The following is a 72,089-nucleotide window of genomic DNA, read 5'->3' as shown; positions in this document are numbered from 1 at the left end:
TTGCGGTGGTACACATGAATTTAATAAATTTACATCAGTTAAATCAGAAACAGGGTTGTTGTTCATTAATATATCACTTTCACTCATTAAGTCAACATAGCTGTTTGAATCATCGTGAATTAACCTATCACTTTCAATGCCCAATTCACGAAAATCATTATTTGTAGCCTCTAATATACGCTTATTCTTTTGTCGTCTTGATAATAAATAAAAAGGCTTTCTTTTCATCATCATGGACGCAATATTATTTAATTATATAGCAAACTATAATATTTTCTGGAGCACGATGCACAATAATAATATACGTGTTACACGCGATTATACGTTAAAGCAAATGCAATGGTACTTACCGGAACAAGAGTAATAATTATTATATTTCTGATTTTTGTTTCACGAAACAAAACGTTTTCATATATTTGGCAGCAATATGTTTTTCGGTTATCTGTCACTTCAGTATGTTTCAAAATTAATGCGTCTAGTAGACTTCATTTGAAATTGAACGACTTGACGTCTGCGGTAAGACGTCATTAGGATGTAGTGGTTCGAAGTCTGCCGTAAGACGTCAAAACGACTACCTTTAAAGCCTACGGGCAGACGTCTGCTGCAAGACGTCATTGAGACATTCAATGATTAGAAGTTTGTCAAAAGACGTCCAAAAGTCCTCATAAAAAACGATATGGTCAGACGTCTGCCACAAGACGTCAAAACGACGTTACCTTTAAAGCCTACGGGCAGACGTCTGCTGCAAGACGTCATTGAGACATTCAATGATTAGAAGTTTGTCAAAAGACGTCCAAAAGTCCTCATAAAAAACGATATGGTCAGACGTCTGCCACAAGACGTCAAAACGACGTTACCTTTAAAGCCTACGGGCAGACGTCTGCTGCAAGACGTCATTATGACATTATGAGAAGTCGGTCACGAGACGTCCGAAAGTCTTCATAAAAAATCGTATGGTCAGACGTCTGCCACAAGACGTCAAATCGACGTATCTTTAAAACCTACGGGCAGACGTCTGCTGCAAGACGTCATTATGATATTTTTTGATGAGAAGTCGGTCACGAGACGTCCGAAAGTCTTCATGAAAAATCGTATGGTCAGACATCTGCCACAAGACGTCAAATCGACGTATATTTAGAGCCTTCGAAATAATGTCAATCTTAGGAGGTCTTGTGGACGACTTTTGAGACCTGATCGTCTGATGTCAGCGACAAAATGACTTGTGGACAACTTTTCAGGCTTAATCGTCTGATGTCAGCGACAAGATGACTTGTGGACGACTTTTCAGGCTTAATCGTCTGATGTCAGCGACAAGACAACATAGGGACTTCTTTAGGATCTGAATGCTGTGTGGGAAAATAAATGCACTACTGTCACTTATTTTTTTTTCAAAATTCAGTCTCTTGTTCCTCGTTATTATTATTCCTCTTTTTGATGGCTCGTAATGCTAAGAGTATACAGTCTACGATGTATGTTAAACAAATGCAAATTTCACAACAGCAGGAATCAGACATTTAATTTTTTTTTTACCTCGTGCTTCCGAAAGACGTTGATATTGCACTGAGGTAAGAATGTAACGTGCAACTTTCTTTATATGATAAGATCCTCGTCGCGCAACTCCTCGATTATCGACTGTATCTCGTTGTGATGACTCGTATTACCGGCAGCCACCGATGCGATCAAAAGTCTTAAACGTTCGATCAATTCATTCGGATCGTTCCAATGTACGTAGTTGATTGGTCCCTCGGTGACACGCATAAGACCTTTACCATTTTTTTTCGATGATGATGATGATGATGATGACGCTTTACTTGCGCCTGACGGTTTACTTGCGCCCGACGGTTTACTTGCGCTTGACGGTTTACTTGCCCTGATGTTGACGCGTCAGAAGTTGACGATTTTCTTGCGCGTGATGTTGATGGTAACCGATCAGGCGGTAACATAGGTTTTCCCAATAGCAATGGTTTCATAATTTCTTTATATTTTGCACCTTTATTACCCTTGGTTTGTTTTAGACTATCGTTTAACAGTTTATGCGCTTTAGTTTGATTGAGAATACTCTTGTATTGTTCCAAATCGTCGGGTTTTATAATGGCTCGATTGGGTTCTCTCATGAAAATTAGTTCATAAGTACCTATTGTACCGGTGTATAATGTCTTATCGAGAATAATATCTCCTTCATGACTTATTTCAAATTTACATCTACCAAGCGTCAGTTGATCATTTTTATAAAGAGGTCCAAAAGCACGATCAATCAAGTTATCCCTATCAGTCAGAAGTAATGTAATATACTTGCCAGGGATCGGATGAAATCGAATATGTTGAAAGACATGTTCAAACAAGCCTGGTTCATTTTTTTCATCAATATTTAATTTTTCTAGCAAACTTTTTTTTGAATCGGGCGACGGTTGATCGGTTATAGAAGACTCGTCGTCGGTCATGAAATCCAATGGATTCGTAATAGTTTCACTAATACTACTACTAAGATTCTTTGCTCGTTTATGCGGTGTCGATGTGAAGTAGGCTCCCCTCTTCAATTTATCGTTGTATTTGACAAACGAATTATTATTATTATTTGTGTTATCCTCCGTTTGCGAAACGAGTTTCTTCAATGGATCGACTATCGGCTTGAATGTCTCGTTCAAACTGCTCTCCATTATCGCCTTCTCCGATTTCAAGGCACGATGCTTGTCGCGAATGACCTCGCTCGTCTTAGCGATCCTCTTCAGAAGCGATTTTTCATCCATCGCGATGCTGTATACAACAGCTTTCCCCGAATTGAACAGTTTTTAACCGACCTGTTGCGATGCTGTATACAACAGCTTTCCCCGAACCGACACGGGTTTTAACCGACCTGACGCGGTTTCTTAACAGATCCGAACGGCCTGCACTCCACTATCAAACTGACACTCAAGGCCGTGATCGTGTGTTGAAACCTTACCGGCCTGATTATCGACATTCACAAGGCCGTTCACTCGATCGTGGCGTACTCGTTGAAACCTTTGCGATATCGACCGTTCTTCAGAGAGCTATCCTCGTCTATTACTAAGAAACCGTAATCGCGACTCCAAAAGGTCGAACACAATGTGAGAAATTTCTCATACGACATATCACTGTTGACGTGATCGTTGAAAATATGCTTCAGATTAGTTCCATCCTGCTTAAATATTATTAGCAAGTTTGCGTTATCTCGTATCAGATGCTTTGGTATTTTCGCATAAGTCTGACAGAGGTAGAAGCAATCGATGTTGGAATGTCTACCCATGCAAAAGTAGTCCCTTATATTGTCCTGCTTGTCGTTGGCCACAACGTCGAATATGAAAATGAAGTTCGGCTTTGCATCCGCGACGTTCACAACCTCACAATTGTTTGAAAATATAAAGTAACCAATTTCCTCCGTGTCCTGCAGAAGCTGCTCCAGATATCGATACTTCGGTTGCTGCAGCGACTTCGAGTAGACGTACAGGTTCTCGAATCTCACACCGTGCGGACTCTCTATGAGGCTCAGCAGCACGTTTGTTTTACCGCAATTCGACGGACCGCAAACTATTCAGCGTATCGTAGATGGTAATAGCGATCCGTGGCGTTTTCTTATTTGCGTGGTAGCATTGTGAGCATCCAAATTTGTCACGCGAATAGTTGGCACGTGCTTCACGAAATGCATCCTCGCTTTTAACTTTCTGACATAGCTGTATCGTTCATTTATATTTCGCGATTTACGGAACTATTCGGTCAGTTGCCATTACGATGGCGTTCATGCTAGTCGTCGTCGATTCCCTGCAGAACTTGACGAATCATCAGCTCGAACACATACCGAAGATCGTATTGCTCGAGTACTTTCCAGACAGTATCGCGAATGTGTGGGAAAGATTACCTCGGCACATTCGCGCGGACTCGGATGTGCAGCAATATCAATATTGCTTACAACACTACAATCTACCTAATACCACTCACCACGACGGACCACCGAGACGGATGAAAGACTGTTACGTTTGTCAACAAGAGAAGCAGTTGCTCTAAATGTGTGGATCGTTTTTCATTAAAGTCTTAAAAAAATTGCCATTTGAGCTGCACGTGCCCGGTTACAATTATTGCGGACCCGGCACTCGACTACGCGAAAGATTGGAGCGCGGCGATCGTGGTATAAATCCGCTGGACGAGGCCTGCCTCGATCACGACTTAGCATATTGGCACAACGAGGATCTACCGGAGCGTCATCAGACCGATAAAGTGCTAGCGAGGAGAGCGCGAGAACGTATTACCGCAAGAGACGCGAACTTGGGTGAACGCGCGGTCGCCACAGCCGTATGGGCATCGATGAATGCTAAGCGTAAACTTGGCTTGGGATTACATAATATTGTCGCGATGAAGAAAGAAGTAGCGGCTACAAAAAAGAACAACAACAAGAAAAAAATTGGTACTACTACTACGAGGAAGAGAAGAATTCGAGTGCCGAGGAAACGGGGCGGTATAATACCTATACTCCCACTGCTAGGTGCAGTCGGAGCACTGGCAGGTGGAGCATCGGGTATAGCGACGGCTGTAAACCGTGCAAATGCTGAGAGAGAACGATTGCGGGAAATGCAACGTTACAATCGCGCGATGGAAGCGTCGCGCGAGAGAGGCCGAGGTCTTTATATGAAACCGTACAAGCGAGACATCGGAGAGGGGAACCGTGGAGGTGGAAAAAAAACAACAATAAAAAACGGTCGGATAAGAGGATGAAAATGAATGAGGGGAAATTTCATCGCAATGTAGAAGCTCTCCTTCCGGATTCTGGTGCTACTAGTAACATACAATTGGCACGCATCTGCCGACGCATACCATACTTCCGTGGAGTCTTTATGCGCACATCTTTGCCGCTCAACGGGCCGTGGTGCAACAAGTGCGCGATCGTGAATCTCGACGATCAATGCGGCCCTGGTACCCACTGGGTAGCCTACGTCAAGCGTAACGACATCGTCGTATATTTCGATTCCTTTGGAAATTTGAAACCGCCGAAAGAATGTGTGCGTTACTTTGGTCCTAACGTTACAATCTACTACAATCATGATCGATATCAATCGTACGATAAAAGCAATTGCGGTCAGTTGTGCGTGAAATTCCTGCGAGAACAGATACATTGAATAAAATGTCTTTCACCGTGACATTATCGGATCGTAAATCTGTATTAAATTCAGATTTCTTTCCCCCCATCAATCTGCAAGACGATCGCTACGAGATCGGTCTCGTGGACATGCAAACGAACAACTCGATAGCCAATGTGGACGAGACGAATAATAAGTTCTACTACGATAACGATAAGGTACTGACGATACCCAGCGGCTGTTACGGATTGAGTGCGATAAATGAGTATTTGCGGTCTCAAATTTCTGCGAGACACGAAATTCAAGACGACATTGACAGCGTTATTCTTCTACGAGCGAATAACAATACACTGAAGAGTGAAATATTCTGCAAATATTCGATTGACTTTGGAAAACCGAATAACATTGGCTCACTACTGGGCTTCTCGTCGAATCGCGTGATCGAACCGAACGCCCAGGCTGAATCCGACGAAACCGTGAACATTGTGAAAACAAATATTCTACGCATCGAGTGCAATATTGCGGGTGGTGCGTACACCAACGGTAGACCCCGACACATTATTCACGAGTTCTTTCCCAGCGTACCACCGGGCTATAAAATCTCGGAGGCACCGAAAACCGTCATTTATCTACCGGTCATCGTCAGAGTAATCAACCGTCTCACGTTACGTATCCTCGATCAGGACGATCGTCTCGTAGACTTTGGACGTGAAGAAATTACCATAAGATTGCACATTAAGAAAAATGTTAATTTACAAAAGTAACGAGAATTATAAAGCGGTGAAACTGGATGAAACGTTCGCTAGTCGTTCGTCCTGCGTGGAGTCGAATACACCGGTTCATCGGAGTGAAAGCAGGAATCACGACAAGAGGAGCTTCTTGCTAACGAGAAGAAATATAGAATTTTTACAATCATTGGGATTCACCGTGAAGAGATTGGGCGAAGGTACATAGTGGTACAATGGCAGATCCCTTGAACGTCACCGCACCGCTGACCTACGACAATCACATCACCAAAATGGAGATGCATGCCTACAATCCGTATGCGAACGCCTCGTTGGCGAACAGCGACGAGATTCGCATTCCCATACAGCAGCAAGATTTGATATTCCTGCCGTGCGAGAGTTATCTCTACGTCGAGGGTCAGCTGGTGGAGGGTACGCGTGACGCGAGCGCCAGCAACGAGGATATAGTTACGCTTGACTGCAATTCCGCGGCCTTTCTCTTCGACGAGATTCGTTACGAATTGAACGGTATCGAGATCGACCGATGCAGAAACGCCGGTATTACCAGCACTCTGAAGAATCTCGTTTCCCTGAGCACCGAGGAGAGCGCCAGTCTACGTCATTCCGGATGGTTCGTCGCTACGGCCAAAGACCGGCTCAAAAAGGAGGCGGCTGTTAAGAATTTCAGCTTTTGCGTGCCCCTGAAAATGCTGCTGGGATTCTGCGAGGATTATCGGCGAGTCGTCGTTAACGCGCGTCACGAGCTCGTTCTCATTCGCGCGCGCGACGATACAAACGCCATTTACTCATCGGTGAAAATCACCGATTCGTCGATCAAGCTGCTACGAGTGCAATGGAGAATGCCCCATGTGACCCTGAACGAAATTACGAAACTCCAATTTCTCAGTATCGTCGAGCAGGACAAGAGTCTGTCACTCGCTTTTCGCGCCTGGGAACTTTACGAGTATCCCCTTCTGCCCAAGTCGCAGCGACACACGTGGTCCGTGAAAGCGTCCACGCAATTGGAGAAGCCGCGATACGTCATTCTGGCGTTCAGAACGAACAAAAAGAGTAATCAGCACGAGGATGTGCTCAAATTCAATCATTGCAAAGTCCTCGATGTCAAACTTTATCTGAATTCCGAATCTTATCCGTACGATCGTCTCGACACTGATTTCACGAAATCCCGCTACTCCGTCCTCTACGACATGTATGTAAAGTTTTTCACCTCCTATTACGCTGGTAAGAAACTCGCGAGACCCATGCTCGACTATACGGACTTCTTGACGTACGGGCCGCTCTTCGTCATCGACTGCTCGCATCAGAACGAGTCCATAAAACCGGCACGGTCGACGTCAAACTCGAGATCCAGTGTATGGAAATCATTCCGGATAATACTACAGCCTATTGTCTAATAATACACGATAAAATTGTACAATATAATCCTCTTACGAATATTGTTAGAAATGTAAGTTAAAAAAAAAACAATTGTTTATTAAATAAATAAACATCAAATTTATACAATTTTTTTTATAAAAAATACCTATCAAACTGTAGATTTAAATTCCACGTTGTGATATTTTCCTCCTTTGTATAGCATTATTAAATTTTTGGCTGTTGCAGCCTTTTGTAGCTGCTGCAACTGCTCCGTATCCTCCGCCAATTTTGCCATTCTACCAGGCAAGAAAATCCAATCTCCAACTGACAGCTTAACAATAATTTTTATTCCATATTTTGTTATAATTTTTTCCACTTCTAAAATATCGTACTTTTTATTTTCCGTCAAGCTATCTAACTTCACGAAATTCTTCGGAATAACGCTTCCCAATTCATTAATTTTATTGAAATTCATTATTTTCTCTATGAAAAAAAGAAAAAAATAATTAGTCTCATTACAGTTAAAAAAACAATTAAATAATGCATTTACTAATCGAATTGAAATTCATTTTTATTTTTATTTAAAAAAAAATATATCCTTACCTTTTTTATGTAACAAACAAACAAGTTTCTTTTCTCTCAATACTCCTGACACAAACTGTAACTGCTTTGCAGAATATTTTTTACAGACTTTTTGTCTCAATACACCTGACACAAACGCTTTGCAGAATACGTTTTTACAGACTGAAGCTTTTACTGTAACTGCTTTGCAGAGTACGTTTTTATAGACTGAAGCTTTTTCTTCTTCTGCTGTTCACTTGACTTCTTTGCAAACGATATTATCGTATGTTAAGCATATTTAATTTCAATTATTGGAAAGGGTAATTTTCTTCTCTTTCTTGCAATGCATTTCCATTGTGATTGACCTATAGGTTTATCACAGTATAACACAATAGGAAAAAATATCACAATACGGTGATTATTCAGAGGGTATAGTGTATCCCTTCTCGATGAAGAAAGAATGGACTCCTAAGTGTTATCAAATGTAACTTTATATTTAAAAACTGAACGACAAAGAGTTTCTCTCGACGAAATTTCTTCAGAGGCTTCATTCAGTCGTCGAACCTCCATCAGTACAGATTGTACAATAGAAAATTAAAAACAAAAAAAAATGGAAAGTGAACGGGGTTTTGTGAAAAAAAATCTAGTAGAGGAGGATGAAAATCCTGTAGAATCGATGTAGGATTAGATTAAGAGAATTAACGATTCTCACAATCGTTATTTTGAAGAATATGAAGCGATGCTTCATCACAATATGCACTTGAACTGTAAGTACTTATTTCTATTTATTTTAAAAGAAAAAACCCACCCATCCATACAGACTGTTTATGTCGTAATACATGAAATAGTGTCAATAAAGAGAATCATAAAAGAATTTTACGACACATATTTTTGAAAAAACCGTGAACTATCACACTATTTGACCAATTGTTTTTTTATTCGAAACCAAGAATAACGAAAAAAAAAATAATTTTTTTCTTTTATTTTTACCAGCCATTGATTTAGAGGAGAGGGAGGAAGAAGAAAAGGAGGAGGAGGAAGAAGAGGAGGAGGTGATTTTTATAAGTATACTTGCTTTGTAAAATAGTTATTACAATATCAAAAAAAAAAATAACAAAATGTTTTCAAATATGTCCCAGGTTAAAAATATGATCACACAAACGGAGTCTGTTGCTGCAAGAACAGAGGCTACGCAAATAGAGCCTCAGATAGATCTCACACCACATTATTGGTGTATAAATTGCAAAAAATTTGGTCACCTACACATCAATTGTTCACTTCCTGAATGGTGGAGCATTTGTAAAAAATATATACATCATGCAATTGAATGTCAGAAAAACTTCTAAAAAAGCATTGTAAATAAAACTTTTTTAATAATTCAATAAATTATAAAAATAAGCATTGTATTTAAATACTCCTTCTCCTTCTCCTTCTCTCCTTCTCTCTCTAAGGCGTCCACTGCTTAACGTGAGAGGGGGGGAGGTCACATGTGTACCCTACAAGTTTAACGTGGGTGACACACACAATGCGCATAACCGCAGAGGGGGCAATTCTCCTACTTCCCCTACACCCGCGGGACCCCGACCCCCTCACCCATCGGTCTCAGCCGAGGAGTGGGGCAATTCCCCTACTTCCCCTACCCCCGCGGAACCCCGACCCCCTCGCCACCCGGTCATAGAACCATCCTAGCTACTCTACTATGGCACTTTCGAAAAACGCACGTGCTCACTTATTAAAGGTCTGTAGCAGACTCACCGATTATTGATCTATTTCCCGATAATAACATTATTAGGGGAGGCACCTAGCGGTGCCTATGCGTACTACGACCTTCTGACTTATTGTTTATTGCATGCATATTTTTCGTACAGGTTTGACATCACTCAGAAATATTGTTCCAACACTCATGACGTAAATTAAGAAAAATTGGTAACCTAAAGCTAATTAACGAAAGAGCGTCGTTGAATTAGAGTGCAGTCATTGAGCGGTGAAGTACGCTAAAATTGGAAGCTAGAACATTTGATTTTACGGTTGGGAATGCGATTACCCAACTTATGAAGAGACCTTTACAAAATAGAATGTTCTTATTTGACGATATAAACGATGGAAATCTTATCGAATACGAATGTTTAGAATAAATTACTGATAGCTTCAACGTCCTGTGACACATTGAAAGTTTGGAAATTTCATTAGGCCTTGATAAATCGAACCAAAAGTTTATAAGAAGTTTTTTAGCTCCCAATTATCTTATTTTGCGATAAACTATTGAATTCTGACGCATTACGAACTTTTATGACAAATTACAAGATTTTCTTTGAAAAATCTTATAATAAATCTGCCACGAGCCCTTTTAGCCTTTGACTCTCATGCATTTCAGGAAACGAAAGAACTCTGGATCGTGACGAATTTTTACAGCAAATTACAAGCAGTTTTGGTGTTGCTAGACCCATTGCAAGCTTCAAAATAACATATAGCCTTGAAAATTCCCATCAAAATTCTGACACATGTTTTTTAAGCCTTGCTTTTCGAGAGACGACAGAAATCTGGCCTTGACGAATTTTTACAACAAATCGCAAGCAGTTTTGGCGTTGTTAGACCCATAGAAAGCTTCAAAATAACATATGGCCTTGAAAATTCCCATTATAAATGTAACACGACCCTTTTCCTCCTTTTACCCCGCGTAAAAAAAATCGATCTTAGAAAGATCTTAATTTTGACTTGAAATATAATCGTAAGATCTTAGTAAGATCTTACATTCGTCTTTCAGGTAGTCTTGCTTTGGGTCACGAACAAGACGAATATGTAAGATATTTCTATGATCTTTCTAATACTTGAAAATGGTATTTTTGATTTGCAAATATAGGACAGCCCGCGTATAAAAATTTGGACTTGCAAAGCGCTTGGATTCGGCTGGAAAGATCCTCGAAAGATCTTAGAAAGGTCTTTCCAGTGTATTGGAAAGTAGCTTGCTCTATCCCGCCAGCAAGACAAGTTCCGAGCTCTTGGCAAGCACTTTCCAAGACGATTTGAAATTTGAGGAAGTAAAAAGAATAGGTTATAATTAATTTGTTTATTTATTTATTTTCATATATTTGTTATTATGATTATCAATTAATACAGATAATAATTAATTTTACTGCATGAAATTTTTTTTCCGCGGTGGGACTCGAACCTGGAACCGATGCCAATCTCACTTACAGTTGTCCGACGTTTGCACCATTCAGCTAAACTTGGATTTCTATATCGATTGCTATTTTAGCGTATATAGAAACAATAGACAAATAAGTCGTATTCTGATGTCAGCGACAAGATTACTTGTGGACGACTTTTAAGGCCTGAAATTAGTAACAAGACATTATAGGGACGTCTTTAGGATCTGAATGCTGTGCGGGATATTTTACGAAGCTAAAGCTAGCGTTCGATGCGAGCAATTCGATAAAGCTCAACATAGCCTGAAGTAAGCAAGGAATGAAAATAAAAAAATATCCATCTTCTTCCTTATTTCACAAGGAACAGATCCGTAAAGGTTAAAAAGTGGACTCGGCAAGGGAAACAGCTGAAAAAAAATTGTAGGTGCTTAGAATGCGCGACCTTTTTGCAGATTTCTCTGTGTTTTAGCTAAGTTTAACCACGCTGCTACCCACAGAAAATTCGTCAGTTAATTAAACAAGTATGCATCTTCTTTCTTGTTTCATAAGAAAGATATCCATATAGGTTAAGCTGTGGATCCGGCAAGGGAAATAGACGAAGAAAATTAGTGAATTCGGATTATAATAAACGTAAAATATTTGTGAGTACGTCGCACATTTTTAGATTCTATAATTTTTTCAGCTCTTTCCCTCGCCGGTTACAACACTTCTTAACCTATATGGATCTCTTCGTTATGAAAAGAGGAAGATTTTTTTATTGGCTAACAAACTTTCTATTGGGAGCAGTGAGATAAAATTTAAGCAAATAATAGAAAACTGTATGAATAAGTCGCACTTTATTACTTTCAATCATTTTTTTCACCTATTTCCTTTGCTGGCTCCACTGTTTAACCTATATGGATATCTTTCTTATGAAATAAGAAAGAAGATGCATACTTGTTTAATTAACTGACGAATTTTCTGTGGATAGCAGCAGGGTTAAACTTAGCTAAAACATAGAGAAATCTGCAAAAAGGTCGCGCCTTGTAAGCATCTACAATTTTTTTCAGCTGTTTCCCTTGCCGGGTCCACTTTTTAACCTATATGGATCTGTTCCTTGTGAAATAAGGAAGAAGATGCATATTTTTTTATTTTCATTGCTTGCTTACTTCAGGCTATGTTGAGCTTTATCGAATTGCTCGCATCGAACGCTAGCTTTAGCTTCGTAAAATATCCCGCACAGCATTCAGATCCTAAAGACGTCCCTATAATGTCTTGTTACTAATTTCAGGCCTTAAAAGTCGTCCACAAGTAATCTTGTCGCTGACATCAGAATACGACTTATTTGTCTATTGTTTCTATATACGCTAAAATAGCAATCGATATAGAAATCCAAGTTTAGCTGAATGGTGCAAACGTGGTACAGCTGTAAGTGAGATTGGCATCGGTTCCAGGTTCGAGTCCCACCACGGAAAAAAACATTTCATGCAGTAAAATTAATTAGTATCTGTATTAATTGATAATCATAATAACAAATATATGAAAATAAATAAATAAACAAATTAATTATAACCTATTCTTTTTACTTCCTCAAATTTCGAATCGTCTTGGAAAGCGCTTGCCAAGAGCTCGGAACTTGTCTTGCTGGCGGGACAGGGCAAGCTACTTTCCAATACAATGGAAAGACCTTTCCAAGATCTTTCGAGGATCTTTCCAGCCTAATCCAAGCGCTTTGCAAGTCCAAATTTTTATACGCGGGCTGTCCTATATTTGCAAATCAAATATACCATTTTCAAGTATTAGAAAGATCATAGAAATATCTTACATATTCGTCTTGTTCGTGACCCAAAGTAAGACTGCCTGAAATACGAATGTAAGATCTTACTAAGATCTTACGATTATATTTCAAGTGAAAATTAAGATCTTTCTAAGATCGATTTTTTTTACGCGAGCATATGCAATTTTTAAGCTTGCTATAGGTCAAATAACTCCATAACTGCTTGCAATTTGTTGTAAAAATCCTCAAGGCCAGATTTCTGTCGTCTCTCGAAAAGCAAGACCCCTCAAGCCCTCTGTATCCAATATTACGGAACGAAAAACGAGGGAGAATTGTCCAGTGTTATTTTTCGACCGACTTTAATGATTTTGGGCTTGTTGGAACCGTTAGGACTCGCACCTTGTCATAAAAAAGCCTTATTTTCTAAAAAATGAAAAAAATTAAAATTGTTTAAAAATTCGCAATAATAATATTTAAACGCAAAACAAATTGAAAAATCGGGCTTCCTTATGACGAGGTGCCAGACCTAACGATTCCAACAAGCCCACAAACATTGAAATCGGTTGAGAAATAGAGCAGTACCATTGTCCCGCGTTTCTGAGGTGGACGAAAAGCAAAAATTTTTAGGAAGGAAGCTAGGCTTCCTCCCCTCTCGCGGCTCACGCTAACGTATTCCCCACTCTAGCATCGAAACTTACTGCGAAGCTTTCCTCTCATATTTACGCTATTCCCCTATCTGTAGCTATACATATACAGTGGTGGTAGAAATAATAAGAACGAATTCAATTTTCGTATTCTCAGACAAACGGTATGTACTGTAGGCACTGGTAAACAATGTAATCCAGGTATCATACTTCACACATTGACCGTGAATAGCTTTGTAAATAAACATATACATAATTTCAATTTAGAGCGCAACTAGTGTATAACTTTAGTTTCACAGTGCTCACCTGACTGGTAATTATAATAAGAACGCTTTAGTATTCGACTGATTAAAAACGAAGGTGAACATTTTTCATACACTTACCATACCATGATTTAGTGCACTTTAAGTTTTGCTGTTCTTGTTTAAATTATTGCTGAAAATTGTGCTTACAGTGAGTTTAAAATGGGTAGATCAACTCATTGTAGTGATGCAGAGAAATTGCTAATTAAAAATTTGAGAAGAGAGGGAAAATCAATTGGATACATTGCCAAATTGATAAATCGATCTAAATGTATGGTTCACCGTGCCTTAAAACCCGTCAAGTTAACAGAAAATCGAGGTAGGCCAAGGAAAACCACAGCGACATTTGACCGTCTATTGTTAAGAAAATGTAAAGTGAATCCGTTTGCTGGTTCAGTAAAACTAAAGCAAATGACAAACGCTCCGATAAGTGCAAGGACAATTAGAAAACGATTGCAAGATGCAAATTTGCATGGACGAGTGCCTAGGAAAGTGCCGTTACTTAGAAAGAAAAATATCAAGGTTCGTATAAGGTTTGCTGAAGAGCATTTAAATCTGCTTGGAGAAGAAAGAGATAAACAGTGGCATAACATTTTATGGAGCGATGAAACCAAGTTCAATTTATTTGGATCTGATGGAAGAATGTACGTTAGGAGGCCTAAAAATTCTGATTACAATCCTAAATATACAAAGCCGACAGTTAAATTTGGAGGCGGTAGCATCATGGTTTGGGGATGCTTTTCCCGTAATGGAGTAGGCCCCATATTTTGGATTAAAGATGTTATGACAAAAGAGACTTATAGAGATATTCTACATTATATTATGCTACCGTATGCAAGGGAAAATATGCCTGCCAATTTCATTTTCCAGCAAGATAATGACCCGAAACACTCCTCGAAATTGGTAAAGAAATGGTTTGAAGATAACCAAGTGTCAGTTATGCAATGGCCGGCACAGTCGCCTGATTTAAACCCTATTGAAAATTTGTGGGGTCATATCAAAAAGTGTTTATCGAAAGGAAAAGTTACCAATAAATATTTACTATGGCAAGAAATCGAAAATGCTTGGAGCAACATTTCAAATGCAACGTGCGAACATTTGGTCGATTCCATGAATCGAAGGTGTCAGGAAGTGCTAAAAAACAAAGGATATTCGACTAAATATTGATTTAAATCAATTAAAATAGCTACTGATAAATTTATTTTTTTTTCTATCACGTCTGTAGCAATGTTCTTATTATTTTTTCCAGTCACTTTTTCTAAAAACTCATTGATTTACATTTCTGATATTTGGACAATAAAGTTCATTTATTTACAATAAATTCAACTGTTACTAAATCAATTTGCACCTAATCTTCCTGCAAATTATCACAAATTTTTTTCTAATGACGCTTTAACGTACCGTTCTTATTATTTCTGCCACCACTGTATAAATACTGCTAAATAATGTTGAGAACATTTCACCTTACCGATATAATGTAATTGCTAAAAATGCAATTATCATTTTGAAATGAAATTGTATAAAAGGAGATTTCGTAATGCTTGAAATATAGGGCATACGGCGAAACGCGGGACAATGGTACAGTCGTATTTTTCAACAGAATTTGATGAGACTAGTAATAATTAAAGCCATTCTTCATGTAAATTATCCTAAAGAGCTCGCATTTTCGATAAAGCTGATAGTTTTTCAGTAATGAACGATTGAAGTTGCACGGCGCACAAATACATATTTCTTCTCTCGCGTAGATCAGCTGTTGCGCACGTCCATCTTCAATCGCTCATAACTGGAAAACTATAGGCTTTATCGAAAATGCGAGCTCTTTAGGACAATCTACATGAAGAACGGCTTTAGTTTGGCTAGTCTCATCAAATTCTATTGAGAAATACGCCTGTACCATTGTCCCGCGTTTTGCCGTAATTTCAAGTCTTCAAGCGTCACTGACTCGTTCATTCTGCTATTTATTTCGAAACAAATAAAAGTACGATTGCACATTGAAAAATTACATTAGAAGCTCTCGATAATGTACATGAAGCTATGAGTATTTCTTACGGCCGTATTCATAGTCGGTCCTTAAGGAGCTCCTTAGATTAAGGACGCCTTATTCACTAGGCAAGGAATGAGCCAATCACAATGGGAATAGCGATGACTCTTTCATTGTGATTGGTTGATTGTTTTATGCTACAGTCTGCTCAATACTACTTTAGTATACTTTAATTGCATATATATATGATTTTTTGCTTCCTTATTTTAAGGAATGTTTGAGGCTTCCTTGAGGATGAGATTCCTTTACTACAACATTTTATGCCGTATGGTTGGCAGTATTGATACATAGGCAAAATTTGCTATAGTATATTAACTTTTATGCGGTGTGTTCTGTGTGTATACGGCGGTATTGTAATCGAGCAAATATAACGTAAATATTTGTTTCTTTGTTAAACAAAAGATGGACAACGAATTTTAATTAATTCTAATGAAGAATTTGGGGATGAAGATGAAAATATGGATAATGATCGTATTACTGTACGTAAAAGATATGTGCGTGACATGGAAAATCCTATTGAATTTTATGACGATGTGCCTTTTCAAAAATGGTATAGATTTACCAAAGAAGCAGTAATGGATATTTTATTACCAATAGTAAATGAAAAATTGGTAAAAGTTAATAATCGAGGACTGCCAGTTTCATCATTAATGCAACTTTTAATAACCTTGCGTTTTTATGCCACAAAGTAGCTTACAGATTTGATTTTTTGTTTAATGTATACATATATGCAATGATTCTGTAAAGGTGATAGATTATTTTAATTTTTAAATACAAAAAACAATTCAAAATATATAATAATGTATTTTATATTTATGTACAAATGTAAAGCCGTGTAACTTTCTTTTTAAAATATAAATATATTATTTATATTTATTTCTAATAACGTGCTCTTAACATTTCAGATTGTTAATGGAGATTTAAGAGGATACAGTCAGCCGACTATTTCTAGGATTGTTGCACGTACTTCTAGGATAAGGGCATCATGTTTAGGTGCACATATTAACTTCTCCAACAGCCGAAAACGCCAAGAAAATCAGGATAAATTTTATAGAATGGCTGGTTTTCCAAGTATAATAGGGTGCATTGACTGCACACATATACGAATTGCTAATCCTGGATAAAATTATGGAGAGGTGTTTCGCAATCGAAAAGGGTGGTTTTCTTTCAACGTACAGGTATTTGTAATGTATTTTAAGAGGTTTGCAAGTTTCTATGTAATTATTTCTTTTCATTATTTATTGCCTTGACAGGTGGTTAGTGGACCTAATAGAGAAATACTCGATATTGTTGTCAGACATCCAGGATCAACTCATGATTCCGTTATATTTGATCGGAGTGGTTTGCGCTGTCGCTTCGAGTTAGGACAATTAGACGGAATTTTACTTGGAGATAGTGGTTACGCCTGTCGCACGTATTTATTAACGCCTATATTAAGACCTGAAACAAACGCAGAGTTAAGGTATAATACGGCACACAGAAGAACGAGAGTCATTGTAGAACAACTGTTTGGAGTATGGAAACGTCGCTTTCCGTGTCTATACTATGGACTCAGAACCAAACTATCAACATCAGTTGCGATTATATGTGCCACTGCTATTCTGTATAATATATGCATTAAACACCGACTAAACATTATATGTGAAGATGATTTTGACGAAAACTCTGAAATATTAGATAATGCACTGATTAGAGAAGAAACTGGCATAGGATTCGCACATAGAAATGAGTTCATAGTCAGACATTTCTCATAATTTGTTTGATGTGTGACAGTGTAAAATTATTATATGTATTCTAAATATGATAGTTTATTTATCAAATTCTTTTATATTTTACTTAAATTGACATAACTTTATTTATTTTATTTGACAATTTATTTACATAATGCTTTTGTTTGACTTTAATTCAGATAATTGTACCGAATTCAGACGACTTGATATTAATAACATGATACACATAAATGTATATATATATATATATGGAAATAAAATTGAAAATGTAATAATTTCAGAACAAAATAATAAATTTTTAAATTACGTATTTAATTATAATATATGAATAGCTATTAGGAAAGGGCACAAATAAATTTAAAAAATACACGTTTAAAAATATTTATTGCGACGATTAACTAAGAAAATAAACGGTTTTTTTATTGTTGCAAATTTTTTATTGCTTCCTCCTCTCTGAGAAGCTTCAATAAAAAGATATTCTCCTCCATTTCTGCAATTTTCATTTTTTTTGCATGAAGCTCTCTCTGCTGCTCAATCGACTCCTTTATTTTAATAATCCTCAATTTCTTTTCATCATGTATATTCTACAATAAACTTTTGTTCATTTTTACTATGAATTTAATCGAGAGCAAATAATTTAATGTAATGTTAAACATTGCTATTTCTATTATTAATGAAATGAAAATTATGTTACGTATATATTACAGAAAATAATAGACCTTTAAAATAGGTCGTTCACTGTGCCACGTAAATATTGCATTAACTTTACTTTGTTAAATTTTATTTCATATTTAAATGGTCTCGGATATTGCACTTTCTGCATTTTTATGAAAAGTGTATATTTCGTGTGACATACAATATGCATTTCTTATGAAAAGTGCAGGAAATGAAAGCAATACGAGCAAACCTAATTTTTAACTTTAAGTCGGTATATTTTGTTGGGTTTTGTAACCCCTGATGTTTTTCGCCTGTACCCTCATCACCATTTGGATTATTTATCATTTCTACAGGAGTTTGCTCAAAACAGATTGCGTCTTCGTCTTCGCTATCATCCTGTATGACGACTGTCCTGTTTGATGGTCCTGCAGCTGCTTCTATATTATCTGAAATTAAGGTAATTATGAGTCAAACTAATTATAACTTTCTTATAATTATAGTTTATAGTATATAATTATATTTGCTTTATACATTCTTTTTCAAATTGTGCTGTGCTGTCAAAAGGACAATCAACCTCCAAGTCTATGGTTTTGCTAGAAGCATCCATGAAATCCATTACAGGATCTGAAGGCGGGACAACTGCAGAACCCCCGCCTGTCATAAGATGCTCATGGCGAAGAACAGTATTTAATTTCCTTCTCCTGCAATATAAATAAATTTTTATATATTAGTGTTTATGTAAATATATATATAGAAAAATTATACAATATTGAAAAACAATAAAAATATATACATCATATAGTAAAAGCCTAAAGAGATTTTTGACACCCTTCTCCTATTTCTCCAATATCACCTGTTGCTTAACATTTTTTAAACTTAATGAAGTAATTAAAAGGCTTCTGTGACTGAAGATTAATCAATATAATTCTTAAAATAAAATATATTTATAATTACTTACAAGCGAAATCCCTTTCTTCAAGATTTGTGAGATAAGAAACAGTCAAGGTCACTCAATCTGAAAAATATTTATATTTGTTGATGAAAGCGTTCCAGTATTAGGCTTTTATCAGTTACAAGAATGTTCGCTGATTCATGATTAGTTTATGTAAAAAATAAACAGATGTATAAGCGATCCCACAAAAAACAAGCTTTGCTTGTAAAAAAAGGACGGCAAGTACATAAGTCGTATCTAGTATGATTAATATATAGTAATATAAAATATTTTAATTAAAAAAAAAATAGTGAAATCCAAATGTTAGCAAGTATAAATTTTTTCCATGGCGAAAATTGAAATTTAGAAAAAAGTAAATAGTAATACAAAAATTACTTGCCAGGCCCGTTGTATGCAATCGTATTAAATAGCCACATTTTTAACTTACGAGAAGCAATGCTTATATTGCAAGATAGCAACTTACACATGAATATTACGGGCCCGGCAAGTAATTTTTGTATTACTATTTACTTTTTTCTAAATTTCAATTTTCGCCATGGAAAAAATTTATACTTGCCTAACATTTGGATTTCACTATTTTTTTTTAATTAAAATATTTTATATTACTATATATTAATCATACTAGATACGACTTATGTACTTGCCGTCCTTTTTTTACAAGCAAAGCTTGTTTTTTGTGGGATCTTATAACGTTTTGTAAGAATATAGGAATTAAAACTAAAAATTGTTTTAACTAATTCAATCTAATAAAACATTTTCCAATGTTCTCATCGTTCCATAATGTAAAGCTTCAATTCGAGATATTAATTTATTAATCTATTAAATATAATACAAAATATTACAATGATGAGTTCTTATCATAATTACACTTTTAGAGGCATTTAACATAGGATTCAATGACTGTTTGAGTTATATTTTCAACATCATATACCCAATATCACATTAAAGCCTTTCGCTTTAAAAAATTTGTTTCTAAATTTACCTTTAAATCCACTTTTTTCTTAGGTGTTACTCTCACTATCATCTTTGCATTATGGCTCTTTCCCTGGTAAACTAGTGACATTTATATATTCTTTTCATTAATATAAACTGTAAAATATATACCAGTTAATGCAATGGAAGTCTATGTTTTTTAGGTATACTGCTTTCAGTTTCTTGAAGTTACACACTGTATGTTCTATTACATGTGAAATATTGAAATTATGAATTCCTTTCATATTTACACATTTACATGATTTTATTATAATTTCCATCAACTATGTTAATTCTAATTCCAAAGTTCTATGCCCAAAATCACCTGCAGGCACTTCACTCTCAAGGATTTTCTTATAAATTAACTCATATTTATCCATCACTTTTTTAGCTGTTAACCTCAACATCAACTTTGAATTATGGCACTTTCCCCAGCACACTAGTACCATTTATATTTTCCTTTCATTAATATAAACTAGGAAATACACCAATTTATACAATGGAAGCCACTCTTTTGTGGATATACTGCTTTCAGTTTCGCAAAGTTATTCACTGTAAATTCTATTGCATGGAAAATATTAATATGATGAGACTTCTTTTCATTGTTTCATTTCTAGATGACGTTATCATTAATATTATGATTTAATTGACTTATATATTTCAAAGGGTTTATGCCCAAAATCACCTGCAAGCCTTTCGCTATTAAAAATTGGTTTCCAAATTAATTTTTTAATTTCTCCACCTTTTCCTTAGGTTTAACTCTCAACATTAACTTTGCATTATGGCTCTTTCTATGGTAAACTGGAATCATTTCTGACTTCTTGTATTAAATATTACAGCTTAACCCTGCACAATGACACAATAAACATGTTATTGTAAATCAATCTGAAATAAAATCTCACTAAGTACCAAAAGATATATTACATATTATATTATAAAAATCAATGTTATTCTTATAAAAAATTAAATTTGAATAATTTTTTTGGTAATAATAATAATTTCTTTCTATTCTGATTGGGGAAGCGTAGGTAAATATATGGTTTTAATACTTTTTTATATTATAATTGAATATTAAATAACGATTAGAAAATATTTATCTGCTTTTCTTTAATCGTAGTAATAAGAAAGATTTATTGTCTCCTGGAAAATTGTTTCTATACCCAGATAGCCTTATCCGATTGTGCAAAACTAAACGAAATTCTGCTACAAAATCTAGTCAGCAAAATGACACCATATTTGAAACAGAACCTGACTTGTCAGTTTCTGCTAACAGATTAACAACAATATGATATCGCTTTATGCGGCAGAACCTGCAGTACATTTGTAGCAGAAACGCAAGTGAACCTGCAGCAGATTTACAGCAGGAACGCAGTAGACTCTGCGGCAGAGCCTGCAGCAGATTTGCAGCAGAAACACAGCAGACTCTGCGTACTTGATTTAAATGTCTTACGCCGTATGACGCATGCGCAGAACGATAAACATGATGCCGTCTTTTAGAACAACGTTAAAGCCACTAGGTGGTACACCGTTTAAAATTGTATTAATTATAATATCTGAAAATTTTTAAACATATAATGATAAATATCCAGAAGAAATAACGTTTAATTGACGTTGAGGGAACAACGTATTTACCCATAACCAATTCGAAACGGTTGAATACAAGACATCTTTCTAACATTTTTTAAACGTAAATTGGATTCTCCAAGAGAAATAACGTTTAACTTCCGTTGTTGAAGCAATGTTTTTCTCCACAACTAATATGAAACGGTAGGATTGATGGGATCTTTCTAATGTATTTTAAATATTGATTTTTTCTATAGATGCAACGATTAAATGATGTTAGCACAACGTTTTCTTCGTGAACTGAAATTATGTCAAGGAAACAGTTCAAATATTGTTTTTAGTAATATTTATTCAAATGATTAAAAAATATTTAACAACAAAGATTTTTAGGATTTAATTCGAAATAAAAAATAATGTAAGGTGATTTTCAATAACAGTTGCATATTCATCAAAATTGTAACGATCTATTATATGCTAACGTAGCTTAGTGGTTAAGGTGCGCGCCATGTTAGAAATTCTTTCAGCTATTTTACGATTTGTAGCCAATTCCAGGAGAAAGGAGACTCGAAGGATCGTCCGCTCTGCTTCTAGGATGCAGATTATTATAGTGTGTAAGATTCGATGATTGATAGAAATCAATATAAAGACAATTAATTCATATAGATTACGTGTAGGAGGAAAAACCTGCTGCACGCAGGTTCGCGTCCAGCCATCTCCTAATATTTTTTCTTTTTTTTTTTTAGTAAAAATTGATTGTATAATGGTAACTTATAATATTTTGTGATTTTAATGCAAATTGAAGTGTTAAATTATTCACGCGATTCAATTTATTCATCCTAAAATATTTTCAAGCGGACAGAAACGAACGTTAAATTAACCGTTGTGTAAACGTTAAATCAACCGTTGATAGAAACGTGGATTTTGGCGACATAGGGCACGTTGTTTCAGCTATAGATAACGCGTTAAGAAATTACGTTGATTCAACATTTTTGGTTTTATTGGGTAACATTTTAAAGAGCGTACATAGAGTAACAAATCCTGCTTTGTTTTTGTTTTTAATCTGCCTTCAGAGACTGTACTGCAGACTCTGTCGCAAATCTGCTATAAATCTGCGCTCGGGTTATGTGTACAGATTGCGTTTTGTTTTTGGCGTCATTCTGCTAGAAGGCTAGTATGTGCCGGTTCTGACGGCAAATACCAAGTCAAATGTTTCTATACTTGATGGCAATCTGACAACAACATTTGAGCACTTTTGTTAGCAATCTGCTGCCAATCTGCACACAAAATGTTATCTGGGTATATGATATAACCTATCGGACAGTTGAAATCCATATGAGTTTAAAGAAATGAAAAATTTAAACATGAATTTTGTTATTGATTTCCATACCTGGATGTTTAGCATATGTTTAAACCTCATCCTTCTCTGTTTCATTTACAACCTTCGTTAATCTGCATTCTCCAATGACAGGGTATTTCCCAGAATTGTTATAGCATTTGGCACTGGTTGGCATCAAACTGCAAACTATGAAATAATGCCTATATATAACTTTGTTTTAATTAAACAAATTCTTTTTACAATGTACTTACTTTACATGAAAATGTTAATGTTTATAGCTATTGAGACACTACCGTGTGTCTTAATTATGAGTGAATGTAACAAGATTATCCTTATCTGTTTTATCTGCAATAACCTGCATTTTTGAATAACAGGGTATTTCAATAACCTTTAAAGTACATCTGGAAAGAGAGACTCAACAAAGTAATTGTTATATTTTAATACATGCTTGAGCTGAATTAAAAAATAAATAAATAAACAATTAATTTTTAATTACATACATTTTAAGCGGTTGAATGAGTTACACATACTTTACCATGTGATAATGAACAATTGGCTTATCTTTTTCTTTCGCTAGTAAATTGACATATCATTGAGTCATCAACAGTTAATCACATTTCAAACTACTGTTTCCATTTCTCAACCAGTACTCCGTAGTTGTATTAAACCAAAGCTCTGTTTTCCAGCAACACATGGCAGCACTATCTTCATTATCTATTTTATTATAAAAAGTAGTAATATCCACTGGAACTGTAACTGATTCCTCTTTAACTATGGTAGTACTTTTTGGTGCTTGCATTTTTCCAAGAATTGTTATAGCATTTGGCACTGGTCTGGCATCAAATTGCAAACTATGAAAGGATACCTTGTATATAACTTTGCTTTAATTAAACTAATTTTTTTCACAATGTACTTACTTTTCTTAAAAACGTTTATGTTAATTGCTGTTGAAACACTACCATGTGTGTTGGTTATGAGTGAACGTAACAACCTCATCCTTCTGTTTCATTTACAATTTTCGTTAATCTACATTCTTCAATAACAGGGTATTTCCAAGAATTGTTAGAGCATTTGGCACTGGTATGACTTCAAATCAGAGGTGCATACAAGGAAAATATTTTATTTATAACCTGAAATAAAATCCCACAAAGTACCACAAAATATTAAATTTTAATATATTTTACAATGTTGTGTTACTTATCTGATTCTCCATCAGACTCCTTCATGTATTTATTCCTTTAGTTTGTTTAATTATCTACACTTTGAATTATATCATACTATTTTTATCCCAACAGAGTAGTTTTGATTTTGACAGTTCTATCGAAATCGATCGAAATTTAGGGTTATGCCGGTATTGAATATAGCAGGTGAATATAGCAGCCAACTTCAGCCCGAGACATACAGAGAAAAGGGAGAAGAATTTCAACTTCGGCATATATATAGCTAACAGAGTATGAGATCTCTGGATTGCGTGAACCGATTTTAATGTTTATGGGCTCAAATGAAAGCTCGTTCAAAACCATTTTAAGAAAAGCTTTGCTTAAATCATGGTAGTGGATTATTCACAAAGAAAAATCGGTTTGAAAATTAGGACAGCCAAACTTGCTGTATAAGAGAGTAGTGCCTCGACGGCCGTATATACATGTCATTATCTACTTTTTTCTGTACTTGCCGTCGAGACACTACCGTGTCTCTTGATAACAAATTATAATATATTAGTTTATCTTATAAGATACTACAGTACTACGCTTATCTAAACTTTTCATATACTAGCTCTTATGCAGCACTTCTGTATATTGCGACAATATAATTTGTTCACTTTGGTTCATTATTAATTTAATATGAAACTGAGCTAATTTTTTGACACTATGTTATTGAGAGGAGTTGCTAGAATTTCCTACATTATAATAATAATTGATAATGCTATGCGTTACATAATATTTATGTACAAAAAACTAAAAAGAATGCCTTACGCTTACTGAATATTGCTGCTTTTGACACTTAACATAAGTACATATAATATTATAAGCTTTTATACCTAATTCAATTATAATAGTGAAATCTCTTGACATTAGCATCTTTCTCCACTGTTTTAAGCATGAATTCCATATAAGTATGTCCTCAATCATTGATAACTATAGCTATCATCTGTTTGTGATATTTGTCACCTTCGCTATACTTCTTGGATGCAGAAGAACTTTAAGACATTACAATTGATACCTATAACAAAAAGTAAACCACAAAGAATCTTAATTGTTCCTTTGCCTTTAAATACGTATGACTAATAATACTTATCTAAAATGGCTATTGTTGACAACTTGTCTTCATTACATATAAAATATCCAATATTCTATGTATATATTTATTCGCTAAATCCATGCTGGTATACTTGTTTCGCCTAGACTCATGATCTCTATGTACTTTAAAAGGGAAACAAAACCATGTTATCAAGCTGTAGCATTAATACTTGTTAATTACCTTCTATACATATTTAATAACCTTAAATTTACAAAATGTTAAAATGTCAGGTACTATATTGAAGAAGTAGAAGACCAGTGATTACCCCTCAATTACATATGATCCCTATATTTATCGTAAATGTTGTACTCCTTAACCAAACTATATAGAGTGAGGTGATATAAACCTACGAACATCTTAAAATTTGTAAGATTTCATAAAAATGGAATAAAACTATTTCTGAGTACTTATGAAAAAGTTATTATATTGTACATATGACATCATATTATTTTTAAGATATTTAGATGTATCAGTACCTACTTGACCATTGTAAGTGCAAAATGAAGCCAAATTGATGACAATTTACTTGCATTTTGCATCTACTAATATCGGAGTACTGTATTTCACTCCATGTACCATACTTACAGATACATTTCATACAGTTTGAATGAGGATTCTGAATATATTTATTAAAATACTAACTTTTGCTTCATATTATCCCAGCATTTCCTTAATTGTTTGTTGCTTCTAACAATTGTAGAGTTAATATTAAAGTTGCTTGTAACTCTTTCCCATGCCTAAGATTTCTCCTTAAGATCACTTGCACCTGTCCGCTTATTTTCGATGCATTTTTCCTGCAAAACAAGCTGGGCGAGCATCATTTTTTCATTTTCTGAAAAATGTCCACTTTTTTCCATTTTTAACAAATTTTAGCACTTTAATTTATAAATTAAATAATTCGAAAGACGTCAAAACTCGAAGATATCAAATTTGAACTGATTTTTAAAGAGGTACAGTACAATTCATTTTGCTACATTTAAAATTCCCTAGATAAGGCGTCCTTAATTTAAGGAGCTCCTTAAGGACCGACTATGAATACGGCCGTTAACCTTATGAAGCTTGTCGTAGAAGGTGCAATGCAATAAATTTAGTAGGGCAATTTCGCGATTGAAAATAAGACCCACGTACATACATGGTAAACGCTATGTGTGTTTTTTTACAGTACACTCCACGAGTCACTAACACAGTCGCACCCGTATGTATGTAGGCCTACTATGCTTGTGTACATACGAGTAGTATACCTACACAGAACCAAAAAGGTACCTAAATACAATTAAAAAGTACATTGAAATGATGTACTTATTTATAAAAATTGAGCCGATGTACTAATTTATTGTTATTACGTAGTTTAGTACATTAATTGATGTACATGGTTATTAAGCCATGAACCCGTACGTTAATACAATGAACTGGAGTACATAAATATTTACAAATATTTTCATTAATATAACGAATAAGTTTAGTATTTTGGAAGTTCATATTCATTAATGCAACGAATAAAATTTATTGTTTTACTGATTTCGTGTGTATTGATTATACGTACATAGTTAATTAAAACAATGTACTCAAACATTTATAATACTTATCACGTTCATAGGGAATTTGTGTCGTTTTTATCCTAATTTATACTAAATTAACTAATATAATTTTTGTAAAAATAAAAGTTTTTTATTATCAATAGTTTCTTAAATATACACCTGTTATAACATATTAATTACTATATATTATTAGTATCTAAAAATTCTGACATAATATGTATCTTTGAGAAATTTTGCTTCGGCTTTAGCTTGAAAAATAATTTTTTATAAAAGTATAAAAGATTACAGAAGCTATCGGAAACTCTGAGTTAAACACATAGAAAATCTTAAAACAAATATCAAGTGCTCTTATAACACTAAACGCTTTATACCTTATATTATCAAAAAATATATAAATTTCATTTATAGAAAAAATAACCGACCCAAGGCAGTAAATAAATTGCTGAATATTTTCTTTCATCATTCTTAAATAATCAAGATGATCTTCCACTTCTTGAATAGAAGAAGCCAAAAAAAGAAAAGACTCCTGAGAATCTTTGATTGTGAACCTTTTTGTTTTATTTTTGCCATTCTCATCCTTTTTTACTATCCTACTTGTTGGCACAAAATAGGCATGTAAAATTAATAATAAGCACGCATCAAGAGAATCTGAAATGCAAAATACTGTCTTCATTTTAAGTAATAATAAAAACAAAAACGGAAAAGACATAAATACCCAAGTATTTTTATAATATATAAAATTGGGCAAATAAATATAATTATGCAATTTATAAAGTACTCACTTTGATCAAGGTCACTTCGATTCTTTATTTCTGCAATTAAGCTCTTACTATTCCTTTCTTTGATATTAGAATCAATGGATAAAAATTTGATCAATTGTTGAATACAACGTGGCCAACTACTCAAAAGTTCACTTTCATTTTCATATGCGGCTTTAAAATCATATCAATCTAAAATAAATTAAGATAAAGAAAAATTATTACATTAAAATGTAAAAGAGTAAATTTCAAGTTTTGAAAACTCTGACCGCACTGAGGTTCTATACATCTAACTAGCGAATTAGTAGTTACATCGTGGCTTCTTTTTAAATGGAATATAAGCGAATTTACTAAATTAAATTCTTTTTTGCATATAAACCATAACATTTTACATAAAATTAATGGAATAATTAAAAATTTGAAGTAATTCAATCTTTTATAGGATAAGTCTGTAATAAAAATGAAGGCCAATAGCAATTTCTAAAAAAAACAAGTAACTATACTTTTAATTGAAATTATTAACTAAGAATAAAAATTAATAAAGAACTTTCTTACCTTGTGGTAGACACACATCTCACACAATAGTTACATAATTATTGTTCGGAGGTCGGCGTCTACTGGCACAAAGCAATTTCTTCATCTTTTACCACATACAAATTTAACTAATCCCAATTGATCTGACAAGAAATTTGCACAAACTTTTCGTTGTATCAAGCTTGGTTCAATATATACATATATTTACAATTGGCCATTATTTTTGTGTAATTCGTACACACATGACACAACTGGCACCATGTAAGAGAACGAACTGAGGGAAATAGCGCATTGCAGTAATAATTTTATTATGTATGGATGTTATTAATACAATGAAATTTGGACATTGATTTTATGTACAGGTCTATTAATTTATGAAATCATTCATTATTACAACGAAATTCATTCATAATTTAATACTTTTAGTACATTAATTCAATGAAAGGTGTTGGTTAAGTTATCCTTAAAAATCTAGGAGCAATTTTATACTATTAACGAAAAAATACATTAAATAAACGAAAAATTCGTTATATTAATGTTAAATATTCGTTGAATCGACGTACATAAATGTGTGATATCAACAAACTGGGTTTATTAATTAATGAACGCAATACGTTGTATTAACAAAAAAGTTCGTTTATTCAATAAACTTTCCGCTAATGTAAGTCGTTCGTTAATATTACGAACAAAATTTCTTTCTGTGTATGTCACCGCATCGGGTGTACGCATTTTTGAACAAACTTTTTCCCTAGATGTAGTGGGGATAAATTTCAGAACGTACTTTTTCCCCTAGATGTTAGTGGCGCCGCCTGGCGGTGAGTATAGTAAATTTTTTTGTAGGTGGCGGCGCCTGGCGGCGAGTATAGAAAATTTTGTAGGCGCGTGGCGGCGCGGCAGTCGTGCACGGGGCAAGGTTGCCAAGTCCGCCATCTTGAATAGTACTACGCTCTATAGTAAGTGAATTTTGATATAAGGAATGCAGACTGCACAAAGTATACTGCCAGCGGAAATACGTCAGTAGCCATCTTAAATGCCGAACGTAATATATCAAAAATTATATATATCATATTCACAGCCTGTCACCGTGATTACCGTGAACGGCGTGAACGAAGACAAATGTTTATTATACGGAAAAATAAAGTGTAATAAAGAAATAAGGAGTAGTGACAGCTTTGATCTATCTGACAGCTGATGTACTTATGGTATAAGTGAATAAATAAAATAAAAATGCTTTTCCTCAATTGAATTTTAATTTTGATAAAATGGTCAAATGTAGCCATTAATTAATTAGATTTGGTAATAAAAACAACTAATGCGTTTTATTATAACAAATGAGTTGAGGTAAAATAAACTCAATGTTTTTATATTAATCTCTTAACAAATGCATTTTTTTATTTATTATTGAGTCCAATAAATTAATGGTTATTAAAAAAAAAATTCCTTGTAATGAAAAAAAAATGAAAAAATTTTAAACTTCAACAAGACTCGAACACGAGCCCACCGCATGACAAACGGCAAGTGTGGGAATTCGGTATCCCCACCACGCCGCCACTAGCTAGCACGCACACAGTGCCAGCGATACATCGGTGAGCCAACTCCACTACTGTCGCCGCTCGCTGGTCACGCACACAGCTACATCGATACGTGCGTGTCTCGGCTTTCGCCGTTGAAGTTCGGTTAGCTCCGGTGAGGTATGAGTACGAGAGGGATGAATATACTTTTCTCGGACCTCTCTTTCGCTCTCTATTTCACCTAAGTTTAGCCAACGAGCCGCGCGAAACTCCTTTTCCAAGGGTGTCGGCCGGCTCGATGCGCTCGTAAGAGAAATTTATTTTTTGACAATTATAATACAGGAAAATTATTAAATGTTACTATAATTTAACAATTATCCTCAAAATTGTAAAAAATTTTTGTATATAAAAAATTATTTTGAGATGAAATAAAACTAACAAAGAAATAATATTATCCGTGTAACTAATTGAAAGAAAAAACCCTTATTATATTGCACAAAATGATCACTGAAGTGTGACATTTAAAATTAATTAAATAAAAAATTATACGAGAATACATGAGATTGATTAATTTGAAAAAATGGTTAAAAATGAGGTAAAAACTCGACCATTTTCTTGCAACATCACTGTACCGATGGCGATTTGGATTTACAAATATCACAAAATTGTCCAAAATTCATCAATTTCCTATGAAATGCAAAAATCTGACATAATTTCTATGATGAGAGCCTAATAAATGAAAATGTGGGGCGGCTAGGATGTTTCTTCGGTTACTTTCTTGTATGGTACACCTATAAGCGAATGAAATCTCCTAAAAAATATGCCAAAATAATGGCAGGAAATAAAATTGCGCCTTAATATTACAATGTAAAATACAATGTCAAGAAATAGCTCAAACTAACAACTTTCAAACTTGTTTCATGCAAAATTTTAGTGTAGGAGGTACTTCCGCCTTGAAAATTTTGCAAATTCATGTATAATTGTTGATAAATAAATAATTATTGATCCAGAATGCACTTAAAATAAAGGATTATTAAAATTGGGTTTTACACTATGAGCTTTAAAAATCTGACTTTATTTCTATATTGAGAGGCAAATAATTCCGTTGGTCAAGCTTCTTGGCTCTTTTTTCGGCCATAATCTGGTGTAAAATGTCCGAATGAACAAATGCATGCTATAAATGATCATTAAATCACCTTGGAACCAAAAGTTGATTTTCATAGCTATGTTGCAAAATCAAGCCTAGAAGTGGCTAAAATTGTCCATTTTCAAACACATTTAATTGGAAAGTGGAGTGTCGTAGCCGCTTCCGGTTGGATTTTTTTGCTATTTCAGGTATAATTGTCAGTAATAATAATAAAAATACCCTCTGAAAGCTCTGAAATGGTAAGTTTATTGAAATTCAATTTTACCCTATGAGAATCAAAAATCTGACTTTAAGCACATATTGAGAGGCAAATAACTCAATTTCTCTTGCTTCTCGGCTCTTTTTTCGGCCACAATCTGGTGTAAAATGTCCGAATGAACAAATAGATGCTATTTATAGTAATCAATTCAGGCTACGATCAAATGTTGGGTCTCATGGCTATGCTGGTAAATTATATTCTTAAATGACTATAATGGAGCTCATCAAACCTTCTTATCTGCATTCTTGAGATCTATAAGTGTGCTCCTTCTGTGAAATAATATAGGGGTAAGAGGGTTCATGAAATAAATACATTTTAGAAATTCATTTAATTTTTTTTATTTTTTTTTACATTTATTCATAATAAATAAAATATCCCGTAGGACGTTGACGGGGCCTTCCCCGGCTAGGGTATTCCTCCCTGACCCGGCTATAATAATGGGTCCTGCTGCTGCCCCTACTAGAAGCTCGGGCTGTAACAAAAAAATAGAAAACATTCTTATATTTCCATACCATTGTAATAAATAATCTAATGCTTCTAATAACTATTCAATGCAATGGTTTTTAAATGGAAATTTTTGAATGTTGAACTATAAATTTAAGATGGTTAATGCTTACGTATATAGCCGGGTCTCGCCGCCTGAGTGGCAGGCACGAACGCTTGCACTGCCACTTGTTGTTGCTGCGGCTGCTGCGGTTGCAGTTGCTGCTGCTGCTGCTGCAGCTGCTGTTGTTGCTGCGGCTGCAGTTGCTGCTGCTGTGGCTGCTGCTGCTCCAGCCGCTCCAGCCGCTCCTTAATTTGGTGGAGGAGAACCCCGTTCTCCTCCACCCGCTCCTTTATAATCCGCAGGAGATCCTTCGTAGTTTCTGTAACAGATAATCATTAATAAAATTTATTATTTGCAAAATAGACTTTACTAAAAAGTTCGTTTCCACTCACCATTCCCATTGGGCATAGGTTCGGCCATGATTCTGTAACAAACAAAAAGAATTGAAATTATTATATGAAGGAAAAGGTTTTTGTATTCGATAAATGAGACAATTATAATGGAGAAAGTAAAGTGAGAGAAATGTCAAAAATTTATTGAATACTGTTGAAAGTACTTACATTATCCTTCCTTTGCTTCTGCTGCTACGAAGTTAATCCGTCGAGATTCAAGATACGAGTAAGGTACCAACGAAGTTCGTCTTCACCAAATCACCACAATACTTTTCAAATTAAATATACAAGGTGTCCTATTGGTTTTCTAACACAATTGTTACATGAGAACCTATTATTGTTGGAGATATTATTTCACATGATTAGTTGCTTTATTCTATTTGCCATCTTTATTATTTACTGTATACCCTGTGTATTATATACAAGTTCTTCTACATTACAGTAACCGTAACTTTTAAATCGAGAAGGAACCGATTTGGAATTCTTCTTAACGCGATATAAATTAAATTTCTAATTTCCGATACTGAAATAAATTAAGTATTACTTACATTTAATAATATTTTAATTATTTCATGAAAATCTTTACGAAAAAAACGACTACTGCAGTGGGATTCGAACCCACGTCGTACGGTACAGAGGTCTGACGCCTTACCCACTACACCACAAGGCTCCATTGGATAGTTAAAACTTTATCGTCTATATAATCTAAGCGATAATGCGTAAATATTTTATATGCTTTAATAAAATATTATTTGGCAGTTAGACTAAAAGAATTTGTTATTAATTGAATTATTTATTAATTCAATTTATTACTAATAGCTTGTTGGCTATTTATATCGGAAATTTTTAATTTTCTGGGGAAGTCGTGTAGTGGGTGAGTGGATAGCGCATAAGAATGCTGATCCTGTTGTCACAGGTTCGATTCCCAGTGAAACTATCAGTTTTTTTTAATGCCAACTAATTAATTATCCGTCAGGTCATCAACCCTACATTACAAATCGTTGAACCTTACCCCATTTCTGCCTTTATTTGTACACAATTTAATAAATGTATAAAAGTAGATGAAGCCGTTGTATCTTGGGCATTTGCCTTAAAGCTATTAATTTGTCAAGTTCGGATTAATTGACAGTTTCGTGATATAAAGTGATTAAAGTGATAGGAAGAGTGGAAAATGTCTTCCAGTGAAAATAGCCCGGTATCAAAAAAGACTAGAATGTCTTCCAATCCGCAAAAGAGAAAAAGCAGCCACAAAAAGAAATTTCAATATCATTGGTATGATTTGAACCCATCTTGGATGAAGTGGGCAAAGCCGATACCTGATGACAGTAGTAAGTTTCACTGTTTAATTTGCGATAAAGTTTTAAATTGCGGTTATTCGGAAATTCAGAAACATGAGTCCTCCAGCATTCACGTGCAAAATGCTGTTCAATTTTCAAATCGGCATATTCCGCAAGGCTCCAGTAGCTCATCTAATTCCGCAGAATTTTCGAAGGAAAAAGAATTTGATTTTCTTGAACGCGTTAAAATAGCGGAAATAAGATTGTCAACGTTTTTTGTAGAACATAATATCCCGTATATAGCAAGCTCCGCAATGGTTAATATGTTTAAACAGATAGGCAAGGAACCGGAAGTACTACAAGCCATAACATTAGGACGTGTTAAATTATCAAAAATTATAACTAATGTGGTTTGTCGCGAAGAAACACAAAGTCTCACGGAAACGTTACAAAATACAAAATTCTCGGTATTTGTTGATGAGACTTCGGATTTAACAAATGAAAAATGGTTTTCAATAATGGTTCGGTATATTGAACCTGCGTCATTGCAAATTCAAACACGTCTATTGCAATTAATAAATCTTGACGCAAGAGATTGTTCGGCCGAAAAGTTATTTTCCGCGTTTAATAATGAAATGGTAAAAAAACAAATACCATTAAGCCAAATATTGGCAATAGCCTGTGACAATGCATCTGTTATGATCGGTAGAAATTCGTCTTTTCGAACGAAAATATTAGAAAAGAATGCAAATATAATAACGTTTCGATGCATATGTCATTTATCGTCACTCGTTGCTTCCGCTGCTTGTAAAGAGCTACCTTCATTCCCGGAAGAATTTGTGAAGAAAATTGTTAATTTCGTGAGCGGAAGCCCTAAACGGACGGCAATATTTCGGGAATTTCAAAGGTGTTTTGCAGGAAAAATAACAAATTTGTTGAAGCATGCCGAAACTCGATGGCTTACTCGCTATAAATGTATTGATCGTATATTAGAATATTGGGATGTTCTAAATAACTTTCTATTAGAACAATCCTCAGAAAATAATATGCAAGCCTATGAATTGCACCAATGTATGCAGAACGCTGAAACTAAAGCGTATTTGTATTTTCTGCATTTTATTTTAAATAAGTTCAATACTTTTAATGCCGAGTTTCAAGCACGCGAATCGAAACTGCATTTATTGCAGCCAAAATCGGTTGAAATTTTAATTTTTATTTTAAGAAATTTCATGAAACCTGCATTATTGAAGTTTTGCATAGCTCAAGCAAATTTCTGTGATATTAATTTTTCCAAGGATATTAATATTATTCCGTTGGAAGATATAAACGTAGGATATGATTGTGAAGAATATCTGCAAGACCAAAAGAGTAAAGAAACGTTAACGCAAATGCAAGTTCATGATATTAAAAAGAATTGTTTAAACTTTTAATAAAAGCTGCTGACGAAATTCGTAACCGTTTCCCAATACATGATGAGTTTTATAAAAATTTTACAGTTCTTGATAACGAGAACTCACTTTTTAACTCAGATAGAGAATCATCGGCTGCAGCATTATTAAAAATTGGCAATACATTTGGTATAAAAAATGACATAGAGCTAAAGAAAGAATGGTTTTCTTTATTTAACGATGAGTCAGCAGATCAGAAATATAAATGGTCTAGACTTTCCTTCGATGACATGTGGATAAAAATTTCGCAAACTAAATGTGAAAGGAAGGAAAAATATCCTTTGTTGAAATTACTATCGTGCATAGTACGGTCACTTCCACATTCTAATGCAGAAGCAGAACGGTGCTTTTCAATAATTCCTGATGTCAAAAGGAAAAAAAGAAATCGTATAAGTTCTGCTACTTTAAATGCAATTTGCGTCATTAAAAATTATTTGAAATGTACATATCATGATAGCATTACAATGCCAATAAGTAAAAAACACATAAAATTAACTGAAAAAGATAATTTATACACAAGAAGTTACGTCGAAAATAAAGTAACTCTTACAATTCATGGATACACAAATGACGATGATGATATTGATGGTGATTTTGATGACGAAGTACTTTACGATAATTGAAGGAATGTCTGACGGATTCGACAATTATAAAATCGAGTGAAACTATGTCTGACGGATTCGACAATTATAAAATCAAGTGAAAAAATGTCTGACGGATTCGATAATTATAAAATCGAGTGAAACTATGTCTGACGGATTCGACAATTATAAAATCAAGTGAAAAAATGTCTCACGGATTCGACAATTATAAAATCAAGTGAAAAAATGTCTGACGGATTCGACAAATGAGAATAGTGTCTGACGAATTCGACAGTTCAAAGAAAATACGTAAAATTGACCGAAAAAATACGTAAACCGCGAAAGGAGGGTTTTTTAGTGGGTAGGCGCTGTCAGAAGAACCATGTAGTTCGAACTTAATAAGTATATTAATTCGACACAAGCATGGAGATGGTGAGTCCCACACTATTTAGTATACGGCTAAAATATATATTCATTCCAACAATTGAACTTACATTACACAACAGTTTTATAACTTTTTGTGTAATGAAAGAACACAATAGGAAGAAATGTATGTTTCCGTAATACTAAGTGTGCCAGGATGCATTTTTCCCTTAAAAAAAAAAACACTGCAACAATTTACAATTAAAAATTGTTTTCATTTTTCCAATAGGAAATATTTCATGGAACACGAAGAGAAATTCAACAAGCTTTATTCGCTGAGTATGGAGATTCAGAGAGACTTTTGATTCTCATAGGGTAAAATTGAATTTCAATAAACTTACCATTTCAGAGCTTTCAGAGGGTATTTTTATTATTATTACTGACAATTATACCTGAAATAGCAAAAAAATCCAACCGGAAGCGGCTACGACACTCCACTTTCCCATTAAATGTGTTTGAAAATGGACAATTTTAGCCACTTCTAGGCTTGATTTTGCAACATAGCTATGGAAATCAACTTTTGGTTCCAAGGTGATTTGGTTATCATTTATAGCATGTATTTGTTCATTCGGACATTTTACACCAGATTATGGCCGAAAAAAGAGCCAAGAAGCTTGACCAACGGAATTATTTGCCTCTCAATATAGAAATAAAGTCAGATTTTTAAAGCTCATAGTGTAAAACTCAATTTTAATAATCCTTTATTTTAAGTGCATTCTGGATCAATAATTATTTATTTATCAACAATTATACATGAATTTGCAAAATTTTCAAGGCGGAAGTACCTCCTACACTAAAATTTTGCATGAAACAAGTTTGAAAGTTGTTAGTTTGAGCTATTTCTTGACATTGTATTTTACATTGTAATATTAAGGCGCAATTTTATTTCCTGCCATTATTTTGGCATATTTTTTAGGAGATTTCATTCGCTTATAGGTGTACCATACAAGAAAGTAACCGAAGAAACATCCTAGCCGCCCCACATTTTCATTTATTAGGCTCTCATCATAGAAATTATGTCAGATTTTTGCATTTCATAGGAAATTGATGAATTTTGGACAATTTTGTGATATTTGCAAATCCAAATCGCCATCGGTACAGTGATGTTGCAAGAAAATGGTCGAGTTTTTACCTCATTTTTAACCATTTTTTCAAATTAATCAATCTCATGTATTCTCGTATAATTTTTTATTTAATTAATTTTAAATGTCACACTTCAGTGATCATTTTGTGCAATATAATAAGGGTTTTTTCTTTCAATTAGTTACACGGATAATATTATTTCTTTGTTAGTTTTATTTCATCTCATAATAATTTTTTATATACAAAAATTTTTTACAATTTTGAGGATAATTGTTAAATTATAGTAACATTTAATAATTTTCCTGTATTATAATTGTCAAAAAATAAATTTCTCTTACGAGCGCATCGAGCCGGCCGACACCCTTGGAAAAGGAGTTTCGCGCGGCTCGTTGGCTAAACTTAGGTGAAATAGAGAGCGAAAGAGAGGTCCGAGAAAAGTATATTCATCCCTCTCGTACTCATACCTCACCGGAGCTAACCGAACTTCAACGGCGAAAGCCGAGACACGCACGTATCGATGTAGCTGTGTGCGTGACCAGCGAGCGGCGACAGTAGTGGAGTTGGCTCACCGATGTACAGCTGGCACTGTGTGCGAGCTAGCTAGTGGCGGCGTGGTGGGGATACCGAATTCCCACAAGTTGGCAACCTTACCGCCTGCGCTACAGCGCTCACTTGATGTACTAAGAGCAAAACAGCCTTTTAAAGACTGACTACAATTCTTTCACTAACTCGTCATAAACAATCAAGAATTAGCTGCAATAATAAATACATTTATCTCCACAGCATTATTGCACTAAATTTATTATGTTTTTAATTTGAAGCATACATTTTACATGAAGATACGATACTTAAGGGTGTTCATGCAATACTCTAAATACAAAACTATTCATATGCTCGTTTATCATAGTTATTCGACTACATATAACAAATATTATAATATTACTTAATTAATTTATGATAGTTGAGCATATGAATAGTTTTGTATATAGAGTACTGAATGGTTACCCTTAAATTATCATATCTTCATGCAAAATGTATGCTTCAAATTAAAAACAATAAATTTAGTACAATAATGCTATGTAGATAAATGTATTTCTTATTACAGCTATTTCTTGATCATTTATGACGAATTAATAAAAGAATTGTAGTCAGTCTTTAAAAAGCCTGTTTTGCTCTTGGTACATCAAGTGAGCGCTGTAGCGCAGGCGGTAAGGTTGCCGTTTATCATGCGGTGGGCTCGTGTTCGAGTCTTGGTGAAGATTAAAATTTTTTCATTTTTTTTTCATTACAAGGAACTTTTTTTTTAATAACCATTAACTTAGTGGACTCAATAATAAATAAAAAAAGTGCATTTGTTAACAGATTAATATAAAAACATTGAGTTTATTTTACCTCAACTCATTTGTTATAATAAAACGCATTTTTTGTATTTATTACCAAATCTAATTAATTAATGGCTACATTTGACCATTTTATAAAATTTAAAAATCAATTTAGGAAAAGCATTTTTATTTTATTCATTTACTTATACCATAAGTACTTCAGCTGTCAGGTAGATCAAAGCTGTCACTACTCCTTATTTCTTTATTACACTTTATTTTTCCGTATACTAACATTTGTCTTCGTTCACGCCGTTCACGGTGACAGGCTGTGAATATACTATATATAATTTTTGATATATTACGTTCTGCATTTAAGATGACTACTGATGTATTGCCGCTGGCAATATACTTTGTGCAGTCTGCATTCCTTATATCAAAATTCACTTACTATAGAGCGTAGTACTATTCAAGATGGCGGACTTGGCAACCTTGGGGCCCCAGCCCCCGCTGCAGCCCGGGCTGTGAGAGGGTGGTATATTGAAAAGTATGTATAAAAAAAAAGTTGGATATTTTGGGCGTCGGTATTGCCGGGAGCGAGGTAGAGTTTTTGTTTCTGCCTCTGTTACTCTAAAAGATACTGTGAACTAATGATTCATACTTGTAAGGTGGTGTGGCCGAGCGGTCTAAGGCACTGGTATAAAAGAAACCAGTTTAAAGTCCCCCTACGATTGTGTGGGATACTCGTGGGTTCGAATCCCACGGCCACTGAAATTTTCTTTTCTCTCTCACAAGGTCATCACGCGTGTGCGTGCGTTAGACACTCCTTTTAGGAAAATTTTTTTATGAAAGAGTGAAAGATAGAGATGGCGAGGGAGAGAGAGAGGAGATTAAATACTGCTAATTTCCAGATATGCGTACACGTTTCATCCTGTTAATCTAAAAAAAAAAATGTTTTTCGTTAATAACATAGATTTTTATGTGGTATTGCACACCCAAAACACGTGTAGCTCCTTCTTTCCTCTTCTTCCTTCAATGAAGAGTGCGATAATATCAATCAAAATAAAATCATAAAATTTTTACGAGGTATTGCGCACCCACAAAAAAAACACGTGTAGCTCATTCTTTCCTCTTCTCTTTCAATAAAGAGTGTGATAATGTCAATCAAAATAAAATCATTAAAATTTTATATGGTATTGCACACCCAAAAAAACGTGTAGCTCCTTCCTTCCTCTTCTCCTTCAATGAGGAGTATGATAATGTCAATCAAAAAATCAAGTGAAGAAAAAAAAATGAAAGAGGAGAAATATAGCTTTTCCACCTTTTTCTCTTCATGAGAGAAAAAGTGTGATAATACCCAATGAAAAATCATGTGAAAAAACAAAGGAATGAGAAGAGAGAAAATTCATTAATCATGTAAAATTATGTCAGCTTTTTCCTCTTTACCTATCTAAACTTCTGCAGTTTATGATAAGAAGCTGACGTATAAATGTGTGATAAAAGAGAAACATTATGCATCGCTGCTGCTGTTGCGTTGACAAGTTAAAACTGCGAATTAAGATATAAAAAGTGAGCGAGTTCTACGAATTACTGCTGTGAACAGTGATTTAATTGAATAATTTCAAATCTAGTTTTGCTGCTGATTGATTAGGCAAAATATTAAGTAAATGAATTCTGTAGCTCTTTGATCAGGCCTATAGGATGAAAATCCATAGCTTTACGGCTTCGATTCAGTCTGTCGCTGAATATTACTATATAAAGTTGAACATGGTGAATCTGTGGAACCTACCAACGTATGATACAGCATCATTGGAACTATTGGAAGAACCATTACCTTCGCTGGAAATACCAGAAGAATCATTACCTTTAATAAATCCACCGACTCCACCTCCACGACCACCAACACCAATACCATTGGAACCACCAACTTCACCTCCACGACCGCCAACACCAATGCCACGAGGGCTATCATTTGAATTTCATTCACAACCATCGCCAATATTATGGGAATTACCAATTCCATCTCCTTCACCACAACCATCAATATCATCGGAATTAACAATTCTATCTTCTTCACAACCACCACCACCATCAACATCTTAAGTTAGTTTTCTAAAAGTAAGTAAAAAGAAAGGAAAGGGGGGAGGGAGGAGGAGTAGGAAAAAGAGATTAAGTAATTTAAAACTTGAATAGAATTGATTATATATATCTTTTAGATTATGCGTGTGTGATTTACATTGATAAAGTGAAAAAAAATACATACATTGATTATAGACATATATATTAATGTATCTGTTTGAATCAATATTACATAAGAAAAAATAGTATGTCTTAAAAATCAGATATTTTTTAATTTATCTTTATTTTTTTGTTTTTTTTTACCGATGACGATGGTTTATTTCTTGATAATACAGTTTTTGCATTTCTCTTACGATATTTTCCAGCAATAGAATTATTTTTATTTTCTTCAGCAATTTTATTCTTATTTTCCTCATATAGCAATACTTCATCTTCGTGATTGATGTATTCTACCTCTTCTATGTCATCCTCTGCTGTATCATCATCATCATCAGCACTACCAGCACCATCGTTGTCACAATCGTCGTCGTCGTCGACGTCACCATTTTCAACGTTTACTTTACTTTGTCGACAGTTGTTCTTAGTAATAACTCGCTTTTTCGTCAATATATTTAGAGCCATACTTTTTGTAGAATCAACATACATGACTATATCTTTTTTACATTCATGCAAAATGTTTATCAATTTATTCAATAAATCCTGATCATTGCACATAAGAATATTTTGCAACCTCATTGGTAGAAATAGTGAATAATCATTATTCAATTCAAAAATTATTTTATCACCAAATTTAGTTTTCACATTTCTTATATCGTTGATTATATATTCACCTTCGTTTAAATCAGACTATCTTCTATTAGGCAAATACGATTTCATGCTACTGAGAGTATTGTTAATCTCTTCCAACCACTTCATGATGATGTATGTAGAAGAATTATTTTTCTCTATACTTTATTCTTTACTAAAACACACACAGCTTTCGTTTTAATTGATAGACTGAGGAAAAAGTGGTATTGAATTACTATATATATAAAGTAGGTGGTATATCCCTACTCTTTCCCCTCTACTTCCTTTGCTCTATATTCATCCTTCTCCCTACTCCTTCTTATCCTAAATCTTACTGCAAGAATATGGGGAAAAATTGTCAGGTATAATAGCATATGACCGTAGATAAGAAACTCAGTTCTAGTGCAAACAATCTAGTTTACCCATTCCACAAAGCCTACTCTTCAATCATTTTTTCTCCCTTGACCTTTCTCCCTCTCTTCCTCACATTAACTTGTCGAACCTCTTCTGAAAGAGAGAAATAAAAGTTTGTGTATGTGTGTGTGTGTGTATATATTTTTTTACTTGTTTTTACATTTTTTCTTCTTTAAAAATGGCATTTATGTTGATTGATGGTACAATTGTCAATTTACCAACGGAAATATTTAACAATGAACAGCGGTGTATAATCAATGAATTAGAATTTTTAATAGAGTTATGGCTTAGCGATTTGTCTGATGATAAAATGTTTTATTATAGATCTGGTATTGAGATATATCAGGTAGTGAAGGAAAATGATGAAATCAATTTTCGAAAGCTAGTAAGTAAAAAAATCATTATATGCAAATAATTTTTATACATAAATATTTTTTTTCTGTTCATAGATAAAAGACCATACTAAAAATGTGAATTTTAATATAATTGATAAAACTTTTAATATACCTTATGAATTAAGTCAATTAGAATCTGAAGATATGGAGATATTGAAGAAAATTATTACATTTTATTGCGATAATAATCTACAGCAATTTTTTCGTTTTTATAAATTTGGAGTTTATTACAAATTTTTAAGTCCAGAGCATATAATGCGGACGGTAAATATAAAAGAGAAAATATTAATTTTTTTTTTTTTTTTTAATATCAATTTCTTTTTATAATCGAAACTGATTTTTTTTTTACAGGATGGATACAGTGCTGTAGATACATATTATTTTTTAAATGACAATGACGAAGATCGTAATTTTATCAAATGTATTGAGAATGAATACGGAATAGAATGAAGTTAATAATATCAATGATGAAAAAGAGAATGATTTAATCATAAAAGACGTAAATATATATCTATACATAAATATATTGTACTTAAAACATGAATAAATATAACATATTCAAGACATTTTTTTTCCTATCCTTTCTTATAAAAAAAAAAAATACATATTACTTCATCATTTTTATATTAATTTACGTACAATATCACTTAATGGTTTATATTCAATAATCTGATCAAGAATAATTAAACAATATGCGCTAGTATTCTCAGGTATATTAGAATCACACTCAAATTCTATCTTAATATCTACAGTACCACTTTTAATTGATTCGTTTTGATGAGAACAGTCAATCGCAACAAATGGACCATAGTCTATAAAATTTTTGAAATTAAGCATACGCATAATATATTTTGATTCAGTATTATAATACGAATTAATAAATTTATAATACATATCATATAAAATAGCATAGTTATTATTGGCAAAATTAAGATTTAATTTATCGTAGGGATATGATGCGGAATTTAAATATAATTTTAAATTTCTCAAATTACAATGATCAAATTTAGCCATACTCTTCTTTACATTATCTTTCCTATTGGATTGAAATGCAAATACTATAAAACGTGGCTTTTCTAATTTTGTTGAAACTTTTACTGACCAAGAATGGTTTTGAGTTTTGAGAAGTATAGGATATTCATACAATTCCCATGAACGATACGTCATTGTAATAGGATGATCTTTTTTAATGATGTTTAAAAATTGTAATTTTGTATATTCTTCCAACGTAATATGAGGTATTTTCCACTGAATTTTCGATAGTACTAAGTCTACTTTAACATTAATATTATCCATTGTACAATAAACAGCATTAGAATCATTGCGCGATCTTATTAGTATGAGTTCATGACGTGCATTTACGATACACGTTTATAATCATCAAAAAATCCCATTAGTTTGTTCAACGGTATGCAAAAGCTGAAGTATTGGAAATTCTTAATTGGATTTTTACTATTAATATCAAACGATGGTGATTTCAAAGTTGTACTCTCATGTGATGATAATAATCCATAGTTTCGCAATGTAGTAGTAATACCTACATTTTTACAATGATCCACTTCAACACCATTCAATTCATAACGTATTTCATTAAACAAAAAACCAGCTCCATTTGAATCCAAGAACAATTTATTCTCATCAATAGTGGCATTATTAGCAGCGATTGCAGATACATCTCCTTCAATAAACAAGAAACTTTCGCTTGGTAACACAACGAGGTCCTGTTGTTGGATAGGAATGCATATTTCGTCGTTGTGGTTGAGTGATGAATTCACATATGGATTGTAAGAGTGTATTTCAATGTTATTGATACGGTTATCGTAATGAGGTGTTTCGATAATGTTTAATAAATCAACCATTATTTCTTCTTATTTCAACACTTTTAAACCAATTGATTTTAAAAACTTTTTATTTTTAATATTCAGCTTACTCTGTCGTTTTTTGATATTTCTTCATCGTCCTCGTCGTTGTTGTGTTGTTTTCGAAGTTTTATTCCAACTAATTCCTGAAGTTCGTGGAGATTGTAATTTATATGTAAAATCTTTGTTGTAAATTAACATTTTCGTAGATGGAGTCTAATTGTAATATCTTCACCACTGAGATCTACAATATTGTTATCTTGGTCGACAATGGAAACAGTTAAATTATCAATTACCTTCACGATTATCGGCTGATAAATGACATTATTTGGCGTTTCCGAGATTTTATACCCCGGCTCAACGTTTGGAAAAAATTCATGAATAGTGTGCACAAGTTCACCATTATTGTAGGCTCCTGCAGATATATTCGTCATTATTCGTATAATATTTATTTTCAATATATTCACAGGCATGTGAGATGCATGTAATTCATTAGCTTTGAGGACTCCTCTTTTTTCCGAAAAACCCAACAATTTTCCTATATTATTTTTTTTACTAACGTCAACATCATATTTACATTTAATTTCACTTTTCAATGTATTATTATTAGCACGTATGATTAATATATCATCTATACTATTATCCGCATCATTATCATTTAACTGATCAAACAGAGCATCTTGTAGATATTCATTAATAGCGCGAAGCTCATACGATCCATGTGGAATTTCGATTTTTTCCTCAATTTTATTTTTTTCATAATAAAATGTATTAATCGATGAATTTATATTTTGAATTGTATTAAAAGTTTGCAAATCAATCAAGCCAAGCTCATATTTCCCATCACTAATATCTATTGGTGGATAAAAATTAGCGTTCAATATTGAAGAATTACCTGAAAGCGTAATTGTTAAAGAATTCATTATTAAAATAATATATATATATATATATATATATATATAGACACCAACTCTAATTACTTAATTATTTTTTTTTAAATTTAACACAACTCACCACAAATTGTTTGATTGTACGACTGATATTTATTATAATTATATTCAATTTTTATTTCTTTATTGTACCCTTTTTTATCACGATGGAAATACTATATTATTTCTATTGGTGGCTGCAAATTTCCAAAAGAATCAAAATAATCTATGTTTTTACCATGTTTAATATAACCCACCCAATGAGTACCTAAACCTTCGTAATTATCTAAATTGATAATTCCACATTCATGTTTGAATGGAAACGTTGTTAGTTTATTGCGTATAAATACACCACGAAAATTTTGTATATTTTTACACATATCGAGTAATTGAAAATTTGTTGTTAATCCGCTTATTAGTTCTTTCTTCTTTTTCTCCCTCTTAACTTTTTTTTCATGCTTTATACCACTACCACGTTTATAAGGTGTTAGATAAAGACCACGACCTTCCATGGCTCTATTATGACGTTGTACTTCATCCAACTGTTTACGAGCCTGCTTTGCTTTATTCACTGCATTCGCTATACCAGCTATTCCTCCAATTAATGATCCTAATGCACCCAAAATTGGTAGAATAGGTAAGAATCCACCACGTTTTGCTACTTTTAGTTTTCTTGTCTTCTTTCTTTTTTTCAAACCCATTCCTACTTTTCTTTCTACATTCATTGCAGCCCAAGTTGCTGCTGAAGCAAGTCGTTCACCAAATTTAGTGTCTTTAGAAAAAACTATTTTTTTAGCCTTCTTTGCTAAAATTTTATCTGCTTCGTGTCTTTTGAAGAACTCTTTACTTTGAGAATATGCAATATCATGTTCTCGACATGCAGCATCAAGTTGATTTATACCTTTTTCACCGCGTGATAATCTTTCCCGTAATCGTGTTCCGGGTCCACAAAATTGATATCCTGGTACGTGAAGCTCAAAGGGAAGATTGTTTATTACACTATTAACAAATCCTTTACCTTTCCTTATTAATAACATATAACCACAATTCAATGTTATTTTTCGAAAAAATTTATTTTTTTGTTTAAGAAATCTCATATGATTCAGTGAAAGATTTCAATGAAACTAAATTCTTTTTTAATATGATTTATATATATATATATATATATGTGATTTTTTTTCTTTTTTCCTCATAGTAACATTATTGCTGTGTGTAATTAATGAATTGCCTATTTTGAATTTAAAAAATGCGTTTTATAAAACAACGTTTAACAATACCAATTTATAATTTAGACTATAAAACCATTAAAGAACAACGTAGACATGGTGCTTTATTACCAAATACAATACGTGGAATTATTTGTGGACCATCAAATTGTGGTAAAACTAATGTTTTATTAAGTTTAATAGAAAGTCCAAATGGTTTAAGATTTGAAAATATTTATGTATATTCTAAATCTCTACAACAAACTAAATATAAGTATTTAGAAGAGGTTTTGTCAACAATCAATAATATTGGTTATTTTACATATTCGAATAATACCGATAAATGATGCATTACCAAACTCTATTTTTATATTTGATGATATAGCATGTGATAAACAAAATCTTGTGAAAGAATATTTTTCTATTGGTAGGCATTCTAATATTGATAGTTTTTATCTGTGTCAAACATATGCAAAAATACCAAAACATTTGATTCGCGATAATGCAAATTTTTTAATTTTATTCAAACAAGATGGAACAAATTTAAAACATATATATAACGATCATGTAAATACAGACATGTCTTATGAAACATTTTTAAAATTATGTAATCATTGTTGGCGAAATAATTACAACTTTTTGGTAATAGATAAGGATAGTTCAAGTGTTGAAGGACGTTATCGTAAAAATTTTGATCAGTTCTGTGTGTTATAATAGTGGAGATATTTGATTTGAAAATCAGTTGATTTCGTGTACGCGTGTACATTACATTGTTCGGTAAAAAAAATCATGGATTTTACCAATAAAAAAAGTTTTAGCTAAAATTGCAAAAGCAAGTCGAGTGATTAAAAAGAATATAAGGACTCAAATATGGGAATAGCAGATGCTGAAAAATCTGCTGAAGAAGCATATAAACCCATAGTTGAACCATTAAAAAAGTTAGTTCATAATTCATTACAAGTGAAAAAAGAAAAGATTAAAAATGAAGAATATGATGATGAAGAAGAAGATATGGAAAATACATTTAAAGTGGATAAAAAGAAGGGAAAAAACGAAGAGGAAAAAAATGGGGAGGAAAGTTTGGAAAATGTGTCAGATAGATCTCTAGCAGAAAAATCAAACCAATCGATGTTAGTTGATGATCCGGAAGTTTCTTTCGATACTGATAATAGTATTGGAAATTTATCCTTTGAGTATATTCAAAAATTTCATAATAATAAAAATGTTGACGTTGATCGTACATATGGAGTGTATATGGATCCTATTTCGAATCAATTAATGTTAGGAAATGTATTATTTAATACCATTGAAAATGATGATATTATTATTGGTGAAAAGAATTATCCTGGTACACGTGGGCTTTACGAGCTTATTTTCATGAAACAACCGAACGAATACACTAAGGATGATGAGAAGAATTATAAAAAAATATTATTAAAAACTAATGCATATCGGCGAAATAGGTCATCTGAAGATCAAATTAAAGGTAGTAGAGGTAGTAAGTATAAAAATATTATTTCTAATTTAATAACGAAAAAATCCGCAACAAAATCAACAACATCTAAAACATTATCTGGTTTATCTGAAAATCAATCAAGAACAAGAACATCTAAAACATTATCAAGCTCATCTGAAAATCAATCAAGAACAAGAGTAGCTAAAACATTACCAAGTTTGTCTGAAAGTCAATCAAGAGTAAAAGCATCATCTTCTTTGGAAAATTCTACAAAACAGTTAAATACAAGTCCAAGATCGCAATTATATTCGGGGAGGGGATTTCAATCATCCTTATATAAACAAAAAAATTATTTATCTAGTGATGATGATGATGATGACAAACGATCAAAATCAATTGATACCATCTAAAATGTTATTAAATAATCATGTAAAAGATTATGTTTAGTGGGACAATCCAAATGAACTTGTCGATAGATTGAAATTATTAATAGCATCAAAAAACGCTGGTCATACTAATCATGATAATGGAATCATATCTATTATTGAAGAACTCCGCGAGGATGGTGTCATTGCTTAAAACATTATATTCTTGAAAAATGTTGCCAGTGTCTGTTCATAACTCAACGAAGCAAGTCATAAGTTCGTTTTATAGAAGTAGTGAGAATGTCTATTAATAAGTTTGGTGGTACTAGTGATAGTAGTAGATATAAAAATCATTTACAGTATAAAAGAAAAAGAGAAATATCAATGAATTTCAATTATTCAGAGCGTTCTTTCGACGCTCAAAATAAAAAAATTATTAATGTATTCGATCCTGAGAATATTAATGATGCTGTTAGTTTAAAATATTTATATAATCTAATTTCGGAAAACAATGATAAAATTTATCAACATATTCATGAGAATACACTTCAAAGATTAATGAAAAAGATGTTGATCTTCGTAAACGTATACAAAGTGAATTTCAAGATCTTAATACTAAAATATTATCACAACTTAATAGCAAGATCACAAATGTTGAAAAAATTTATTCGCTAATTGAAGGAAAATTCAAAGATCTTCGCGATCACATATTAAATGAAATAAGAAATCTTTCTGATGAAATAAATATACATAACGAGACGAATGATATCAAGTTGAATAAAGTAAAGAATGATATTTTAACATATTCAAACGAAGAATTGACTAAATTAAGTAATTCCTTTAAAGATTTAAAAACAATAGTTAATTCAGAGATAAATAATTTTGAAAAAACAATAAAATCCTTAGAGGTGAAAATTGATGAGAAAGCGAAAGTAATGACTGAGGAAGAAGTTAATGAAAAAATAAATGCACTTGTGGAAGAATTTAATGAGAAACTAAAAGATATTAATAAACTATTGAAAACACAATTACTACAAGCAAATCAGTCTTTCTCTGAAACAGGAATAACTTCAGGATCAATTCCACAAAAAGTTATACCTAATCTAAAAGAAGTATTGAATAAACAAATTGATCATTTAAAATCAATCTTGTTTGAAAGTTGATTGGGCGATATCCACAAGGAGGTCTAGGAAGGAAGGCTCTAGGGTGACAAAAACAACGCCCAGGAAATCTGGTAAAAATCAGTTTATTTGATTGCAAAAAAATACAAAAGAATGAAAAGTGCTCCAAAGGAGGCTGAGCCGCAAATTGATAATCCACCCAAAGTTACAACTACGAAATCCCAACCCTGTGGTCCCCAGGTCCCCGGATAGGATTCCCCGTACCTGATACTCTCAGGCAACGAAGATAGAGAGAAAGGAAGACGATTTCTTGGAGCCCAAGAAATCGACGATGGAGCAGAAATGCGTACTAAGAGACTTAGTGGCGTCGCAGGAAGGGAGGAATGGCTAAGCTGCTGCGAAGAATGACAGAAAAGACAGAGTCTAGAGTCTAGACCGTTTAAATTGAGCCGCAATAAGACGGAACTCTTGGGTATTAATATGTACAAGAGACCCAAATAGTAACAGCGAGAGAGAGCTCTACGCTGTGGGCCATCTGTCGGCCTTAATTGGAGATAGGACCAAGAGAGACAGAGTGTGAGCAGGAGCGAGACGGCCTGAGAGCCCCAGACCGCTCGCACCTACACTCCGATCTCTAACAAATCTCAAACACGCAAAATAATGAAAATAAACAATTGAAAAATCAATTAAGATTGGAAAATCATCAACCTTTCTTTGGAACAGGAATAATGACTTCAGGATCAATTCCACTAAAAAAAGGTATACCTGACGCAAAAAACATTGAAAAAGGAGAATAAATAACGTGAGTAAATTTAAAAGGATTTTTTTTTTTTTAAGAAGAATAGTAATGAAAAGAGTTTTGATTAAACAACAACAATAATAATAATATCTACAATGAGTAAGGAGAAAGTTCAACTAGTAAAAGAACTTCATAGATCGGCAAGAAAAAATTTTCCACGACGTCGAGTAATAATAAAGGGATATGATGATTTATGGCAAGCAGACTTAGTTGATATGCGAGCTTGCACTCATCAAAATAAGGGTAATGAATATATTTTGGTTGTTATTGATACTTTTTCAAAATATGCATGGGCAGAACCGATAAAAAGAAAAACAGGAAATGAAGTGACTAAAGCATTTGGTAAAATTATAAAAAGTAGAAAACCAAAAAATTTACAGGCTGACGATGGTAAAGAGTTTTATAACAAAACATTTCAAGATCTCATAAAAAAACATACAATCAATCATTATTCAACATATAGTATTATGAAAACAAGTATTGTTGAACGCTTCAATCGAACTTTAAAAAATGATATGTGGAAATTATTTACAATGAATGGAAGATATAAATGGATAAATATTCTTCCAACAATAATTAACGACTATAATAGAAGAAAACATCGTACTACTGGCATGAAACCTATTGATATTAATGCAAAAAATTCAACACATTTATTGAATACAGTGTATAGTAATATAAAAATTGCTGCTCCAGGAAAATTTAAAGTTGGTGATTTTGTGCGTTTAAGTAAATATAAGATGTTATTTGAGAAAGGATATACACCAAATTGGACTACTGAAGTGTTTAAAGTAAAAGTTATTCAAAAAACTAATCCAATTAGTTATCTGTTGCAAGATTTGAGTAATAATGATATTAAAGGAGCATTTTATGAGCAAGAATTGTCAGAAGTTAAAGATAAAAATGTATATCTTGTGGAGAAAATATTGCGTAAAAAGGGAAATAAAGTTTTTGTAAAATGGTTAGGTTTTGATAAATCACATAATTCATGGATAGATAAAGATAATGTATTGTAAACAATTATAAAATATAAAATATTTTATTACTTAAATATATATATTTAAGTTTTATTTTCAAACTACTTTTTCTCCTATTCTTTTCCTTTCTTTCATTAACCACAACGATTGTGATATATATATCTAAAACGTTGGAGTGGGGAGAATAGGGTATAAAGACATGAAGTAACTCTTTCTATATCAATAGCTCCATTACCGTCAATAACATCTATTCTACAACTAATTTTTTTAAACAGTTCTATAAAACTTTCAATCGTCTCTCTCTCTTTCTCTCCATCTCTTCACCGACTAATTTCAAAATGGATAAGTAAGTGTTATTTTCTATCAAAATATTATTTTTTAATAACTAATATTTATTCATTATTTTAGAATTACACATATATTTGATGTAGATGGTTTTAACGTGTATAATGAAATTAAATTTAAAGATGCAGCTCTTATAGATATTAATACTGGATTTATATATACAGCTAATTTTAAGTTAAATGATAATTACAATGCATTACGTAAAGAAGATCAAATAAGTGCACGATATTTATATTTAAATTTACATGAAATGTTATATAAAGATTATGGTTTTGAGGAATATGAACAAAGTGATATGAATGATTTTATTTTAAGTAATTGTAAAAAAAAATTTTATGACATAGAGTCTGCAATAATTGGCTACAAAGGAGGTATCATTGAGCAAAAAATATTGACAAATTTAGGTATGGAGTATGTGAATATTGAAAAATTTGGAAGTCCTAAATTTAATGATCTTATAGAATTATATAATTTTCAAGAAACAAAATGTAAATTACATGCTAGAATGTACACTATAAAAAATACAAGAGTACATTGTCCATTCGAGGAAGTTCAAATATTTAGAAATTGGGTAATAGATAATAAGTAATAATTTAAAAAAATTTTGTAATAATTAAATTTCTAATTTTATATATATATTTTTATTATTCTTTAAAATTGTTTTACAAAATAAATTTTAATATACATATTATTCTCTATTTTGCATTTTTTTTTTCGTTGCTTTTAAAATGTGCTCATGGTAGTGTATTTATAAAATCATCGATTATAAAACGTTTATTATCTTATGGATTTAAAACTATTTTTTCTTCTAAAATACTATACACTTTGTGCAGTTTAAAATTTATTCCACCTTGTAAACTTACTTTAATATCTTGATTGTATAGACAATCTAAATAATCTTGAAAAGTAATATTTCTTTTTACAACATTTGATGAAATTCCCTTAATTTTCTTTATGTCACATTTATCGAAAACTTGTATGGCTTACATTTTTTATCTTAAACCAATAAATTCTTTCATTATATATCCATTATTTTCATCTTTCATCACCCCAGGCACTTTTTTATTAACCAATGGTATTTTATAAATATTATTTGTTGAATAATAACTGGTATCAAACATTGTTCTACAATCTCTTTTAATAGTTTCATAAATATCAAAATGTTTGATCTCGTAAATCAAGCTATCAGTATCCATATATAAAATTTTAGCGGAATCAGTAAAGCTCGTTTTCATATAATTATAGTGAAAATCGTATAAACAAATTTTTGAAATATCTAATATTGACATACCAACGTAAATGGGTTTATTAATCGTTACACATAATCTATTCATTTTAATCACCATTAAGTTTTCATTAAAAATAACTCTACTATGAAAATTAGGTTTTGAAATATATGAATTAGCACCGTAACGACCGTCCCATACAGTACACAATTTTACATCCACATGATTTCGAACATTTTCCATTGTTTTACCAAAAACGGCATTATTCATTAATTTATATAAGTTTTTTTCAAAATCATTATTAGCTTTTACACGTAATTCCGTGTTCAATTCAATGTAAACGCGTAAGCATTCTTTTTGCTTAAATTGTAAAATACGATGTATTTTATTCAGTTGAAGACCATGTTTTAAGCATGTTTTCAACATTCTAATGTGTATAACGTATCTTTTCTTATCGTATAACGTTGTTAAATGCTTCTTATGTTTACAATTTACCGGTGATAAATCATGAGTAGGACAAAATGGTCAATCTATATGATAATTATGAATACTTTGCGGATATTTTAAATCGACTTCTAATATATATCCTAATGTAGAATTTGTGTCTATGTTATTAACATCAAAATTCTCACAATTATCAACCCATTCGAATTCTGCATATGGTAATGCTTGTGACATTGCCCATCCATATAAATTATTAACATCAAAATACATTAAATAAACATCATCCTTCATAGGATCATAAAGATCATGCATATATTTATTATTTGCCACAGAATGTCTCTTACAACATTGACTAATACCACCTCGTATAGCCTCGCTCAATAAACATTACCTTATCAATATCTGTTAATAGTTCTAGTTTTATATTTGTAAACTTTAACATTGCATCCCAGGTAAGACTCGGGAGAGTAAAATAATAAGCAGCATCTAATCCATAACTTGATAAACAATTCATTCTAAAAGTTTGAAATATATCGGTTAATAGAAGAACATCAGTTTTAAATAGAGATCATTATATTCACCTAAATGTTTAATGTTAAAAAATTCCCATACTTTTTTCGCATGTTCATATTCCTCTAATGTTATATTACATAAACTTAATTCACTATAAAAATCTTCATATTTTGGTAATGTAGTATCTTCAAATTTATCCCAACTGTCAAGATAATCATATGGAAATACACCTTTTTGCGTAACTAATTCAAACTCGGTATTATTCATAATATTTTCTCTCACAATTTTCATATCACTTTTACATAATGTTTGCGATAGTTTACTAAGCGATGTATTTAGGAATCTGTATGAATCAATAAATCGTATTTGTAAATTTTTTTTGTTTTCATGAATCTTAACTATTATCATAATTCCAACATATCTTTCAGTGTTTAAAGCAATTACTTTAGTAATACCATTTAATAATAAAGCTACGTCTTCTATTAAAAAATGCGCATCATAATTACTTAAGTTATGAAAAACTATTGGTAAAATATGGAAATCACGATAATTTAAATTACATGTACTATGTGCCGCTCCTCTAAATATACCAGTTAAATGACAATGATCTTTTACCTTTTTATCATTTTCAAGAAAATCTTTCTCACATATATGGCATTTTGTTGTCTTAAAAAATTCTAACTTTTCTATTTTAGTTAATTCAATTATAGGAATGTTTATATTAAATATACATTGTTCAATTATTTTTTTCAGCTCATTGACAAACCATTTCACACAATTAACTCCTCTATAAAATTGATATATACATGATTCTTTTTTTAAATTTGAATGAAAATAATATCTAATACTCCATGGTATATGTTTTTGATATTTATATACCGGTATTCATTTTACTGTTGTTCTCATCATCAATATTCTCTATTTTTTCTAAAATGCATTCAAAATCAGCTTACATAATATACGGTAATTGAATTTTACGACAAAAATTTTTAAAATATATCCAGTTTTCATCTTCATATGGTACCTGTATCATACAATCGTGTCTTTTACAATCCTTATAATGATGATTTAATTTCTCCTTTGATTGGAAATAATGTAGACATCTGTTAAAAAAAATAAATATATAATGTAAAATATGTATTGTTAATTTTTATAAGAAATATTTACCTGTTACAAATATATTTTTTGCGTCTATTCTTGCTTACTTGTTTATATAGTAAACCTGATAAATTTTTAATCCAAACAAAATGAATATCTTTCCACAGAAGTAAATCAATATGTTTTTGATTTTCATCATCATCATCATCATCGTCATCATCAAAATTTTTACTTAAACGAAGTAGCAAATATTGTTTCTCATTTTCGTCGTATATGAATGCATTAATAGTTAAATTGTTATGTTTCAAATTTTTTAATTTGATTTAAAGTCATGGGCAATTTTATTCCATCGCAATTAAAAACATCAAGATAATGAGGATAATCCTTAAAAGAACTGCAGTCATTGTTGTGTTTTGGATATAAAGCAGCCACAATAGCCCACATAAAACATTTATCATCGTTGGATTTAACATTCACAATTACTCATTTTCTTCGTATTTCTAACGGAAGATTCATCCAATGTTCTCCTCTTAGTAATTTACACTTGTTAATATTTATTACTAAATTTAAAATTTTTGATAAGGCCCATCCACTGTCACGTTCTTGAAATTCTTCCAGAGATGTTAAAATTGAACTCACAATATTATTCATATACCATTTCCCCAAATCACTGGTATTCAATAAAATGTTATTTCTCGTTTGAAAACTTTTAACATCCAAACTAGATTTATTCATATTAGATATAATAAACTCAGCATTAAAAATAGCATTTACCTTTATAGAATTATATTGTTCCAAATAATATTTAATTTTATCAATTATCATTTCTTTAATATCCAATAAAAATCTATGTGGATCTACGTGTAGGATATTTACTATTAAACCAGTAATAATTCTCTTTTCAAAAGCAGATTCTACATTTTCCCAACGGCAAACATTATTTAATGATGATTTTTTTATTTCACTACTACTATTACCACCACCAGACCAAAAATTATATAATAAAATTTTCTTATAACTTTTAAATTTTGTAATTTTCGCAAAAATATGTTGTTGTAATCCTATACTTATTGTATGCTTTTTTTCATCAACACATTTCGAATATTCTACAAGATTTTCAATAAGTTCATCACATTCTCTCATCCATTTTTGTTTTTCAATAACAGTATGAATTAATGTTAATTGTTCCGTAAGATTCTTCTCAATTCTCAATATAAAAGTATGTAAGTCGTCACTCATTTTAACCGTTTCAATATTTGATCTTAGCACAGCAACCGTCGTAAAAAAACAGGAACTCTTATACGAATAAAGAAATATTTTATACATATATTCTTCTATATTAAGAAAAAACATTAGTGGGAGAATAGAATAAGTTATAAATGGGAGAAATAAAAAGTGGGGAAAATATTAGGTATGCGGTTAGAAGTAGATTATACAACATACTTTGAAGCAATGTAATCGTGTGTGTCATTTATAGAGTTAAATGTTATAATATATGGACTAATTTGATTTATTGATTCTTTCTCACCATCATTATTCTTATTATTTTTTCTTCATTCATATGAATAAAAACCAAACAAACTTTCCATTAAATTTTTTAATTTTTCAACTACGGAGTATGTTGGACACTCTATTCCAAATAATGATAGATCAAATTTGTCAGTCTTTGTAATAATATTACGAAATTCATCGAATTTTCGATAATTGCCATCCTGAATTATATAAGTCTTACCGTTGTTAAACTTAAATAGTGACATTTTACTGTCAAAATGGAAAATTGTTGGAAATACTTCATTCAGTACACCATAGCTTATATCCTTAAAAGTGCGCAATTCTTGAATATTCTCACATAATTATTATCAACGATAACGAAGATAGTACCCATATTACTTAAAACAGCTGCCTGAATTCCATCATATGGTACTTTACTTCCAAAAAGTTGTTGATACGTTTTTGGATAGCCATTAATAAGTTTCAAAGATTTTGCATTAAAAACATAAACATAATTATCAGAATATACGGCAATCTCATCTAATGATGCTTCATGTATAGCTTTAATTGATTTGAAGTCCGAGGGTAAAAATTTAAGCCAATTTTTAATTAATTGTGGATTTTTAAATTCTTTTGAATTCATGTCAAAAGACCAAAACCATTGTTTATAAATAACAAAAAGACTTTTACTATGAATAAAATAGAGAATATCACTCGCAGGTAATTTACAAACTGTGTTAATATTTGCAACATCTTCCTCCTTTGATTGTGGTTTTTTATCTGAAGTAGGATTAATGGTGGTAAAAGTTTTCTTTCTTCGCGGTGTTACATCCCCATTTGTTGTTGTTGGAATCATTGGACTATTTTTTACTCCCTCGCCCGATTTATATAAATTATTAATATTATTTAAATCTACTGTATTTAAAGGTGATCCATTCGTAGTAACGTGTTGTTGAACATAAGGATGCATTATATGCCCAGATGTATCATGATGTAAGCCTAAACTGTGTCCAACTTCATGCATTAAAATCCAATATAAACTATTCAAATGTGACTTGTACGGTCCTAAACCAAAAAACCATTGTTTTTTATCTATATATAAATGAATTTCTTTTCTCTGTTGTAGTTTATCAGGAAAATATGCATGTCCCACAACCTGACCTCCTAATCTAGCATCACATTTTGTTGAATCATAAACAAAGTTATGATTAACACTTTGAAATGAAATAATTATATCTGCTTTACTTTTCTCTTGTACTTCATTAAAAGTTAAATTTGTCACAATTGATCATTGATTAAATACTTCATGTGCAGTTTCCAATTGAGGTATACTAGCTATATGAAAATACCACGATAATTCCTTTTTATACCATCTATTCTCTTCCAAATCATTATTTTGCGAAAAATCTCCTAATCCACAACGGGGCCTTTGCATGAGATCAATAATTTCTTCGGTCGTACTGCCCTCGGCTAAGTTAAAGTTTTGCTTAAAAACTCTTAATCCATGTTTATAGATTTCATATCCGTAGCATTTAATGTCATACCATTGTTATTATTGAAATTTCCATCGTCAATATAACCATATTTTGTTAAATAATTTGAAATAAAAGTACTATTATTATTATTATCACAAAACACAACCCATAGGAGAATATTGATATAACTGTGAATTTACGTAGGAAATTCATTTTAAGACACAACAGTAACACATGAGAGTAAATAATATACTAAGATCAGAGGAATAAATTTTTTTATTTTATACAATGCAAACGTGTGGGCGTTGTGTGTGTGTGTGTGCGATTTACGTCAAACACTGATTACACATTTGATGACCAAGACTGATGGGGGGAAGATGGAGAAAAACCTTTAATCTGTAAAATAGAGAGAGAGAGAGACAATGAAATAACAAAGAAACAAAAAAAGTTATTTTAAAACATTTATACCATATTCTTTTAATACTTACTGTAAGTTTTAATTTGATACATCATATTTAAATACTCTTTTTTTTCTTCTCCCTCCTCCTCTTCTCCTCCCTCTCCTGCAGCTCTTTCGACACCAAAAGCTCCATTGCCTTCTGTGTTTTTATCGTAATCATTCTTTTTGTTTAACAACCTTTTCTCGTGATATATGTGAAATTTAAAAGTTTTTCTCGTTAGATTTTCAAATTTGATATTCACTTTTTTATATTTTTCAAGTGTTTCACAGAATTCATCAAAGATCTCCGGATGATTTTCCAGTATATTTCGACTTATTTTCAATGGTAGTCGAAGACATTCTACAGTGTTTAACATTAATTGTATTTGCTGACCATACCTCGTTACAACCTTTGAAATTTTAGTTAGCTGATATTCATGGTATAGTCGAATATTTGGTGCAAATATGTTTCTCACTCTATTTACACTCAACGAAAACAAATCTTTCTTCCTTGGATTTCCACTCATTTTCTCTTTTTCTCTTCTTCAATAACACTGTTTTTCACTCTCTCTCTCACTTATAAATAAATATCTAGAATTTTCAATTCACTCAATCGTTTATACGTCTAACTCGAAGTGAGTTATATCGGCAACTGATGCATACTTATGAAATTTGAATGGTTTTAAGGTGGGGGGAATATTTGAACCCATGACCCATACATAAAAATGTTGTGGCCAATATTATCACATTCTTTTTATCCCCCCCCCCCCCCCCACTCACTCTCTTCATTTTAAGAAAATAAGGAGCTACATGTGTTTTGTTGTTAATGACTATATCATTTCCCGAGAATGATGAGTAGCTAACTCTCTCTTATCAGAATTATTTTTTATTATAAATAAAAAAGACCATTAAACAGGATGATAAAACCTACACACGATAGAAAGTAATTAGTATTTAGATTATACTAAATGATTATACGCACGCGTATCCTGTTTTAAACTTTTCAAGGATAAAAGGAGCTACACGTGTTTGAAGGATAATATTTATCTTTTCCCAACGATGGTTGGTTCTCTCTTATCATAATCATTTTATTTTTAAATAAAAACCAATAGACCGGATGAAAACCTACGCGCAATAGAGAGAGAAATTAATTATCATTAGATTGCACCAAATGATTATACGCACGCGTATCCTTTTTAAACTTTTCAAGGATGGAAATGGTTAACCTTTATACATCTCTCTCTCTCTCTTTGAAAACCACAAACAAGAGAGAGAAAGAAAGCGGAAAATCATACTTGCATCCTTAAACTACGTGTTAGCGGTGATAACCGATGATGTGCGCACGCTCTCACGCACGCACATGTGTCATTAATACCTTTTAGAGCAACAGAGGCAGGAACAAAAACTCTACCTCGCTCCCGGCAATACCGACGCCCCCCAAAATATCCAACTTTTTTTATCCATACTTTTCAATATACCACCCTCTCACAGCCCGGGCTGCAGCGGGGGCTGGGGCCCTCGCGCACGACAGCCGCGCAGCCACTTATAAAGAAATTTACTATACTCACCGCCAGGCGGCGCCATTAACATCTAAGGGAAAAAGTACGTTCTGAAATTTACCCCCACTACATCTAGGGAAAAAGTTTGTTCAAAAATGCGTACTCCCGATGCGGTGACATAGGTTTACTACTCAGCCACCTCGTCGAGCCAAAGTAGATCGTACGCGTCCGTGTGCAATACCGGTAGTATTGCACATTGCTGACGCCCGGACTTCTTTTCCGGAAATGCGTCACACCTTGGGCGTCGGCCGTGGATGTGGAGAATTTTTGGTTATCATGTGTCGAAAGATCATGGCGCTACTGACGACACAAGACCTATAAAGCCTCCTACATATATGCGAGTTCCGCGACCCTCAAGTTGAGTCTTAATTCTGTGCAAGCTTAGCCGCTGCCACATCATCCGCGTTCCAAGGTCGTAACTCTAGTTTTCGTTCCACGGGAGCAGAGTACTCCACTTTATTCTAATAAATCTCTTGCCCAGTCGCCGTGTACTGGTAGTTAAGTTTAGTAATATTCAATCCGAAACAAGTCGTGTTGTAATCATCGCGAGTGTGTATCTTTCAGTCGTGCGTGACACCTACCGTTCTGAAAGATAACAACAACTACTACGAACTGATCTTAGAAAATTAGTGCAAATAACCCACAATCATAAGAGAGTCTAGTCTCTCCACTAGTTGTGACGAATAGTTAATAAGCCTGCGAATGCTGTTGCAGCATAATTAGCGTTTACTGTAAGTACAATTGTAATACTTGAAAATACATAGTTTTGTGTCAAATCTGCTGTTCCAACGTATGTTTATACATACTATCATTCACCCCGAATCTTGCCAATTCATTACATTCTTACCGCTCGGAGTGTAATATTTTAGTTCATTGTACTGTGAGTCAAAAAGCTCAATTGGCGTTTCTACTGACCCAGACTATAGTGTCTAGTCAGCCGAAACTCGACCGATAGGCGGCCACGACTCCCCATTACGTAACAAATCTGGTGACAGCGGTGGGATTTCGCAGGAAATTCTGCTCCCATAGAATTTCCTCAGGGTGTGAACAGTTTTTTTGACACAGTTTTATTCACAATTTTCTACTAACTTCCTATATAAAATGGTTTTCACCCCTACCCGATCACCACTCGGACCTCCACCTCTTCCACCCGCTAACGTTAGCAACTGCGGAAATGTGTCCGGCTATTTAAATGTTTCCAACGGAATTTGCTCTCCCCCCGAGGAGAGGTATTAATCCAACTCCAAACCGTACCCTCCTATAATGGCTCCCGCGACGATCTGGGACCTTTTATAGAAAATTTAGAAAATATTTATTCTACTCTGTCGGATGCCGCACTCAGGAATTCGTTCCTTTGGTATTGGCCAAGCTAGTCGGTTCTGCTCGTGTGAGCGTTACTGGTAAACGGTTCCCTACCGTCAAGGACTTGATCACTCAATTACGACGAAAATTTCAACCTCCCCGGACTTTCATAGATTTGGTCACATAATGCGGAAAATTAGCGATGCTTCCTAACCAAGCCTTGGGTTCGTATATAGACCGAGCTGAACGCTTGAAAGCTGACCTTGATGCCGCCTACGAAAATAAATACGGGTCAGAATCGCTCGACTTGATACTGGGCCCAATGATCGGGAATTTCTGGAAGTATTCATGGATGGAATAGGTCCTGAATATTACATGCCTGTGTATTCCAGAAAACCCCGAAATCTACAAGAAGCTTGCGACTACGTGTGCTTACGGGAGTTCAGTATAGAGAAAAGAGAAGCCTTCGATCACTCCCATTATTCTCCTTATTCCCAGAATCCAAGTGCTTATCCCCCTTCCCCGTACTATTCCTCATACACTTCCCCTCATCCTCCTCAATACCCGCCGTTCCCCTGCTATCCTCAACTTCCACCTGCATCCGGACCTAATGGTTATCCACCTCCTCCCGATTAACATTATCGATCACGACCCCCTAGACCTCCACAGTCAGAACCCTACGATCCTGAGCTCACCTGTGGACGGTATCGAAGGGTTGGGCATAGTGCATCCAGCTGTCGGGCTTCTCCTGCATATCCTTCCAATACGCATGTTCCTACTACTGCAGTAATGGAGGCTGTCGAAGAGACCGGTGATTCAAACTGCGATCAGGTTCACCCGAACGACGCGTCGCCGAACCCCTTGTAGAAACAGCGTCCATTCAAATTCTAACAGCACCCCGGGAAAAGGGAAAAGACCTGCCACCTGCACCCACCATTTTGAGCTATTCGCCTCACGCGACCTTGGTACTCAAGAAAGTTCCCCAACTGAGCTACTTGGACGAAGAATTTTTGGTGGATACAGGCTCACACATTAACATCATATTGTATAATGTCCTTCGGGAGGATATCGGCCTTGAATACCCCGATTTCCTGGCCCTACGAGGCCTCAGGGGACAACTCAACGTAGTAGGATCTGTCACAATTACCATCGATGAGGAACCTCATAGATTTCAAGTCATAGATGACTTTGACCTCCCTTACACCGGAGTTATGGGGATGCCCTTCCTCAATCAAACTGAGGCGCAGATCTCCCTGTTACATCGGACCTTGTTTACCTTCAGTAAACCAGTTAGGTCTCTACCATTCAAAAATAGTGACGAGCTCCTAAGTATAAGGGAAGGGTGTACTAGGGCCGACACCGCTCATCACCCTCCTCAGTCCCTTAATGTTACCATAAGCCCTCCGGCAACATCATTTCCGGAGGAAGATTCTCCAACCACTTTTCCGTACCTAGGCGAAGATCCTAGAAGAGAGTTGCCCTACGAAGACGCTATACCTGGAATTGAACCTTTAAAACCTCAGGAAAGGACTATAGCCTTGGAAGCCCTGTTCCTCAAACAATCACCGGAAGATCCAGACGCTCAATTTGTGATTAGTTCATTAATTCACAAGTATTCCGATATATTCTATTTGCCAGGAGATCGACCTAACACTGAGAATAAAGCTGATCTTTACCATGAAATCGATACCCCCGGAGGAGCAGCTTTCAAGATCCGACAGTACCGAATTGAAGAAACGCTCCATTCCGAGGTACAAAGCCAGGTCGACGTACTCTTAGAGAACGGCATTGTGGTCCCTTCCTCATCGCCTTACAATTCCCCGTTGTGGATTGTACCAAAGGCTCCCGACTCTCAAGGAAAGATTCGGTGGCGCCTAGCTACCGACTTCCGTCGACTGAACGAACAAACCGTAGGAGATTCTTACCCTCTTCCTATAAATCGTGGACATCTTGGACAAACTAGGCGGATCCAAGTATTTTTCTATTTTCGACTTGGCCAGTGGATTCCACCAAATTTACCTCCATCCCCGGGATCGAAATAAAACAGATTTCTCTACGACCTTAGGACATTACGAGTACACTCGGATGCCCTTTGGCCTCAAAAATGCCCCCGCCACCTTCCAGCGCCTCATGGATCGAGTCTTACAAGGACTCCTGGAACAGGAACTTTTTGTATACCTTGATGACATTATCGTATTTTCTGCCACGCTTTCCGAACACATCGACAAATGCAAGCGCTTATTCAGCAGAATTCGACAATATAGTCTCAAATTACAATCGGAAAAGTGTGCCTTCCTAAAACAACAAAACACTTATTTAGGTCACCTTATTAACCCGAATGGCGTCCAGCCCCTTCCCTCTAAGTTGGAGGCTGTACGAAAATTTCCGGTACCTACAAACCCCAAGAACATCAAACAGTTTTTAGGATTAGCCGGTTATTATCGACGTTTTATTCCAAATTTCGCTCAAAGAGCCAAGCCTCTGACTCAACTGCTCAAGAAAGGCATCACCTTTACTTGGAACGAAGAAGCCCAGGCGAGCTTCAAAGACCTACGAGCTTGCCTCTGCGAAGCTCCAGCTCTGGCCTATCCAGATTTCCAGATTCCTTTCATCATCACCTGCGACGCTTCTGAATTTGCTATAGGAGCCATCCTCAGTCAAGGAAAACTTGGACACGATCGACCAATAGCCTACGCATCTCGTACGCTCACCGACCCTGAAACTCGCTATTCCACATCCGAGAAAAAAGGACTGGCTGCTGTTCATGCTATTAAACAGTTCCGTCATTACGTATATGGGAGAAAATTCACTCTCGCCACTGACCACCAACCTCTTGTTTGGCTCACCAAGGCGACCGACCCACCAACTGTATCCAAAGATGGAAACTCTGTTTAGAGGAGTTCGACTATGAAATTATCTATAAGAAAGGAGCAACTAACTGTAACGCTGACGCTCTATCACGGAACCCTGTGCCGATTGCTCTGCCTGTGTTCCGCGATGATCCCAGTTACCTTCCCCATCAAAAACGACTTCCGATGGACACCCAGTCAATTGGTGCCCGTCTGAGAAATCGTTGCCGGGAAGAAGCAGCTCCCCCTACTAATTATGCCGAATTTGACTCTTCTGCCGATCTCGAGACCTCTACAGAAGTTCACCCTTTAACCAAAATCGACTTCAGTCCCCCTACAAGCATGTTACCGACCCTTTTGAAGAAACGACTCTCCTCGACGACCCCAACTCAGAAAATCATCCAGTGGACATATCTGAGGAACTCAGTGTTCTCGGAGATTCATTCGAGTCCGAGTGTACCCCACTGACCTCCGAACAATGCTCTATTCTTACCGAGTTGAGCACTAGTCAAGAAGAAATCCATAAACTTTTGATGTCTCTTCACAACGAATAATCATCGGACGAAGATACCGATTCCGACGAGGAAACCGATGCGGACTCGTGTTTAACACCTACCGCAACATCTGAACCTCTGAACTTTACTCCCCCTCGCCTGCTAAAATAAAACCCATAGGACGCTCCACTTGGATACCCAGTGATTTTGAAAAACTCGAAGATGAACTCTCTGGCTCCGACGCCGAGTCGGATATCACCGTAGTGGATGCCACACCCAAAACAAAACCATGCCACCCCCACAATACGATCCATCCTTAGACCCTGGTCTCGACCATAATGAACCCAATCCTATCTCAGAGAAATTCCCCTCTAGGTCTCCTCTTAATCCCATGAAATGTAAGATAGAAAGCTCCGCTTATGTTCTGTTTCACCGGCCCAGCAACATCGTCCATCTGATCGCATCTGAGTGTTCCTTTCAAGTTCCCCTTAGCCAAATGCTAATAGAAACTGGTAGAATTGTTCTGAAAACCATGAAAAATCATCCTTTTCCTCTTGGGTTCATTTGAACCTTTTCCTACAAAACCACCAAAATCATCCTGGTCATTACTCATCTCCGCGAAGAAATCCCCGCCAGCGACGAAGAAATTCATATTTTTCTGAAAAAGCTAAAATATTTTGTTCACGAGAATAATATTACAAAGTTCAGCGTCGTTCGGTATAAACTCGGAACCATTCGGCTGACTGCGCGTTATTTGAGCTCCATCTTTTCCCGTGCGTTCCACGATGACGATGTCGAAATCACTATCTGCACTGGTGAAGTTGTGACTCCTCCAGTTCAGATAAGACGATACATCATTCTGGAGTATCATGGAGGCTTAGTTGAAGGTCATAAGGAAGTGACCAAGACGTATCATAGGATTAGGGAACATTATAATTGGCCCGGTCTCCATAAGGAGGTCCAGAGCATTGTACGATCCTGCGATAGTTGTCAACGGCAGAAGCTTGTTCGCATAAAACCTAAACTACCTATGCTAATACCGGACACCCTCTGTGCCCCCTTTGATAAGGTAGCCCTAGATACAGTAGGCCCTTTCCCTGTTACTCTCTCCGGAAACTTGCATGTTGTAACCATGCAGTGTAATTTGAATAAATTTTGCATTGCTGTCGCAATACTTAATATTCGCGCCGCTACCATTGCTGACGCATTTTCGAGACACTTTGTTGCTCAATTTGGACTTCCGCGTGCCATTCTCACGGATCCAGGCACCAGCTTTTTAGGAAAATTACTCAAGGGCGTAACCTCTCTTTTTAAAATCAAACATTTGACTACCTCCGGTTATCGACCCCAGACCAATGGATCCTTAGAAAGATGTCATCTGGTGCTCACTGAATACCTGAAACATAACATCAACCAATATTCGGACTGGGATTTATTCATCCCCTTCGCCATGTTCTCCTATAACAGTTCCGTGCACGAAGCTATCGGGTTTACGCCATATAAATTAGTCTATGGACGCAAAGCGCAGTCCCCCGTCTCCGCATATGCGATCGAGGAGTTATTAACCTACGACGCATATGCACAGGAGCTGGTTCAGCAGTTAACCCGGCTTCACGCTTTAGCCAGAGAACGCGAAATTCAAGCTAAAGAAAAATCCAAGGAATACTGCGATCTAAATGCCGCTGTCGTCTCCTATTCTCCTGGAGGCTTGGTCTATGTCCTAAGAGAACCTAGAAAACATAAACTAGACCCTCAGTATATAGGGCCATATGTCATTGATTCGATCAACGACACGCACAACGCTATCCTCTTTACTGATGCTGGAGTTTCCATCACCAAACATCTGGATAAACTAAAGCCTGCCTCCGCACCCCCCTTTCCAACCATCACCTCTACTAACCATGAAATCTAATGCATGTATATCTTTCTATTTGTAGAGCGATTTAGGATGATAATTAGCTTCCAAATTACACGGACAAAGTGAAGCCCTTGAGGACGGCACTGCCACGCAACAGCAAAAGGAACTGTCGAGGAACTTTGGGTCATATAAAACCCCATGCTTGCGACAAATTCAAAGAAAAGAGGCTCCATTACATTGTTATGACTTATCTATTCATCTATTCCTTACTCTAAGTCAATCCGTGCCACTCCAGCACCTTTTGGAGAACCCACACAGACTTTACCAGTCAAGATCCGCTCTGGAAGTCCCTCTTTTCTTCCCTGATCCGCCAAATTCCTTGAAGCCCCGCTCCGAGAAAACCCAGATGCAGGACGCTGCTCCCTACCAAATCCCTGCCCCCCCCCCTTCCTCCACCAACGGGAACCTCATAGGATTGGATGGGATAGGAAAAATTCAACCACGCCAAATTAACCTTAACTTCTATATATTGTTACATTTCTCCTTGTCCCTTAATCTATCATTACAATTATAAATTTTTTTCTTAAAATTCTAAAATCCGTGGATGCCGCGGACCTCCTCTTCTGTCAACTCCGGTTCATCATTGGACCACCTGTCCTCCATCTGAGGATTCGGCCGCAACCATCGGGAGTCCTGCAGCCACCGGACCCCCAGGAAATCGAAGTCCTCACGAAACGACCACTCCTCGCCTAACCGATCCAACAACCAATTGTTGTTTTCCCTCAGGTCACTCCTCTCTATTCGGACCGCCCTCATATCCCCTAAGTCTAACAGCAACGCTGTAAAAAGGGGAAAATTCCACATTAATTCCTTCGACGTCTCTCTGGACAAAATTCTACATTTCACTTACCACCTCGCGATCGCACCACCACACTCCTCCAGTTCTTTCTTCCTCTATACATTACGGGCCCCCTCATTTTTTGTCTCACTCACGTTAGTGTCACTTCACTAATCAAGCAATTAAGCGGCCCGTCCTCAACACCTCACTTTTATACCAAATTTCCCACTCCGCTCGCGATTGCAACACCAACATTGTGACGCACGAGATCCACTGCACTACAAGACCGATATCACCATGACTACCATTATAAATATATTATTTATAATGACGCTAAGCATCACGCAGATCTCCTGGACCCACGCATACAACATCACTCACCTGAAACACAACCCTGGCATCTTTGAAAAAATTGCAACCCTATAGTACTATCCTGCGCTATGGAAGGTCGCCACAACCATTGACACCGCCAATTTGACTAGTCAAGCCCCTAATCTCGGAAAATTCTACGACACTCTCTTCTATGTATGCCAGGGCAACATCTCTTGCATCAATGACAGTAAACTCGAAGAGATCGGACGCAAAATTGTTGACACTGAACGTTTTGCTTCAATACTTCGCCGAGGCTTACATCCTACAGACCTTAATCGGAACCGTAGAAGCGCTCCCTTAGGATTCGTAGGAGGACTCTCTAAAACCCTTTTTGGTACAGTTTTGGCCATTAATCTTGCGTCGTGGCGAGGGGAAGTTAGAATCAGAGGGGCGAGGGGATATCTAGGGGATTTGTTCAGTATGTATCTGTCAGTACTGTCAAATGTGTCAAATCGATGAGGTAACCTGGAATTTGTAATATAAACAAAAATAATAATTTCGAAACATACATTCTGGAAGAAAAAGGATGTATTTTATAAACAATAAAATCGAAAAATATATCAGATAAGTATTAATTAATAGAAAAACGTGAAAATTATTGTAAACTTTTAAGAATATATACTTTGTGATTATTTTACTTTACAGGTTAAATTCTATTTTCAAGGACTTGCAATAATAGGAAATAAATATTGATTTCATTTTTGGATCAAAAAGAATCGAACTCCTGTTCTCTAGCTTGTTGCTGTTATCCTACCTATTATAATAATAAAAGTGATAGAGCGAAGATTGGATATGAGGAGTTTTATTATAAATTAATAACAATCTAACAATTTGTTTTAATTTACATTCAACTCAAGAAAAATATTACTTTTATTTCTTCATTTTTTATTCAGTATGTATACATAATAATTACATATGCTTATAATCTCATTTTGCATATACTGATTAATTTTTTTTTTCTTTTTTTAGTTTTAGGTGCGTGAGGAAATGCTATTACGCATACCCAACCTTAGTAGGCTATGGTTATGTGGAAAGAACCTATTAAAGTTCAAGACTCCCCCAGGGGGAGTGGTTTTTTGGTTTTCTTGAGAAAGAAAACCTCCACCAAGCCGCCACCCCTGGGTATACCCACTAAAACCTCCTGCACCATTAGGAATGCAAGAAATGCCCCTTGGATTATTAAATGAAAAAAAGTCATTAATAATGAAGGGCATAGCCGTTTGATGCAACTACTTCATCCAAACGGCGTGGGACTGATTGCACAAGTTTTTTACAGATGCTTGGATCATTCGTCAGCTCTTCCCACATTCTTCTGACGTGGCATCTTAAGGCCTCCTTTGACCTCTCTTCTTCCGGCCTCCATCTTTTTACAATGATTCCCCATATGTTTTCAATAACATTGAGATCTGGAGATTTTGATGGCCAATCAATTTTCTCAATCTCAGGATGATTATTGAACCATTGCTTCGTCATATTGGAGGTATGGACACTAGAATTATCCTGGATGAATTTAATAGTTTGCATCTCAGGATATCTTCTTTTTACACCAGGCAGCATTTGGTTCTCCAAAATATCTATATACACTGCGGTGTTCATATTTGTGTCCACTTCAACCAACTCACCAACTCCGTCTTTGGACATCCATCCCCAATATGCAATAGTTAATCGGTTGCTTCTATTTGTAGGTAATACATAGCGATCATCGTATCTCGTCTTATCTGGTCGCCAAACATGTATCCTCCCATCTTCAGATGACTGAAATACTTTTTCATCGCTCCAAATTACATCCTTCCAGTAGTCTTCTTCTTTGTTCATATATTCTAAGGCAAATGCAACCCTTTGCTGCCTATGTTCATTAGTTAGCTTAATTTTATGCACAGCGGGATGACAATGTATGCCAGCTTCATGCAGTCTTCTACGCACAGTCCTTTGGCCTATATTTATATTTGACTGATGCAATATATTGGACGAAGACTGAAATGGATCCTCATGCATTAATTCCACTATCTGCCTATTTTCTTCTTCAGTTGTTAATCTTGGCCTTTTGTTACTTTTTCTTTTCTCACACAATCCTGAATATCCTTCTTCTCTGTACTTTTGAATCCATCTATTAATTGTTGATTTGTGCACTTGCAACTTTCTAGCAATATCTTGCGAATTACTTCCTCCTTCCCACAAACCTATTGCCACTCCTTTTTTAATTAATAATTCACTATTTTCTGACATATTTAGCACTTTAACTTTTCAGATAAACGACTATCAAACTTTTTGAAGAGTTTAAACTAAAAAACAAATGACAAAAGCACTGCTTGTCATTTGTTTTTTAGTTTAAACCCTTCAAAAAGTTTGATAGTCGTTTATCTGAAAAGTTAAAGTGCTAAATATGTCAGAAAATAGTGAATTATTAAATAAAAAAGGAGTGGCAATAGGTTTGTGGGAAGGAGGAAGTAATTCGCAAGATATTGCTAGAAAGTTGCAAGTGCACAAATCCACAATTAATAGATGGATTCAAAAGTACAGAGAAGAAGGATATTCAGGATTGTGTGAGAAAAGAAAAAGTAACAAAAGGCCAAGATTAACAACTGAAGAAGAAAATAGGCAGATAGTGGAATTAATGCATGAGGATCCATTTCAGTCTTCGTCCAACATATTACACCAGTCAAATTTAAATATAGGCCAAAGGACTGTACGTAGAAGACTACATGATACTGGTATTCATTGTCATCCCGCAGTACATAAGATCAAATTATCAAATGAACATAGACAGCAAAGAGTTGCATTTGCCTTGGAATATCTGTCCAAAGATGAAGACTACTGGAAAGATGTAATATGGACCGATGAAAAAGTATTCCAGTCATCAGAAGATGGGAGGCTGCATTTTTGGAGACCGGATAACAAGAGATACGAAGATCAATACGTTTTGCCTACTAATAGAAGCAACCGAATAAGTGTTGCTTTTTGGGGCTGGATGTCTAAAGACGGAGTAGGTGAGATGTTTGAGGTGAATACAAAAATAAACTCCACATTCTACACAAATCTCCTGGAGAATAGTATGCTTCCTAGCGTAAGAAGAAGATATCCTGAGATTCCAATCATTAAATTCATCCAGGATAATTCTAGTGTCCATACCTCCAGACTTACAACGCAGTGGTTTGATACACATCCTGAGATCGATAAAATCCATTGGCCAGCAAAATCCCCTGATCTCAACGTTATAGAGAACATATGGGGAATCATCGTAAAAAGATGGAGACCAGAAGTGGAGAGGTCAAAGGAGACCTTAAGATGCCACGTCAGGAAAATGTGGGAAGAGCTGACGAATGAACCAAGCATCTGTCAAAAACTTGTGCAATCAGTCCCACGTCGTTTGGATGAAGTAATTGCATCAAACGGCTATGCTCTTCGATATTAATTACTTTTTCGTATTTAATATTCCAAGGGGCATTTGTTGTATTCCTGGTGGTGCAGGGGGTTTTAGTGGGTATACCCAGGGGTGGCGGCTTGGTTGAGGTTTTCTTTCTCAAGAAAACCAAAAAACCACTCCTCCTGGGGGAGTCTTGAACTTTAAGGGGTTCTTTCCACATAACCATAGCCTATTAAGGTTGGGTATGCGTAAATGCATTTCCCCACGCACCTAAAACTAAAAAAAGAAAAAAAAATTAATCAGTATAAGCTATATAAGATTATAAGCATATGTAATTATTATGTATACATACTGAATAAAAAATGAAGAAATAAAAGTAATATTTTTCTTGAGTTGAATGTAATTTCCAATATGTATTAAAATAATTTTATCCTCACATATCCAGTCAGCGCTCTATCATTTTTATTATTCTTATATGTAGGATAACAGCAGCAAGCTAGAGGCATGAGTTCAGTTCTTTCTGATCCAGAGATGAAATCAATATTTAATTCCTATTGTTACAAGTCCTCTAATATAGAATTTAACCTGTAACGTGAAATAATCACAAAGTATATATTCTTAAAAGTTTAGAATAACTTTCACATTTTTCTATTAATTAATACTTATCTGATATATTATTTCATCTTTTTGTTTATAAAATACCTCCTTTTTCTTCCAGAATATATTTTTCGAAATTATTATTTTTGTTTATATTACAATTCCAGGTTAACTGATCGATTTAACACATTTGACAGAACTGACAGATACATACTGAACAAATCCCCTAGATATCCCCTCGCCCTTCTGATTTCTGCTTCCCCTCGCCACGACGCAAGATTAATGGCCAAAACTGTACCTTGACCGAAGAAGATGGCGAATATTACACCAGCGAAATATTAAAGTTACAAGAAAAAGGAGCACACACCGCCCATTTGCTAGAAAAACAGACGCATGTGGTACAGTCGGAATTCTCCGCAATGCACCTTTCTATCACTAGCCTAAATAACCACACCCAAGAGCTTCAAGAACCAACCAAGGCCTTGGCTGACGCTATCGCTCTCACCGATGACGCCCTTGAACAAGAAAAACATGAAAGGGTACATCGAGATTACGTCCGACAAAGGGAAATGTACACAGACCAATGTAGGACCAGTATTCTATTCCTTGTGGATGCTGTTCTCTTCGCTCGTCGTGGAATTTTGCACCCCATGATACTTACACCTACCCGGTTACAACAGGCCTTGCAGGAAGTCACCTTCAAGACCGGATTTTCCCTGCCTTTCGATGAAGAAGAATTAATGATGGAAGACATCCAAGAACTCTCTCACCTATAGCTTAATCATTACACAGGACATTTGGTGGTCGTCATCGAAATTCCTCTCCTCAACAAGGAAGAATAACATCTGTACAAAACCTATCCTTATTCAACCCACCATAATTGTCCCGATAACCAAACTATCACCACTTTTATTCAACCTGGCCATCCCTATCTCGCAGTCTCCTCTTCTCAACGCTTCTACACCCCCATTCCTTCCGAATCTCTATCCCATTGCCTCCATCACCTGAAAACACACTACTGTGCTCCTGGAGCACCTCTTCATAAGTTCTCGTATAACCAGGAATGCGAGTTATCCATCCTCCAGCACCATAGCAACACCCAATGGACTGGTTGCGACATCAGGGTCGCCTTTTTCAGCAGTCCCTTCTGGACACCTTTCGTCCAACCCCGAACCTGGTTATACTCTCTACCAAAACCTGAGCAAATCACCCTCATCTGCCAAGGAAACGTAAGGGGGACTGAAACCATCCTTGGAGATGGAATTATACGGTTAGAAGCTGGATGCTTCGCGGAAACTACATCTACTCAGCTACGATCTCTGCAAATCCTGATGGTGTCCGATGTTACCCACTTCGAAGCCCTAGAGCCGATGCCTCTCCCCGAATTTCTACCCGAAGGTTACCTATCCGCTCTACAGAAACTCATAAAAATACAGTCCATTAAAACTAAACCACTAGCGGACTGGAATCTATCCA

At 34.5% G+C, this 72,089-nt stretch overlaps 7 protein-coding genes across 7 annotated transcripts; 4 read left to right on the top strand and 3 right to left on the bottom strand.

Moving 5' to 3' along the window:
- The first annotated feature begins 15,852 nt into the window (after window positions 1-15,852).
- LOC136773584 (putative nuclease HARBI1) lies at window positions 15,853-17,393 on the top strand. Its single transcript, XM_066727357.1, has 5 exons — window positions 15,853-15,916; window positions 16,042-16,250; window positions 16,545-16,710; window positions 16,795-16,817; window positions 16,893-17,393. The coding sequence occupies exons 1-5, from the start codon at window positions 15,853-15,855 to the stop codon at window positions 17,391-17,393; spliced, it is 963 nt and encodes a 320-aa protein (XP_066583454.1).
- A 15,611-nt stretch (window positions 17,394-33,004) lies between these two features.
- On the top strand, window positions 33,005-35,538 carry LOC136773573 (protein FAM200A-like). The gene is made up of 3 exons (XM_066727346.1): window positions 33,005-34,526; window positions 34,607-35,146; window positions 35,435-35,538. The coding sequence occupies exons 1-3, from the start codon at window positions 33,005-33,007 to the stop codon at window positions 35,536-35,538; spliced, it is 2,166 nt and encodes a 721-aa protein (XP_066583443.1).
- A 6,584-nt stretch (window positions 35,539-42,122) lies between these two features.
- Window positions 42,123-42,934, bottom strand: LOC136773570 (uncharacterized). Its single transcript, XM_066727343.1, has 2 exons — window positions 42,278-42,934; window positions 42,123-42,149 (listed from the first exon to the last, which is right to left on the bottom strand). The coding sequence occupies exons 1-2, from the start codon at window positions 42,932-42,934 to the stop codon at window positions 42,123-42,125; spliced, it is 684 nt and encodes a 227-aa protein (XP_066583440.1).
- Window positions 42,935-42,996: 62 nt separating this feature from the next.
- Window positions 42,997-43,497, bottom strand: LOC136773569 (uncharacterized). Its single transcript, XM_066727342.1, has one exon. The coding sequence runs from the start codon at window positions 43,495-43,497 to the stop codon at window positions 42,997-42,999; it is 501 nt and encodes a 166-aa protein (XP_066583439.1).
- A 3,004-nt stretch (window positions 43,498-46,501) lies between these two features.
- On the top strand, window positions 46,502-47,497 carry LOC136773568 (uncharacterized). Its single transcript, XM_066727341.1, has one exon. The coding sequence runs from the start codon at window positions 46,502-46,504 to the stop codon at window positions 47,495-47,497; it is 996 nt and encodes a 331-aa protein (XP_066583438.1).
- A 255-nt stretch (window positions 47,498-47,752) lies between these two features.
- Window positions 47,753-48,615, top strand: LOC136773567 (uncharacterized protein PF3D7_1120000-like). The gene is made up of 2 exons (XM_066727340.1): window positions 47,753-47,923; window positions 48,007-48,615. The coding sequence occupies exons 1-2, from the start codon at window positions 47,753-47,755 to the stop codon at window positions 48,613-48,615; spliced, it is 780 nt and encodes a 259-aa protein (XP_066583437.1).
- Window positions 48,616-51,476: 2,861 nt separating this feature from the next.
- LOC136773566 (uncharacterized) lies at window positions 51,477-52,429 on the bottom strand. Its single transcript, XM_066727339.1, has 3 exons — window positions 52,416-52,429; window positions 51,744-52,365; window positions 51,477-51,644 (listed from the first exon to the last, which is right to left on the bottom strand). Exons 1-3 carry the CDS (start codon window positions 52,427-52,429, stop codon window positions 51,477-51,479), a joined length of 804 nt encoding a protein of 267 aa, XP_066583436.1.
- Between the last annotated feature and the right edge of the window lie 19,660 nt (window positions 52,430-72,089).

Source organism: Prorops nasuta, unplaced genomic scaffold (genome assembly GCF_024137725.1).
Source record: "Prorops nasuta isolate Cenicafe-Biocafe unplaced genomic scaffold, Cenicafe_Pnas_1.2 PNAS00005, whole genome shotgun sequence".
Taxonomy (NCBI): Eukaryota; Metazoa; Arthropoda; class Insecta; order Hymenoptera; family Bethylidae; genus Prorops; species Prorops nasuta.
This window is presented reverse-complemented; position numbering and strand designations above follow the sequence as displayed.

Coding starts and splice junctions, on each gene's coding strand:
- LOC136773584 (XM_066727357.1), top strand. CDS start 15,853: ATGTTTGAGGCTTCCTTGAGGATGAGATTCCTTTACTACAACATTTTA. Junction 15,917..16,041: donor TTTATGCCGTATGGTTGGCA/GTATTGATACAT, acceptor GTTAAACAAAAG/ATGGACAACGAATTTTAATT. Junction 16,251..16,544: donor CAATAGTAAATGAAAAATTG/GTAAAAGTTAAT, acceptor TTAACATTTCAG/ATTGTTAATGGAGATTTAAG.
- LOC136773573 (XM_066727346.1), top strand. CDS start 33,005: ATGTCTTCCAGTGAAAATAGCCCGGTATCAAAAAAGACTAGAATGTCT. Junction 34,527..34,606: donor TCATGATATTAAAAAGAATT/GTTTAAACTTTT, acceptor AAAATTTTACAG/TTCTTGATAACGAGAACTCA. Junction 35,147..35,434: donor TGACGATGATGATATTGATG/GTGATTTTGATG, acceptor CGAATTCGACAG/TTCAAAGAAAATACGTAAAA.
- LOC136773570 (XM_066727343.1), bottom strand. CDS start 42,934: ATGGATAATATTAATGTTAAAGTAGACTTAGTACTATCGAAAATTCAG. Junction 42,150..42,277: donor ATAAACCATTAAGTGATATT/GTACGTAAATTA, acceptor ATTTATGTATAG/ATATATATTTACGTCTTTTA.
- LOC136773569 (XM_066727342.1), bottom strand. CDS start 43,497: ATGGTTGATTTATTAAACATTATCGAAACACCTCATTACGATAACCGT.
- LOC136773568 (XM_066727341.1), top strand. CDS start 46,502: ATGGGAATAGCAGATGCTGAAAAATCTGCTGAAGAAGCATATAAACCC.
- LOC136773567 (XM_066727340.1), top strand. CDS start 47,753: ATGTCTATTAATAAGTTTGGTGGTACTAGTGATAGTAGTAGATATAAA. Junction 47,924..48,006: donor CTGAGAATATTAATGATGCT/GTTAGTTTAAAA, acceptor TACACTTCAAAG/ATTAATGAAAAAGATGTTGA.
- LOC136773566 (XM_066727339.1), bottom strand. Junction 51,645..51,743: donor TTAATAAAAAAGTGCCTGGG/GTGATGAAAGAT, acceptor TGTGACATAAAG/AAAATTAAGGGAATTTCATC.